Raw genomic sequence first — 72,089 nt, forward strand, 5'->3', positions numbered from 1 at the left:
CCTGTATTTTCATAGTAATTTGAAGTAGCAAAATCATGTATTTAATTAAGAAATCTTCTAGCCTATTTGGGGGCATGGTCCTCTTTGGCCCTTACCCAGCTCCACCGGCGATGCATTAAGGACGCACATGACTGGATTTTTTAAGTAAAATTCACGGGCGGTCTCTAAACTTGCATTGTAGTGTCATTCGAGTCCTGAACTCTTGAGTTTTGATATCTAGGTCATCAAAACATGTACGATAGTAGCAGCATCTAGGTCTTTAAACTTATTTCGAGCACGAACATTGGTTTAAATTTAAATAGGCTCTAACCCACTCCATTCGCTGATATAGCATGTTGTTGACGTGGACTCGCCATGTGGGATTGTAAGCATTTAGGCCCCTTATTATCAGTTGTTCAGATTTTGTAGCTGGGCCGACATGATGGTGCAGCCAAAATAGTAGCCTCGGCCTATCAATGTCCATGGGCCAGTGAGGCCACACCCATTAACTAGGCTGACATGTGGCCTTAAAAGGGCTAGACCAACTCAATCGGTCATTCCCATCTCTACCCTACCCGTCATCGAGCCCACAGAAATGGATGCCCCGCATAAAAAGACCGTCATACCAAGATGCATTCAGCCATGGGATTTTGGCTCAAAAAAACCTAGAATCAGCAGAAGAGTGTTTCAAAACATAAAAGAAAAAACTAGCTTTGTCGCAGCAGGCGCCATTGAAAGGCTAGTCATATGAACACCGAACATATGTTAAAGGGCTATATAAAAGCAGTTGAGCTGAACTAGGTCAACATGAGCACAGTGCACAGAAAAGAATCTGTACTTCTATGGAGTACTAACACACACCACCTGTCGGTGTGAAAAGTGACCAACAAGTAAATATTTATAGTTTTGCCGTGAGTTGTGATCGGATGTGGCCTAGCACTCGATGACACAGGGTTTATACCGGTTCAGGCAACGTGCCCTACGTCCAGTTCCAGTCGGTTGGTAACTTTATTCCTGAGCCCAGGTGCTCAAAGTTTGCTGTGGGGTTACAAACGATTGGGAATAGAAAGGGGGTGTTAAAGGTCCGATCGGGCTCTGACCCGAAGGGCCAAGAGTGACGGGAGCTCCAACGTACGCTAAGTATTGGAACATATGCTCTGTGTAGTTTTAGAGTTATAGAGCTGTGGAGCTATTCGAGTGCTTAGAATGTCTAAGCTAAGTAGAGAGAGAGAGTCAGAATGGCTGTCCCTTTGTTGGGAGAGAGCGCATCTCCTTTTATAGGTGAAGGGGATGGCCTTATAAGTGTGTGTGTGTGTGTGAGAGAGAGAGAGTGCACGTATGCTACTCAGTCTTGTTGCCCACGCTACCGGGTACAAGATGGTCGTTGACGCCCACAATACTGTTTATGTCAGACGCATGTGGCAGGCTTTACCGTGTTCGGTGGGTATGGTAGATGACGGCACCCACAACACTGTAAGAAAAATGTCGGTGCCCACAACACTGTTTGGGTTCTGACATGCCTAGAAGGTACTGTCCTGTAGATGTGCAGGGTACGATCCTCGATATTGCGGCTGACTTGAGCGCCTTGCCTTATCTGCTCGCCTGATTCTTGGGTCCTCACCGAGTGGGCATCCCCGGTCAGTCGTTCCCTATCGGCTCCAACCGCGTCGGTCAGAGAAGAGCTGTAAGTTAGAGGTTCGGCGTATTCCCGGTCAGAAAAGAGGGTCAAAGTCAGAAGCGAGCGTTGTCCCCTCCTCATCCATGCCTTCTGGTCGGAGACTGGATCGCTCCTTCGGCCTATCGTTAGGTAACTGGGCCGGCCCAAGAGTCACTTGTTGTGATGCTGTCTACTGGGTCAAGCTTTTGCCGGGAAGCGGGCCCATCAGGTCTCTACCGCTTTTGTCTAGGTATGCATTTATGTTCCCTCTTGATCTGTCAGCTGAGTTTTTTTAGCGCGACTGGCCTGCACTTATTTGACAGCGGCCAGGGACTGGCGAGACTGGGCACCGCCCCGCCTCCCGTGCGGGAGGATTGGAGGTACAACCTACAGCGAGTCACAACGAGCGGTGGGGAAAGCAGATTGCTGGCGATGCGACCTTCCCTTCTAGGGGTTGCGTCCTCCCGGCTGGTCATGAGTACGGCGGCAGCGGCGACGGCGGTGATGGCGGCGATCTCTGTGGTGACGGTGGAGATTGAGTCAGAGGAGAACCTTGCGATCCCTCCCCCAACAACTGTGGTGGAAGAGAGGAGGGAAACCGGGCTCCCTGCCTCGCCCAGTGGAGGAGCGCACGGTTCGCCCTCCTAGTTAGAGCTAGAGGGGTCAAGAGGAGATGTGGCCAAGCCAGAGGTAGAACATCCACCGGCGAGCTGTAGAGTCCAGATAGTGTTGATCCCCTATTTCAGTGAGGCAGGCACTAGGGTGGAGCCGCTAGCCATCCTGCCGTCGCAGGAGTTGGTGATGATCCGGTCGTTGCGCGATATTGCGATGCCTGGATCTTCCAGCGGGTCGAGGGCGACCCACGAGCTGGTGTGGCCCTGCTCGACGACCTGGGGAAGGCTCGGTTCATCCTTCGCGATGAGGAGGTGAAGCTCTGGCACCTGCTTGGGGAGAGCAGATTGTCGATGGAGTCTGATCTCTCCCAAACTAAGGTGAGGCTAAAGGAGGCCTTGGAGCAGGTTGAGCTCGTCCATCAGGCAGTAACAGTTGACCTGCCACGCGTCGCAGAGGTAAGTTCTCTACGTTTTTAGTGTTTGTCCTTGACTCCTTGGTCTTTCACTGGTTGTTTCAGTATGTTTGCTTCTCGCTTTATAGGATTTAGAGGTGATGTCGATCCGTAAGTCCTGTTTCCTTCAGGAGGAACATGGTCAGATGGAGTAGGAGGCAATGATGTCGCGGCGGCTTGACGAGCTTCGACGCTAGTTAGAATCCGCCCGCTGCGAGTCCCAAGACCGGGCGACCGAGGTGATGGGAGCGCAGGCTATGGAACTGCTTACGGCTGAATGGGTGACTTATGCCGAGTGGGAACTTGACGCAACAAAGGTCCACTTGGTGGAGACCAAGGCGGCACTTCAGAAGAAGCGGTCACACTCCGAGGGCAGGTGCTTGGGGCAAAGGAGTCGAATGCTCGACTGCTTGAGAAGGTGACCTGGCTGGAGGAAGGACTCTCCATCCTAGAAAGCACCCACCTTGGTATGTATTTGTTCTGCCTTCGGTTGATGCCTTGGTTTTTTCTTTCTTTTGCTTCTGAACTTGTCATCTTTTTTCCAGAACTAGGTGGAAAAATTGGTTCTCTAGAGCGAGAGCTGGAGACAGCCAAGGCGGCGATCGGTCGGAGCGCGGAGGCATAAGCCAAGTCCCTTCAAGTGAGACGTGCTCTCGAGGGGAAGCTCGACCAGATTCGTAACATCGCCTAGGTGGTAGTTTCCGAGGTGTTCGGGTCGGGGCCGAGCACCAGTACGCTCGTTGTTCAGCTAGTGGAGGTCCCGAACGAAGTTTGGGCGCTCATCTCCGACGGTATGTTCTACGGGACGTCGGGGGTGTTGATCTTAGTGGCGACGCACCACCCGGATCTAGACTTCGCCGCCATCTATAGAGGGTACGCTGACGGGTGGAGCACAGATGCAATCCATGCGCTTGGGGAGAGCTTGGTGCAATTTACATAGATGGTTGCCGAGCAAGTCTCCATGTAGTGGGTGATGGAGGCTCGTCGTTCGAGCGTGGCTGAAGGCGTACGCCAGGAAGATGTCATCTAGCCTGTAGAAGGAGTGGAGACCAGGTTGGAAGCGAGCATCATCCCGTCTCCAACCGAGCCAAACGTTGTCCCGTCAAAAAGCGAACTATCCTTATCCTCGTCGATCGTGCCATCAGCCGAAGCCGCCGGGCAGCCACAATAGAATTTAGAGTAGAAACAGTCAGTATATGTAAAAGGTAAGTTCTTGGGGGAACCCCCGTGTGAACAGTTTTTTTACATTCGTGAATACTTCAATTTTGTTTTGTGATGGAATCACTTGTAAGGGGAAGCTTGTCCCATCCGTCTTTGTTTTTACCCTAGCATAGCTTTGTTTTTTATCCTTTCTTTTTTGCACCTGCCCGTTTGACCCGTAGGCTGCAACCTTACGAACCTAGGCATGGCCCGCGTGGCTCAGCTATTTGTAACCGTAGGTCATGGCGGGGTGTGATTAGTTGGGAGTTTAAGACATAAGTTACGTAGGGTAATTAAAAGAACGGACTACTCTTTCATTTGGGTGAAAAGTATTACTATATGATAGTAAAAAAAAGAGGGGTGGTATCGCACCGTTGTGGAGCCCCCAAGCGACCCAGGCCGAGAATGCTCGGGCTAGGGTGCTTGTAGGAGCAAACGTTGAATGAAAGAAAAAATGGTAAGACCAAGCTTTAGGGGAAGAAACGACGTAACTGTTCGATGTTCCATGTGTTGGTGAGAACGTTGCCGTTGTCGTCCTTCAGCCGGTAGGTGCCCGATCAAATCACCTCGGTCACCGTATAGGGTCCTTCCCATGGAGAGAGTTTATGTTTCTCCTTGGTTGATTGGGTTCTTCGGAGCACGCGATCACTGACCTCGAGGATCCTCCCCCTTATTTTTCTTTCATGGTACCTACGGAGAGTTTGCTGGTAGCAAGCGGAGCGGATGACGGTCGTCTCACGAGCCTCCTCGAGTAGGTCAACCGCGTCCTGCTAAGCCTCCACGGCTCGGTCTCGGTCAAAGGCCTTCACTCTTGGGGCGCCGTGGTCGAGGTCGGAGAGCAACACAGCTTCAACTCCGTAGGCCAGGAAGAAATGTGTGAACCCTATGGATCGGTTCGGGGTCAGTCTCAGGATCCAGAGGATCGCTGGGATCTCTGCAACCCATCGCTCGGCATACTTATTGAGTCGGTCGAAGATGCGTGGCTTAAGTCCTTGGAGGACCATGCCATTGGCCTGCTCGACCCGACCGTTAGTACGCGGATGTCTGACTAAGGCCCAATCGATCCTAAAGCCATATCCATCACAGAAGTCCAGGAACTTCTTCCTAGTGAAGTTAGTTCCGTGGTCAGTGAAGATACAGTTACAAACACCAAAACGATAGATCATGTCAAGGAAGAACTTGACCGCCTCTTCCGAGCAAATGTTGGTGATGGGCTTCGCCTCTATCCACTTGGTGAATTTGTCCACCGCTACGAGTAGGTGAGTGAAGCCACCCGGGCCCTTTTTGAGGGGTCCGACCATGTCGAGGCCCCAGATCATGAATGGCCAGGTGATGGGGATGGTTTGAAGCTCCTGCGTCGGCAATTGAGTTTGTCGAGCGTAGAACTAGCATCCTTCACACCTATGGACGACCTCCTCTGCATCTCGCAGCGCAGTGGGCTAGTAAAAACCTTGGCAAAAGGCTTTTCCGACCAGCGACCTTGGGGCCGCATGGTGTCCGCAGATTCCAATATGGACCTTGAGGAGTTGTTTCCCTTGGTCGGTAGGGATGCACTTCATAAGTACTCCCTACGGACTTCGCTTGTAAAGTTCGTTACCAAATGTGACGAATGTCTTGCCGCATCGAGTGATCCATCATGCTTCAGTCCTTTCTGGTGGGAGAATCTCCTCGAGGAGGTAGGCGAGTAGCGGTGCTCTCCAGTTAGCTTGATCGAGTGCTACCACGGCGACGTCGGCGGACGACGTCGTCATGGAGGCACCAAGGTTGGAGCCCCTAAGTGCTAGATTGGCGTCGAAGTGTGTCTGGATCGGACGTTCAGTGATGCGGGCAGACGGCTCGTAAAGGTCGTTGATGAAGACCCCATCTGGAGACGGAACCCATCTAGCAGCCAATTTTGCGAGAAAATCGGCGACATCGTTGTCCTTTCGAGGGACATGATGTAGTTCAATCCCCTAGAATTTGTCCTTGAGGTTGCGCACCTCCTAGCAGTATGCTACCATGAGGGGGCTTTTGCAAGATGACTCCTTCATGACTTGGTCGACGACCAACTTCGAGTCACCGCGGACGTACAGCCGCGTAGCACCAAGCTCGATGGCGATGCGCAGTTCGCTGATGAGGGCCTCATATTCCATGGCATTATTTGAGGCCGAAAAATGGAGACGGGTCGCGTAGCGGAGCCTGCTCCCATCCAAGGAGATTAGAACTACTCTAGCCCCTGAGCTGGGTGCCATCACGGACCCATCGAAGTACATCGTCCAGTACTCGTGGGTGACGTCTAGGGTCAGGAGCTGGACCTCTGTCCATTTGGCGATAAAGTCCATGAAAGCCTGAGACTTGATAGCAGTGCGGGGGATATACCTGATGTCGTGGCCCATTAGTTCTAGTGCCCACTTGGAGATCCGTCCTACGGTGTCGCAGTTGCGGACGATGTCTCCTAGCGGGAATGAAGTGATGACCATGACTTCATGGTCGATGAAGTAGTGCAAGAGCTTCCGGGTCGCCATTAGCATGGCGTATAGAAGTTTCTGCACCTAGGGGTACCGAACCTTGGTGTTGGTGAGTACCTCACCAACAAAGTATACGGGTCGCTAGACCTTCAGGTGGAGTCCTGACTCCTCCCTTTCAACAACTAGGGCGGCGCTCACCACGTGGTTGCTTGCCACGATATAGATGAGGGGTTCTCCCCCTTCGGGAGCGACGAGGATTAGGGCCAACGATAGTGATGCTTTGAGGCTTTCCAAAGCCTGCTGTGCTTCCTCAGTCTAGACGAACGCGTCTGTCTTTTTGAGAAGTTTGTAGAGAGAAATCCCCTGCTCGCCTAGCCAGGAGATGAACCAGCTTAGGGCGGCCAAACAGCCGATGAGCCTCTGTATGCCCTTGATGTTGCGTATAGGGCCCATGTTGGAGATGGCTGTGATTTTTTGGGGGTTGGCCTCGATGCCGTGTTCGGACACGATGTATCCAAGCAGCTTCCCCTTCGGAACCCTGAAAACACATTTTTCGAGATTCAATTTGATGCTGAACCTTAGGAGGTTTGCGAACGTTGCGGCCAAGTTTGCGATCAGGTCGCATGCTTGAGCCATTTTGACCACTATGTCATCTACATAGATGGTGATTGTAGGTTTTGTCTGCTTGACTTGGTTAGGTTGGTTGAGTGGGTTGATTTGGTCGGCGAAGCATTGCTGCATGCACCGTTGATAAGTGGCACCAGCGTTCTTTAGACCGAAAGGCATGGTTACGTAGCAGTACGAACCATACAAGGTGATGAATGAAGTCGTGAGCTGGTTGGACTCTTTCATCGTGATTTGGTGATAGCCTGAGTAGGCATCCAGAAAGGAGAGGATTTCACATCCTGAGGTGGAGTTGACTATCTGGTCTATTCGTGGCCAAGGAAAATGGTCCTTTGGACAAGCTTTATTGAGGCCAGTATAATCAACGCACATTCTCTATTTCTTGGTCTTCTTTTTAACAAGAACGGGATTGGCTAGCCAGTCGGAGTGATATACCTCCTTGATGAATCCAGCTGCCTAGAGTTTGGCGATCTCCTCGCCTATGGCCCTGCACCTCTCGTCGTCAAAGCGACACAGGCGTTGCTTGGCGGGCTTTGAGCCCGGGACGAGGCGTAATGCGTGCTCGGTGACCTCCCGTAGTATGCCCTACATGTCAGAAGGTTTCCATGCGAAGACATCATGATTGGCACATAGAAAGTCAGCGAGATCGCATTCCTATTTGGCTGAGAGCTTGGCCTCGATCTACACCATCTTGGTTGGGTTGGTGGGGTCGATCTCCACCGCCTTAGTTTCGTCGATTGGGTGGAAGGCAGTCAAGGAGGTTGGCTTGTTGCAGTCTGGGATTGCCAGAGTCGACAAATTTCTGAGCTGAGGGAGCTTGGCTGAGTTGATGACGGTAGTGGCGAGCTCGTAATGCTCGTGGTTGCACGTGTAGGCGTGCGAAAATGTGCTACCCACAGTGATAACGCCATTCGGTCCTAGCATCTTCAACTTGAGGTAGGTGTAGTTGGAGATCGCCATGAATTTGGTGTAGCATGGCTGCCCCAAGATGGCATGGTAGGACCCTAGGAAGTCCACCACCTTGAAGGTGAGGACCTCCGAGCAGAAGTTGGCTCGGTCGCCAAATGTGACGGGCAGGTTGATCTGCCCGAGCGGGTATGCCTGCGTCCCTGAGATCACGCCGTGGAAGGGAGAGCTCACTGGGCGGAGCTCCAACCAGAGGATGCGCATGGCATCGAGGGTGTCGACGTAGAGAATGTTGAGGCCACTGACTCCGTCCATCAGTACCTCGGTGAGGCGCTTCTTACGGATAATAGGGTCGACAATGAGCGGGTAGCGACCTAGTCTGGCGACGTGGGAAGGATGGTCCCTCTGGTCAAAAGTGATCGGAGATTCTGACCAGCCAAGGAAAGAGAGGACGGTCGTTTCAGCGACGCATGCTTCTCTGTAGCGCACCTTATGCTGGTGCTTGGAGTAGATGGCATAGGATCCCCCAAAGATCATGAGGCATTCCTCAAGGTCGGGAAAGCCGTCATCATCCTTGCCTGTCGTGCCCCCTTTCTTGGCCGCTGCCTCCTTGCCCTTTCCTTCCTTCGGTCCGTCGGCCTGCTGTAGAAAGCGCTTGAGGAGTTTGCAGTCCTTGTAGAGGTGTTTGATAGGGTAGGCGTGGTTGGTGCATGGGCTCTCCATGAGCTTGTCGAAGTGGTCGAGCTGACCCTGCTAGGGTGCTAGCCCGCACGGTCGGCCACGGCGACCAAAGCGGAGTCGGCCAGTCGACGCCGATCCTTCTTGTTCTTTTTGCCCCTTTGTGTGGAGGGGCCCTCGCCTTGGTCCTCGCGATTGGCCTTGCCCATGTCCCGGCCTCCGCTAAAGACTGCTCTGACCACCTCCTCGCTGGAGGCGTGGTTCGTGACGATGTTGAGCAAGTCGCGGGTGGCACAGGGCTTTAGACAGCCGAACTTGTGGATCAAGGACTCACAGGTTGTCCCGAAGAGGAACGCGCTGATGACGTCCACGTCAACGATATTAGGAAGGGAGTTGCATTGTTTTGAGAACCTATGGATGTAATCCCGCAGGGACTCATGGGGCTCCTGCTGGCAGCTCTTGAGGTCCCAGGAATTCCTAGGATGGACATACGTCCCCTGGAAATTTCCGATGAAGATCCTTTTGAGATTCGCCCAGTCGCGGATGCTGTCAGGTGGGAGGAATTCGAGCCATGCTCGAACATGCTCCCCCACACATATGGGGAGGTATTGAATGATGAAGTAGTCATCATCCACTCCTCTGGCTCGCTAGGCGAGCCAAAAGTCTTCGAGCCATATACCAGGATTCGTTTCCCCAGTGTATTTGACGATGTTAGTGGGTGGTCAGAAATGCTTTGGGAACGGCGCTTTCTGGATGCGACGGCCAAAGGCCCATGGTCCTAGCCCTTCTAGGCTGGGACTTTGGTCGTCTAGTCGGCGACCATGCCTGGGGTACGTGTCCCCGCTCCCCTCAACGATCCGGCCAGGGCCCGTGCCGCCTGCTCTCACCGCCCCTTGATGGATGTCATCATCACACCGGGCTTGACGCCGATTGTTGATGCTGCGAGCGTCGTGGTTCGACCCGAGCCGTTCACGCACAGGTGGTCGGTGTGGAGCGAGCGCCGGGCCAACCCGCGATGCAGCTATGGCCTCCTGTTCCACGCCCAGCGATGTAGTGGTGAGCGGATGGAGCAATTCGACTGATGCGCCCCCATTCTCCCGGTGGGGAAAGAGGCCATGAGCCGGTATCGCGACGTAGAGCTCTCCTCTTGTTGAACGGCGGTGGTTTCCACCAGCGCCCGGAGGTTTCGGTGGATCATCTGCTCCTGGGGGTCGACAGGCTCGGGAAAGCTATGCAGAAGCATCGCTGCAGCGGCAATGTTCTGGCCAGCCCGAGCGAACTATGGGGGATCATTTCCTCCGTCCAGGATGTTGCGCTAGACCTGACGAGCGCGACCCCGGGCACCGCTTGCTAGGTTACGCGCACGTGGCGCGGCGTGCTGCGCCGAGTGCGTCGGCACAGGTGGCGGCTGGCTCTACCGCCTTTGTCGTAACTCCTCGCCATGCTCCTACGCACGCGCGAGGGCCTTCGCACGAGGGTCCGAAGGGGTGTGAGTCTGTAGAAACTCCGCTACCACCGGCGGCTGTCCTAGAGCGTCCGCCATAGCGCACTCCCGGGATAGAGGGTGGCTAGATGCCACAACATCGCCGATGCTGGAGCCATCGCTTTCAACCTCGTCATCCACGAGGTCGTGGAAAGAGGCGGAAGCGTAGCCCGCCATCCCCACGAATTTGAATGTGAGAGGGGGCGGCGTCAGCATCTTTCGGAGCCCCCGCGCATACGCATCCACGAGGGACGTGAGGCCGTAGGGGAACCGATCGCATTGTGGTTGCGGTGGGGCTAACGGGGTCCCTCCAGAGAGTCGGCGGAAGATATTAAATAGCGAGTAAAGATCAATATGTACGTTACTCACAGTGGGTTTGACCCCAGCATGGGCTCGGAGCGAAGCGCAGGTGTCTCGTTGTTGAGGTCGTCGGGTGGCTTGGAGCCGACGGAGGGCGCTCCTGCTTCGATGGACGTCAGGACAAGTGCCTCCTCGCCAAGGTGAAGCACGCCGAGCTGGTCGACGATGAAGTCTAAGCTTCCGAAGAGGAAGGTCTGGAACGGCTCGAAGACGGGAGGAACCCACATCCCAACATGCGGGAGCATGGGAAACTCCAACAAACCAAAGCGAATCGTATCGCTTGAGCCCGTTATGCCGAAGATGGCGGAAAGGTAGGTCATCCGATGACCAAAAGCGTGAACGTACGACATCCTCCACACAGATGACGCCAACTGTCGGTGCAAAAAGTGACCAACAAGTAAATATTTATAGTTTTGTCGTGCGTTGTGATCGGATGTGGCCTAGCACTCGATGACACAAGGTTTATACTGGTTCAGGCAACGTGCCCTACGTCCAGTTCCAGTTGGTTGGTGACTTTATTCCCAAGCTTAGGTGCTCGAAGTTTGCTGTGGAGTTACAAACAAGTGGGAATAGAAAGGGGGTGTTAAAGGTCCGGTCGGGCTCTGACCCGAAGGGCCAAGAGTGATGGGAGCTCCAACGTGCGTTAAGTATTGGAACGTATGCTCTGTGTAGCTTTAGAGTTCTAGAGCTGTGGAGCTATTTGAGTGCTCAGAATATCTAAGCTAAGCAGAGAGAGTCAAAATGACCGTCCCTCTGTTGGAAGAGAGCACATCCCCTTTTATAGGTGAAAGGGATGGCCTTACAAGTGAGAGAGAGCGCACGTATGCTACTCAATCTTGTTGCCCACGCTATCGGGTACAAGACGGTCGTTGGCGCCCACAATATTGTTTATGTCAGACACATGTGGCAGGCTTTACCGTGTTCGCCTGGTATGGCAGATGACGGCGCCCACAACACTATAAGACAAATGTCGGCGCCTACAACACTGTTTGGGTTCTGACATGCCTAGAAGGTACGGTCCTGCAAATGTGTATGGTACGGTCCTCGGTATTGCGGTTGACTTGAGCGCCTTGCCTTATCTGCTCGGCCTGATTCTTAGGTCCTCACCAAGTGGGCGTCCCCGATCAATTCCCAGTCGGCTCCGCCCGCGTCGGTCGGAGAAGAGCTATAAGCAGAGGTTCAGCATATTCCCGGTCGGAAAAGCGGGTCGGAGTCGGAAGCGAGCGTCGTCCCCGCCTCGGCCAGGCCTTCCGGTCGGAGACTGGATCGCTCTTCCGGCCTATCGTTAGGTAACTGGGCCGGCCCAGGAGTCGTGTGTTGTTGTAATGTCGTCTGCTGGGCCGAGCTTTTGCTGGGAAGCGGGCCCATCGGGGACCCTGGATTTATGAACCCGACACCACCTGTAATAGCCGGCTGAAATCTTAACTACTCAAGAGTCAAGATCCAGGTGCCATCAAGTCAAGAGGAAGAAAATATTAGATTGATCAACATGGGCTACAGCTCCAAACTCTATACATGGTGCTACAAACCAATGCTGGCATTCCAGTTTACATATTCAGACACCTGATTAACCTAGGAGTAGTTTGCTGTAAGGAGATAACCGATACCCTAAGTACTACACGTATTCAGATCACAACATAAGCATTTATGTATGGTTATTTAACTTGGTCACTAACAAACATATTGTACTGTTCCACACACATCAGTACACCAGTATTCCTACTCCCACTGCAGCTATTCTCAATTTCTCATAAATGTTAACACCCTAATAGATATCGGACACAAACTTTGTAAGCACATTACAATGGAACTAATGTTAGTGGCAAAGTATCTTACCTATGTCATAATATGAAACAAGCAGATCAAATTTAATCACAAACATTGGATTGTAAATATAACAAAACAGTTAGTAAATTATGCTATTGCAAGGTCAATACATAATATGAAAGAACGAGCTGATAGACATGCATAAGAAAACCAGACTTGTTACCGGGCAGCAGTCATCAACTTACAAGGCAGTAAACAAATGAACATGGTCACAGGCCACTGATCAATAGAAGGATAACATATAAGATACTGTGCAATATTAGCACCAGTTGACTTTAAAAAAAGGGCGTACCCAGTGCAGAGAGCTCCCGCACTGTGCGGGGTCTGGGGAAAGGTGTCAGTGGCAAGCCTTACCCAAGCATAATTCACAAAGGATGGAGGAAGGATCCATCCTCTTACTGTAATTTCTAATGACACAGAATTTCCACGACTACACAAATAAACACAGCGCATGAGCAGTACTGCATACACCAAATCACTACAGAAAACTTCCACTTCAGATTGCAGCATAAGACATCTTGATATATGGTTCTTTTACAGTTTTACTTCATGGTTAATAAGCATACTACAGCACATTCATCACTTCATCAGTGCTTGTGTTTGTGTTTCTACTTCTACTAGGACAGAAACTTCATAAGAGCAATAGAGTCAGAGCTAGGATCTAAACTGGGGAATCTTCTACAAAAATGCGACACAATAGTCAAATACAGTTCCATGGGAATAGAACGAGTCAAACTCAACAATTCCTGAAGCTGGAGTCAAACTCAACAAGTCATATCTATTGCAATTTCTGAAACTGGAGCCAATACATACTTCAAAACTGTAAAAAACTAGCCGGACATCAACCACCTGGTAAATTATGGTGTACCTAGATCAATTCGTAGTATATAGTATATATATAAAAAACAAACTATACACGAAGTACAGCTTATTACCATACCAGACCATGTCGTTGATAATTAATATACTACTACATATAATCAAGAGTGAAGAAACAAAGGAACGTCGGCACAAGCCCACAATCACTTGGAATTGGAAGTACATATGCTACAATTCAGAGCCATATCGAGAGAGTTCACAGGAATCACCGCGCCATTAAGCTGCTGGTTCACTCTCTTCGCTAGCCTTAGGCTGCGGCGGGGGCTGGGGGCGGCTGTCGTAGTCGACGACCTCTGCGTCGGTGACGGACCGGGAGTGCTGGACGATGGAGCGACCGATGGAGTTAATCCACTCCTCCTTCTCCTTCTCGGAGTCCGCAATGAAGTACATGGTCTCGGCAGGCGTGGAGAGCTCGAAGGCGAACTGGCGGTTGAGCACGTCCTCGGCGCCCTTGACTGTGAGGCAGGAGGCGACGGGGATGACGCCGCGGGGCACCGAGGCCCGCGTCACCGCAGGGTCCTTGAACCAGAAGAGCCTCCCCTGCTTGAGCACGAACCACCGCCGCCTCCACGTCTTGATGTACTCGCCCTGCTTATTTAGCCACCCCGCGCGCTCCGCGCCGTGCCAGAACTCGACGCCGCCGCCCGGGGCCGCGTCCAGCGCCGAGGGGGAGGAGGAGGAGCCGCTGACGCTGTCCATCACGGCGCGCCACAGGCTGGCCGCCATCACCACCGGAGAATTTGAGGATCGGGTGTGGGGTTTGCGACGGCGGCGGCGAGTCAAGGTGGGTGGGGGGCAATTTGTTCCGTGCTGGATTCGCCGGAAGGTAGTGCGTGATGTGATAGGATCGGCAAGCAGGAGGCATCCGATCCGACGGCCACATTTACAATCGAAAGTTTGTTTGAATCTAAGGTCCTTTGGGCCTTGTTTAGATTGCAAGTTTTTTCACTCTTTTTTCATCACATCAAATTTTTGGACACATGTATGGAGTATTAAATGTAGATAAAAAAATAATTAATTACACAGTTTGATTGTAAATTACGAGATGAATCTTTTAAGCCTAGTTAGGCTATGATTGGACAATAATTGTCAAATACAAACGAAAATACTATAGTGCCAAATACTGATTCATAACCCCAATATAAACAAGGCCTTGGTTTTCAAAAAACGGGAGGAATCGGAAAATAATCTACCTGATATATTATTAATCTATACCTATGTTTTATATTTCTTCCATTATAAATTACTAGCAAACATACTCGTAACAAGGGTTCAGGTCTACTTACTTTATCTTTCCTTCCAATTTTATTGTGGGTTTGATAAGAACCTTTTTTTGCTTTGTGGATAAAAAAAAGAGTTTTTTTTATAACCCGCTTATTTTATTCTAACAAATTCTATATGGAACTGCCGCTGAGGAGAAAATCGATCTGATTGTCTCTCAGCCTATATTGAATTTTGGAAAGAAAAAGCCAGAATTTTCTTCTTTTTTATTAACATTAAGAAAAAAAGAATATAATTAAAATGGAATTGGCAATATAATTTTTATGCACTTTTGAAATGAAAGAAAACGGAAGAATTTTTTGCAATCGTTATTTCTTGCCTACCGGGATAAAAAACTATCAAATATTCATAAAAATGATGACAAGAACATTACATATCTTTTGGAGTTATTCATGAAAAATGATGACAAGAACATTACATATTTGTCGAAATTATTTGCTTCGGCAACGGGGAATCAAAAAAGTAGTACTCGGGACACAGCGGTTCATGTATGAGGTACCCTATATCCGGCTGAGAGTAGATCTCTTATATTGTAGGCTCGACTTTACATGCTACTAGTGGCTAGTTGCCTGGGGTTGCTATGAGCAAATATTGGATCCGAGAAGATACCGATCAGGGGCTCCCCACACCTCATTATATAGTCCAGGGGGTGCGGTTATAGATAGAGTCGTTTATGTGTGGGTTTTCTAGTTCTTTATACAAAGAAATCTACAAGATAGAGTTGGTCTAAAATACACATTGTTATGCCTTGTCTTCTAAGTAGATGAGGTACCTGTTTGGGTTGAACTTCTCATATAGCCTACTTGGTGTGCCTTGTCCCCTTTAGGCTGTTTTACATGTGGTGATGTACCCTGGCCCTAGGTACATATCACCGATAGTAGCCCCTGAGCCTTCATGCGCTTCGGAGAATCGGGCGGAGGGTTAGCCTTGATAGAAGTCTGAATGTGAGCACTTTTGCATTTCAATGCTCTCTTATTGTTGAAGTTGACCAGGGCCACATAGTGGACCCGGTGGGTCTAGCCTCCAAGCGATTTGGAGAGTCGGGCGGAGGGTGATCTTGAAGTTGTCTTCTTCTGACCTTGAGCATGTGTCGAGCGTAACTAGTGATGATTTGGGTGAAGCCTAATAACGACATGTCCAAGCAGTCATGGTCGAGGACGTTGCCAGTGATCATGTGATCGGCTCGAGGGAATTCAATGATGGCATGCTTGAGCGGCCATAGTCCAAGACGTAGGCCCTGAAAGTAATGTTCGCTGATTTGTTGTGCAAGAAAAATACTGTACCATGGCTGATAAGCCAGGCTGATAAGTTCAAGCGAATAGGGTCGTAGTTAAAAATGGTGTGACCATGGAGAGAGCTTGACGATGGCGTGCTCGAGTGGTCACAATCGACGACCTTGCATTGGTGGATGACAGCGTGACCGGCTCGAGATAGTCTGTCGATGGCATACTTGAGTGGTCGAGGATGACCATGTGGTCAGTGATGGCATGACCCACTCGAGGTAGTCCGTTGGCATAATTGGCCATGCAGCCCGAGCCTGTCGGCCCGGTCTAAGGCCCATTTTTTGGCCCGGCCCAAGCACGGCCCGGCACGGAGGCTAGCGGGCTCAGGCTGGCCCGGCCTGAAGCAGCAGGTCGTGCTTGGCCCTGACCCCAGGCACATGGGCCGGCACGACATGGCCTGCTACAGAGCAGCCGACCTTCTAGCAGCCCGCCAGGCCGCCCCCCGTGCCCCCCCTGCGCCCGGCGTATATAAGCGGGGAGGGACTCCCTGGCTCCCCGCTCGACCGCCTCACCCCGATTCCCCGAACTCTAAATCCCTACCCTGCTCCCCACCGCGCCACTCACGACCACCACCACCATCCTCTCCCTCCTTCCCCTCCCTGCCGTCGGGCGCACCCAAGTCCTATCCCACCACTGGCGCCGCCTATGGCCCTCCGCATCACTCCACCTTCTCGACTCCCACCTCCCCATCCCTGCCTCCTCCCTCTCCGCTACCGTGTCCTGGATCCTCGCCTCCCACCGTGACAACGCCATGAGGTTCCATCTCCTCATCGCCCGTACCTCCGACTCAGACTTCGACTCCTAGATCCGCTCCCTCACCGCCAAAAACCTCCTAGAACTTGTCCTCCGGCACCCTTCCGACGAGACTCTTCACCTCCCTTCTTCATTCCTCTCCTTCCGGTCCCTCCGCACCGCGGAGCTCACCAACTGTCGCCTCCCCGAGGACGGCACCGGTGGCGGCGAGGTCTATTTCCCCCTGCCTCAGCGAGCTCACCCTCAAGCACGCCGGCGACCGCCTCCTCCATGCCTCCCCGCACGGCCCCACCTCCACGGCGAGCGCGTTGGCGACCGGATCTACCTCTGTGGTGAGTGCACCGGCCGTCTCCCTCCCATGACCGGATCTGCCTCTAGGGCGAGCGCGCTAGCGGTGGCGACCGCCTCCGTGGCTGCCCTACCTCCTGCTCTCCCTTTCCCTCTCTCGTGAGCCTTAGGCTAGCCCGACACGCTGGAGTGGCTGTGCTTCTTAGGCCAGGCTAGCACAAAAATTAGCCCAGCAGGCCGTGCCTAGGCTAGAGGCCAAGCCCATGGCCCTATGAGGCACGACTCGGGAGGCACGGCGTGCCGTGCTGGCCCGTTGGCTATCGAGCCATGCTTTCATAGGCCCGTGTTGTGCCGTGTCGGGCCAGCCCGTTGGCCATCACTAGTGGAGAAATAGGCTGTACTCCTGGTTCTCAACCGTCTTCAGTCCCGGTTTTGGAACTGGGAGTACCAAATCGGGACTAAAGGTCTCCTCCTTTAGTCCCGGTTTCGCCCCGAGACTAAAGGTGCACCTTTAGTCTCGGTTGGTAAGACCAACTGGGACTAAAGGGCCTCCCGGCCTGGCCACGTGGGTCGGCCCTTTAGTCCCGGTTGGTATTACCAACCGGGACTAAAGGTTTCCTTTTTTTATTTTTTTCTGTTTCTATTTTCAATTGATGATTCATTTTGGTTTTCGAATAGGTTTTCGAATACGCATTCTACGCTGCTAATAATATACGTATTCTACACATTTATAATGTTCGAACATTTTGTACAAACTAAAGTATGAAACTAACGTATATATTACATGCATATACATATATTGTACGTTATTTTATGTACATATAATATGTATGTATGTGTGTATATATATATATTACAAATAAAGATTGCATTGTATATTCTATCATATCCTTGGGATAACAAAATCACTCCATCTAGTTTGGCTTCCATGTTTCGTTGATGTCATTGTAGAACTCGACGGCGGGGTTGAGGACCTGGTTATTAAGAAATCCTGCTATGGTCTCTTGAATTGCTTTCAGTCGATCACGTCGTATGACTTTTTCCTTCAACCATAGAGTCTTCAATAAAAGTTAAAGGAAAAGTATTAATATATATATGTGTGTGTTGGTCACTTGATTACTTATATATATGAGCAACAAAAGAAATTGTGAATATATGAATATATTTATATAACATACTTTGAGGATCCCTTCAGGAGTTCTTTTTGTGTACGCCCCGATAAACTCTCAAACATAGTATTCTTTTTGTGCACATAGCTTCACGGTGGCTAGACATACATTTGGAGGTAGAATTCCTCTTAATGCAACTGGAAGCAATTGCGTCATGAGCACGTGGCAGTCATGAGACTTTAAGTTTAGGAATTTCTTCTCTGGCACATTTATCATACCCTTTATATTCGAGGAGAATCCAGATGGTACCTTGATGCTTGCTAGGCATTCAAACATGCTTTCCTTCTCTTCTTTGCTAAGAGTGTAGCTGGCAGGACTTAAGTAATGGCGTCCATCATCCGTCTTCTCTGGATGTAGGTTGTCTCATTCTTTCAAACACTGCAGGTCCTATCGTGCTTCAAGTGTGTCCTTAGGCTTCCCATACACACCCATGAAGCCTAGCAGGTTCACACAAAGATTCTTCATCAGGTGCATCACGTCGATCGCGCTACGGACCTCTAGGACTTGCTAATAGGGTAGCTCCCAAAATATGGACTTCTTCTTTCACATGGGTGCGTGACCGTCGGCGTCGTTCAGAACAGGTTCGCTGCCATGTACCTTTCCAAATACTACTTTCACATCCTTGACCATATTGAGTACATCCTCACCAGTTCGGTTGCCTGGCTTGGTCTAGTGGTCTGCCTTACCTTTAAAATGCTTGCCTTTCTTTCTTAGGGGGTGATTCGCAGGAAGAAATCGACGATGGCCAAGGTACACGACCTTTCGACATTTTTCAAGAATATACCTTTAATGTCATCGAAACAGTGCGTGCATGCATTATATCCCTTGTTTGATTGTCCTGAAAGATTACTTAGAGCAGGCTAATCATTGATTGTTACGAACAATAATGCTCGTAGGTCAAAGTGCTCCTGTTTGTGCTCATCCCACACACGTACACCTGGTCTGTTCCATAAAAGTAGAAGTTCTTCAACTAGTGGCCTCAGGTACACATCGATGTCATTGTCAGGTTGCCTTGGGCCTTGGATGAGCACTGGCATCATAATAAACTTACACTTCATGCATAACCAGGGAGAAAGGTTGTAGATACATAGAGTAATAGGCCAAGTGCTATGACTACTGCTCTGCTCCCCGAAAGGATTCATACCATCCGTACTTAAAGCAAACCTTAAGTTTCTTGCGTCATTTGCAAACTCCGGGAATTCTCTATCAATTGCTCTCCACTGGGACCCATCAGCAGGGTGTCTCAACATATTGTCTACCTTACGGTCTTCTTTATGCCATCGTAACAACTTTGCATGGTCTTTGTTTCTGAACAGACGTTTCAAGCGTGGTATTATAGGAGCATACCACATAATCTTGGTAGGGATTTTCTTCGTGGGACGTTCGCCCTCAACATCACCAGGGTCATCTCGCCTGATCTTATACCACGATGCATGACATACCGGGCATGCATCTAACTTCTCGTACTCCTCGCCACGGTAGAGGATGCAGTCATTAGGACTTGCATGTATCTTTTGTATTTCTAATCCCAAAGGGCAGACTACCTGTTTTGTTTCGTACATAGTGAAGGGCAATTCGTTATCCTTTGGAAGTATCTTCTTTTGGATTTTCAGTAACTCCCCAAATCCCTTGTTAGATACACCATTCTTTGCCTTCCATTGCAGCAATTCCAGTGTGGTACCCAACTTTTTCTGTCCCACATCACAAGTTGGGTATAGCAATTTCTTGTGATCCTCTAGCATGCGCTCAAACTTGATCTTCTACTTTTCACTTTCGCATTCTCTTTGTGCGTCACGAATGGCTTGACCAAGATCATTAGCAGGCTCATCTTCTGTCACTACCTCTTCTTTAGCTTCCCCCATTGTAGTATCATTGAAGGCACTATATTCAGCAATAATGTCATCATCATCCCATTGTTCTTCTTCACCTTCTTCCATTACAACCCCGGTTTCTCTGTGCTTCGTCCAACAAATATAGTTTGGCATGAAACCTGACTTCAACAAGTGTGAATGAAGACTCCTTGAGCTAACATATTCCTTTAAATTCTTACATATGGCACATGGGCAGCACATGAAACCATCGCGTTTGTTTGCCTTGGCCACACGTAAGAAAGAATGCACGCCCTCGATGAACTCTTGGGAGCGGCGATCATCATTGTACATCCAATACTGGCTCATCTGCATTACATGACATACATACCATATTAAAATCTAGAACATAATTAGTTAATTATATGACATGCATGCTACCACATAAGGTATTAATTTATGAAAGTCTCGCTACAATGTAGACAATCCCAACTACCACTAAAAAAATTAAAGCTAAAATGCACTTCAGCAGCATAAGGATTTCGCGACCAATCCCAACTAAAACAGACAGATCATGCATTTGTTCAACATCTATGGGCTTCTTCCGCAGGATCACTGCCTCATCAGCTGCCGTAGCTGCCTGTGGAAGAGAGTTTTGCACGTGTTCAACATACTCTTCCTCCCAGTACCAGCCTGAACATCCAGTGCCATCCCACTGAAATTAAAACAAAAAATTAGAACTTTAATCACAATCATCATGAAAATAAGTATAAATTAACTATAATCATCAAATGCGACAAAATAACTCACATTGTGATCCGGACACTTGTAGAAGATACGGCCCTTGTTGGGACACTCCTTCCTCACCCGGTACTTCATCACAATCTTCTCCTCACACTTGCCGCATGCAATGAGAGGAAGGTCCGGCCTCAGTCGCTTTGGAACCCGATGAGAGACCGAGGACCCGGAAGCAGTTGCCATCTACTCTCTATACTCATTTTTAATATAATATAAATTTCTCATTTTATAAATAAATAAAATTAAAAAAACTCTAAAATTCTCTATATCTCCAAACCATGAAGTGTGCTATGCATGCTAGAATTGAAAACTCAATACTAGTTTTGAATAACTACTTTAACCTTCCTTTATCCAAATACACAAACTTTAAAGTGATTTTGAGCTTAATTGGCTTACAAATAAAAAAAATCTAACATAAAAAAAACCACATATATCTAGTCCACAAAATGAAATAAGCTACTGATGAAACATGAGAGTATAAAGTTGGTAACCTTCAGAACCGAAGAATCGATGGAGGATTGGAAGAAATCTTGTGATACACCGGTGATGAGGAAGAAGAGAGGCCGGCAATGAAGCAAGAACACTGAGCTCGAAGTGGCTCGGGCTCGGGGAGGAACAAGGGCTATATAGGAGGGGACCTTTAATCCCAGTTGGAGACAGAAACCGGGACTAAAGGTCCCTTCCTAGTCCCGGACAGAGCCTCCAGTCGGGAGTAGACTTTTACTCCCGGTTGAAGGGACCAACCGGGAGTAAAAGTTAACCTTTAGTCCCGGTTGGTAACTCTAATCGGGACTAAAGGTCCCCTGCAGCAAAAGCCTGACGCAGTAGCCGTTGGGCAGTGTCGATGTTTGACCATCGATAGCCTGCCACGGGGGGTACCCGGGGCAGTATTGTTCGGGTTTCAGCGTATGCGGAACTCAATGGTTAACGCAAGAGACAGTCGATTTATCCTAGTTCGGGCCCTCGATCGTAGATCGAGTAATAGCCCTACGTCCAGTCGGCTTTAGCCTTTACGTTGGATTGATTGTAAAGTGTTGTGTTGTACAATTGTTGTCTTAACTCCCGATCCAAGGAGCCCTGCCCTCCTTTATATAGTCAGGAAGCCAGAGTCCTAGTCGGTTTATAATGAGAGTTCCTAGTAGGATTACAGAGTAATACTGCTACTAAAATTACAGGAGAAGAATCCTAATTGGACTAGGTCTTCTCCCTTCCTTGCGGGGTATCCTATGGGTCCCGCACCGACAAGCCCCGAGCACTTCATGGTTGAGTTCTGGAAGCCTCGTCTTGTTCCTTCAAGTCTCATCGAGCAGGAACAAGCGTCGTCCGAGTGCTTTCTTGAGCGAAACCGTGTAGCGCTTCTTGAGATCTTTGTGTGGTGTGTAATTTTTTGAAGAAAAAAGTACTCCCATTTGGATGTAGCCCCCGAGCCTCTTGCTGTTTGGCACAAGGAGCTTTGAGGGTCTTTTTCTGACTCTTTGTCGAAAGGTTTCCGAGCATATACCCGTCTTTTTTTGTTGAAAAGAGCTCGGATTTAGCTATGTCCGGGTTCCTTTTTGTTTAAAAGAGCTTGGATATAGCTATGTCCGGGTTCTTTTTATCTTGTGGCCTTGAAGTCGTCTGTCTTAAAGAAGTCTTCTGAGTGACGTGCGCTTTTTTGAAAAAAGGGCACTCACTGAGTGTAGCCCCCGAGCCTCTTGCTATTTGGAACAAAAAGTTAGAGGGTCTTGAATCTGAGTTGTTCGAAAGGACTATATACCTCTCCTTTTGTAGCCCCCGAGCATATATCTGGGTTGTTTTGTTCAGGAAGAACTCAGATGTAGAGCCTTGGCGTGTTCTCTAGTAGTCTGCTATTGTCAGATGTAGTTGTATGGCGGTGGTTGAGTGTAAATGCCTTTTGTTTATGGGTTGTACTGTGTTGGTATATTCTTCCGAATATGCTCGTCTTCAAGTACTGTTCCCTCTTGCCTGAGTCTTCCATTATTGAGCCCTATCTTTTCACTATATCCTTTGTTAGGCTTGTTTCGTTGGTACTCCCAGTCCATGTGCACCGCTCCTTCGATCTATAAATACCCTCCCGGAGTGCTTATTTTCATTCATTGAACATTCTGTTGAAACCTTCGTAGTCATGAACATGGTAGTTTGCGAAGTAGAGCAGCCCCCGGGCGTGTCTTGTAGTCCCTATGTGTCTTGTCATAGCTGGAGGAAGTCTTGTGATAGGGATTAGAGGTAGGTTAATCCCGCAGCAGCATTGTACCAGGATGTACATGGCGGTAGTTGGAGGAAGTCTTGTGATGTGGGCTTCGTTCCTTCATCTGGCAGTTCTGGGTTGATCCTCGTCGCCTGTCCTGAGACTATCCGGTGCAGATCAACACCATATCTAGCATCACATTGGTCTTAGGTAGACAGATGCCTGCCGACCTTCTCTGCTCCATGTTGTCCCGCCGTGCTGCTGATTTCTGCCTTGGATGCACTGTATCCGTCCTTTGAAGAAAACAGTCTAGCCGAGGGTGGTTTGTCCTTCCGAGTAGCAATTTAGGACACGTAGTCATTCTAGAGTCTATCTGTATCTGGGTTCCTCTTTGCTACTTTGCTTTTTGTGGTTCCAAGTTCATTGGGTCTTGTAAGATTTGTAATCTTCTATTTTTAAAGTTGCTTATAATGGAGAGAATCTTGTCTTCTAAGTTGTCATTTATTTTTCTGCTATGGTCCTGGTTGTTCATCAGATTCCCGAGTTCTTTCTATAAGAACCGAGTTCTTATGTTCCTTGTGAGGTAGCCCTTCTTTTCTTCATGGCTGATGGGTTGTTTTTTGCAGTAATCTGATAACTCCGTCGTAGTGCTGGATGGATAAGTCTGAAATCTACCCATTGAATTGTACCGTTGTGTGGATTTGTGCCCTCCGTCATTTTAGCTGTGTCAGTAAATGGACCGTTGCGTTCTCACACGGTTGCTTTAACGGGCCTGGTGGGCTATTTTTATCGCTGTAAAATCTATTTAAAGACCCTTCATCTTCTTTTTCTTTACTGCCCTTCTCTTGCCTTGAAAACCCTAGCTCTTAGAAATCCGCCGTAGCCATTGTCGCCGCCGTCCAAACTTTCTCTTCCCCTAGTTGCTTTTTTGCCTCCGTTAGTACATGGGTAAGAAGAAAACCGTGAGCAAGTCCTAGTCTAACTTCATGGACGAGGAATCATCACTTTCTTTGATCGAGAACCAAGAGTTTGTGGCCATGAGGGCTGCCCAGAAGGTTTGGCCAGCTCCAACAACAACCGAAGAGCAGCTTCGCGAGCTTGTCAGCGATGGCTTGATCCAGAGCAAGGGCTTTGCTGAATGGAGAGCTCTAGGCGAGCATTGAGTCCCTGCTCCCGGTCCTGGTGAGATCGTCCTCTTTGTCTCCTTTGTCCGTGCTGGACTCTGCCTTCCCGCTTATGCCTTCCTCCATCGATTCCTTAATTATTTTGGGGTTACTTTGAACCATCTTACCCCCAATGCTGTCCTCCATCTTTCTATCTTTGTTCATCTTTTGCGAAACCTTTCTTGGAATTCCTCCTTCTCTTTCCCTCTCCCGTTTCTTCTTTCGTCTGAAACCACAACCCCGCTGTGATGACAGTTCTGTTCTTGGTGGGTGTGGGATTCAGTTCCGTCAGGGTCTCAAAACTAAATTTTTTTATTATGACTTAGTTGACTCTATGAAGGATTGGCATTCCGAGTGGTTTTATTCCGCCAACATGATTCCTCCTCTTTCCGTTCATTCTTCTTCTGGTCCCACGGTTAACGATCGATGGGAAAAGAAACTCTTGACGGATTATGAGAACCAGGCGATCAAGCCGCTTGTTGAGAGGATATGTACTCTGAAACAGCAAGGTTTGACCGGCCTTGGTATTATTTCTAGTTTTCTTCGCCGTCGAGTCCAACCTCTTAAGGAGCGAGAAAACTTTGGTTTTGAGTACTCTAGGGCAGAGGATCCTTCTCGTAAGGTAGGGGATTTCGACGACTTTGCATCCGAGAGCTCGATGGACCTCGACAACATAATCTTCTCGAAGGGATCGACTTTCATCTTCAGTTCATGGATCTACGAGGCAGGCAACAATGGCAAGCTCTAAAGCCATCTCCTCGAAGATTCAGATCATCATCAGGATTCTTTCATTTTGACGACAACGACAGATCAGCTTGCTAGAAGATTCACGCAGCTCGTAATGTCCAATCCAGCTTGGATTCCGTGACTTCACGCATCCGATTCAGACTCAATTTTCGTTTCCGAGACGAAGTCTTATCCGAGTTCTTTCGGAAAACCGAATTCTTTTCTGACAAAGCTCTAGAACATGACGTCAACATATCAAGAATACTACTCGGAGTTCACTGAAAATACTTCAAAGAAGTCGAGTCCTCTTCCATTCGGACTCCACGACATGGCAACACCTTATCAGACATGGCACGAAGGATTCACCTATCCCGTGCTTAGAATGCCACTGAAAGAAGCCCAGGAAGGTCTCGTTTTAACTATAACATCTCAAGACTACATCGTTCACTGGCCAGGTACCGTTCCTAAGGATGACGACACCCAACTAGTCGACGATACGACAACAGCAATTCTACCCTACCAAGAAGGAGATTCGATCTATGACCTTGAAACCTCTACTGAAGTTATTAACAGCTCTGGCTGTACGGAAATCAACGACGATGACAGAACAACTCACGTTAGAGAAGTATTGATGATTCGCTATCCTCGATCACCATTGATCCCCCCAGAAGCACCCGACGTAAGGTCTTCAGATGAATCCGAATCCAACATATCACCATTTATCTAGGGGCACGATGGTGAGACTGAAAGTCAAAGGCAAGCGAGAGAAAGAAAGAATAAATTGAAACAAGGACGTCAACGCCGTGCTAAGCAGCGAAAGGACACTTGGATCAAATATGAGTCAGATCTAGCAGACTACAATAGAAGAAAATCAGAGCGAGAAGTCGAAGAAGGACGAGCAGCGAATACACCCTATGATAAGATCCAAGAAGCATTAGAAGAACTCAGAGCAACTTCACATCCCAATGAAAAACAAGAATAGCTCCGGGACTTCCTCCGATCAACAGTCCTTAGGACGCGCGACGGAAGAGCAACATCTCATGAATAGAAAGATCAAAATCAAAGGAAGTCCACTTTCGAAAGACTTGGACCAAGTGAAAGTCACAACGGAGAGAGCCGAAGAAATCATAGTCAAAACAACCGAGTCGAACAACCAAGAAAGGCCAGAAGCAAAATGCCTACTCAGACAGCCACACAGAACTACTCTCACCAAGACGACAGTTGGCAAGAAGGGGGCGCAGAATCAGAATATACAGAAGCCAGAACACACGATAGATTCCCCTATTTTGCAAACAGACTTGCTTCAATACGACTACCTCACAAGTTCAAGCCGTCCAACCACTCCAAGTATGATGGCAAGACCGAACCAAAGCAGTGGCTCAGGATTTACTCGCAATCGATTGAATTGGCCGGTGGGGACGATGACATCAAAACCTTGTTCTTTCCCATGGCTCTAGAAACCATGCCACTTCAATGGTTCGACAAATTGAATCCAGGATCAATCAGAAATTGGGAAGACTTACAAAGAGCTTTTTGTGAAAATTTTGCGGGAATTATTACACATCCAATCACCCACGCAGAATTAAAAGGACTCAAGCAGAAGGGAGGGGAAAGTCTAAGAAATTACTATCGACGATTTGGCGAACTACGAACTCAAGTATATGACATCACCCAAAGAGAAGTAATCAAAGCTTTCTCACACGGAATCATAGCCAGGTGACAATTTTAAGACTTCTGCAAAGAAAACCCAAGAAACAATGAAGAATTCAGACGGACAGTGGAAAAGATGATTACCGCAGATGAAAAAACAAGAGAAAGATTCCTAGATAGAAACAACAGAGACAACCCGGATAGGCAAATTTCTCGAAACAGCAGACATCAGGAGAGAAAGCGTGGTCCAGACAACACAGTAGCAATGGCTGACAAATCAAAAAAATTTACCAAGCCCAGAAGATATGACGACATTGAGAACATACGTTGTCCCTTGCACCCCAATGGAAAGCATACCATCGGAAATTGCTACACCTTCAATGAAAGATACACTAGAAAAGATAGCAAGGGAAACAATAAAGAAAACAATCAGAAAAAAGAAGGAGACAACATTGAAGACAAGGGATTCCAAAAATCTAGGGGAACAGTGGCAGTAATCTTTGCTGGGGTTCCAGATTCCAGAAGCAAACATCAAGAAAAACTAGCGTTACGAACCATCATGGCAGCAGAACCTGCTACACCAAGATATCTCAATTGGTCAGAGTATCCAATCCAATTTTCAAGAGCCACGGCGGCAAAAACGTCCCCGCCACTTGGCGGCAGCAGCAGTATAGCCGGTACCGGAGCCCCGAAAGAACTCGGTACCGGAGCTACGGAAGAACTCGGTACCAGAGCTACCGAAGAACTCAACACCGGAGCTACAGAAGAAACTGGCGCAGGAGCCTCAGAAGAACCCATACCCAACGTCCGATTACTACAAAGACTAAAGTCTAAACAAAGAGGAGGAATTCAACGATAGGAAAATATGAAAACAACTCACCGTCGACTGGACGTAGGGCTATTACTCGATCTACGATCGAGGGCCCGAACCAAGATAAATCGACTGTCTCTTGCGTTAATCATCGAGTTCCGCATACGCTGAAACCTGAACAATACCGCCCCGGGTACCCCCGTGGCAGGCTATCGGTGGTCGGCAGTATTGTTCGGGTTTCATCGTATGCGGAACTCGATGGTTAACGCAAGATACAGTCGATTTATTCTGGTTCGGGCCCTCGATCGTAGATCGAGTAATAGCCTTACGTCCAGTCGGCTTTAGCCTTTGCGTTGGATTGATTGTAAAGTGTTGTGTTGTACAATTATTGTCTTAACTCCTGATCCAAGGAGCCCTGCCCTCCTTTATATAGTCAGAAGGCCAGAGTCCTAGTCGGTTTACAATGAGAGTTCCTAGTAGGATTACAGAGTAATACTGCTACTAAGATTACAGGAGAAGAATCCTAATTGGACTAGGTCTTCTCCCTTCCTTGCGGGGTATCCCATGGGTCCCGCACTGACAGGCAGGGACCTTTAGTCCTGGTTAGAGCTACAAACCGGGACTAAAGGTATCTTTAATTCTGGACACGAAAAATATCAGAACTAAAGCCAAATTTCAAGATGGGATCAAAAGTCGTTTCTCTGGTGCATCTATATCCGTTGGTGGGTCTTATCGATAGGTGTAGCCATAAGGCAGTTCAACTGTCTTGCACTCGATAACCTTCGACCGGTATCTTTCGACTGTTAACACTTCGACTGAAGAGTTGGACCAGATAATCCTTTTTATTCGAGTGGTTCCAGTATGGATCCCACCAAGTGGAAGGTTGACGTGTTGCAACTCGGCAGTAGCGATTACTATCATTCGAGTTACAAATGGGTCGAACGACTAACGTCAGTATGTGGCTTAATAGACCCTACATGGGGCACGTCATAAACTCTTTCTTCATATTTGAGAGCTGGGGCACATCATAAACTCTTTCTCCATATTCGGGAGCCTCGTACTTGTCCCGGTTTTAATCGGCTTTATTTCCGATTTTCCCGTAGGGTAGACGTCCGCCGAAAAAATATACTTATGGCTCGCTTAGACCTTCAACAGATTTACGTGGCACTCAAGTACTAGAGGTTGTAGAGCTGTATGTCAGCCCTCCTGAAGTCTCCCTCTCATGCGTTGAGAACATAACGTAACCTATTGTCTTTACTTCATTCGTAGCATCATCGTTGAATTATTACAGGAGCTTAGCACAAACAAAAAACGCAACATGACGCTTGATGATTATAAACGTGTAATAATATACCTTTGAAGTTTGGTGAAAGACATTAGTGTGGATTAGATATAATTTGATGATTTTCAAAAATAAATTATTGTGATTTATACATGTCTATACCTAATACTAATGATTTTCAAAAATAAATTATTATGATTTATACATGTCTATACATAATAATAAAGAGGCAAAATTTCTGCCATCAATTTTTTTCCATCCAGCCCTGTCCACCCGTATCTGTTTTTGCGTCGGTGCGTCAGTTGCAAACGGAGATTAGGAGGGATTAGGAGTAAGGTAGAGAATAGAAAGAAATACAGGGTTCCAGATGTAAAAAATACCATAATTTCTGCCATCAAATTTTTTTGCGTCCAGCCCTGTCCACTCGTATCGGTTTCTGCGTCGATCGGTCAGTTGCAAACCAAGATTAGGAAAGATAAGGAGCATGAAAGATAATAGAAAGAAATACAGGTTCTAGATGTAAAGATAACGTAGAGAAAGAAAAGGTGGAAGGACTTTAATAGTTTTTGAAATAGATCGGGATTCTTGATACAAAATGTTCAAATTCAAGTGGGTTTTTTTTCGACTTGAGCCGAATCCTTGCAGTTAGGCTAGCTTCGTTGTAGGCTACACCAAGCCCATGCAAGTCTTTTTTTTTCTTTTCTTTCATATTTCTATTTTTTTATAAAAAACAGAGATCTTGCAAAATTCATCAAAAATTATAGAAAAATCTGAAAAACTTCGAATTAGTTTTGTTAGCTTCATAAAAATGTGATATATCCATAGATGTTATGAATCTTGTTAGATTGTGCTTTGTCTATAGGTGTATTAAATCATCCTTGCATATATTGCCTGCATATAGGTTCGGCGATGACCGAGAACGTGCCAAAGACAGACCCGAAATACGCGGAGGTGGCCAAGGAGTATGAGGAGGATGTCTGTGTGTTCCGCTGTCCGATTTCTACCTAAGAAAAGCTCCGGTGCATAACTCCTACTTTTCAACGCTTATTATGTTTGTTTACGCGTTAAGTTTTGAGCAGAAAGATTTACATAATCTGATATAGTTTTGATAAGAAACAAAACTTATTTTTATTAAAATATGGATTAGTGAATGGTACAACTAATTATTTCTTGAACCGGAATCTTGGGTAGATTATTGACTAATGAAATTTAAACAAATGTATTTATGTAATTCATGACAAGGGCTTTCATGTGAAAAATCAAGAAATCTCATGTCATAATTATTGACGGACAGACTAATCCTGATACATCGATAAAAAAATTATGGAGGTTGATATGATGCGTCAAAAACGCTATAAAAGTCGATATTGAGTCATAGAAACACATGGGTAGTATGAAAAAGCTACAATGTTATGATATATTTATATCTAAATAATTATGCGCTTTGCAACAGAAGAAAAAAATATATTGAGGTGTATTTTAATTCAATATGGGTTTAATAGAATATTGTTATTTATTATCAACATTAACTTATATTATGAATGTGACAATCACCATGAAATAAATTAAAAAATATATAAGTAGATATATACCATGTTCGTTATCGTTTTTTTTTTCGGTGTAATGCACCGACATATTTGTTAGTTCTATATAAAAAATTGTAATTGTAATATATTTTTAAGTTGCTGCCAAGGCGTTCAGTCATGTCCAGCGCCGCCGCCGCCTTCCGCCTGGGTCAGCGCGTGCACGCAGCCGGCGACCCCCGCCGCGTAGGCACGGTGCGCTACCTGGGCCCCGTAGAGGGCCACGCCGGAGACTGGGTCGGCGTCGACTGGGACGATGGCGCTGGTGGCCGGCACGACGGCTCGCTCGCTGGCCGCCGATACTTCGTCGCCACGGGAGAGTGCTCGGCCTCCTTCGCGCGCCCCACCGCGCTCAGCGGAGGGATCCCGCTCCCGGACGCGCTCCGCCTACGCTACCGCGTTTAGGACTTCACCAAGGAGGAACAGGGTTAGTGCAGCGCGTGCCGAACGACGGCTCCCTGAATTTGCTGCCTTCACATTTCCTTTGATCCGGCAATGCTCAGTTCCTTTCAGCAAAGGGGTACAAATATTTGGGCAAACATTATGGCACTTTGTTGAATTTCCTATGTAATGACCCTGATTACATGCTTTGCCGCACTGTGTTCAGATGAGATGTATGTCTTCTCGACAAGCCAGAAGCGTGTCTCGGTTGAATTTGTTGGCACAGACAAAGTTCAGGAGAAGCTCAACAACTTCAATGAGTTGACCAGTGCATCCGTTTCGTACATGGGAGTGAGCTCAATCGGAGCACCGGATGAACTAAAGAGTTTGGTTCCAAGTAAATACTGTCTTATGAATTATCACCATCCTGTCCATTTTACTGCTTTTTTTTAATTGCAAATAAGCCATAATGTGTGTAGCAACTGGAGCTGATGGTTCTGCTACCATTTGTTTCTTCAGGGACTTCTTAAAGCTGTTTTGCATGTTCCAGATCTCAGACTTCTTGACTTAACTGGAAATCTACACAGTGGCAAGTAAGAATTCCCACAGAACGATTCTTGTTATTTCAATTGCTCTACTTATAATTGGTGTGGCTTTATATAACATGATAACATCAAAGCAACAAGAGAAACATTGTTGGTGGTACTACCAAATGTTTGCAGTATATCCCCTGTCCTTCTGTGTTTAACTGTTTGTTCGTTTGTTGTGTCTCTAAACATTTTGGTTCCCTCTCAGGTTATATCCCCTCTTTGTCAAGCACTGACATCCCTGGAAGTTCTTAATTTGACAAACAATACTGTGGAGAATGATGTTGCAGAAACTCCAATGCTCGACAATATCCAAATTCTTGTTCTCAACAACTGTGGTGTAACATGGGAACTGGTATACCCAATTGCTGTCACTTTGAAGCTTTTGTTGTTAGTCATTGCCAATCACACTGTGAGCTCATTTTAACTTCTTTATAACAGATTGAAAAGATTAAAGTTTCCTTTTCATGTATCAGTGAACTCCACCTGATGTCAAACAGGTTCAATATGATCATGGTTAGTGTTTCCTCTTATACCACAGCTTCCATAGTTCCATGTGCATCTGATGATAATAGAGACCACATCTAGGTGTTTTTGGATTATTCTTTCCAACATTTCAAGCGCATGTTTTTCTTGCTTCAGCAAGGTGTACATCAACATTACAAATTATGATATTTTGTACATCTAACTGTATCTCGCTTTCTTATCTAGACCCCAGATGGAAAATTTGTACAAGCTTTCAATACACTGCGGCTCCTAAATTTAGAAGATAATCATATTGATTCATGGGATGAAATTGTGAAAATTTCTTACTTAAGAAGGTAAAAATGGAAATAGTAATGTTTCCACCCTTGATTTGATTGATACTTCTGCATTTGATTTGGGTACTGTGAATATTTATCATCTCTCTCCCTTGTTTCTCTAGTTTGGAACAACTCCATTTGAACAAAAACAGGTTAAAGCATGTCAAGTATCCATCTAATCTTTTGCCAGATGGACCTCTTGATGATGCAGCTGCTGTGCTGTTTGAAAATTTGCAAGTTCTTTTGTTAGGTATATGCCTTCTCTGTGTGTGTGTGTTGGGGGGGAGTAGATTTTGTTGTCTTTGCCATATAAAGAACCCAAGATTTGAGCATGATTCTGTTTAACTTTAGTACTGCACTAGTGCTTCCTGCTTTTCAAATGGGAGAAAACCTGAATACACTGTGCTAATATTGATTTTTTTTAACTTCACCAGGATCTAATGACATAGATGACTTTTCTTCAGTGGATTCACTTAATCTGTTCCCAAGTTTAAGGGTGAGATGGTTTCAGTGAACTACTCTTGTTGTTTGGAATCTTGTTGCTGATCTATAATACATTGGTATGACCGTACTGATCTCTAATTTTTTGAAGGATGTCAGGCTTTCTGATAATCCTATAGCTGATCCTGCCAAGGGTGGTGCTCCTCGTTTTGTGCTTGTTGCTCGACTTGGAAAAGTTGGAATACTAAATGGCAGTGAGGTTTATGCCAACTCACTGGGTGTTTTTTTAGAATGTACAATACGCTGTACAGATGTATGACATCCTTAATCCTTCTTGCCATGTCTAGATAAGCCCACGTGAACGGAGGGAATCTGAAATACGGTGAGTTGATCCTTTGTATCTGTAAATTGTTGCAACTAGTATATGATCATATGAGGTTTCTTTGTGGTATGGTCAGTCGGGATATCAGATCAGTATTAATGGAAGTTTTAAAATGTTTTTTTCCTCTATCTGAACTGCAGAGTTTTCTTTTGGTTCTCTGAGGAAATGCTACTACAGTCTTTCGTTTTTTTTAAAATAAAAATAAAAAAGACCCTTCAATTGCCTTTCTTGAAGTCACACTGCAATTCTGATACAAGCAATGTCATTGTAGATATGTCCGCCTTGTAATGGGAAAAATAGAATCAAGTGACCCAGAAGAGATCAAACGGCTGCACCCTAGGTAAGTTTGTGGCATTTATCACATTCTTATGTTTTTAAATTGTATATTCTGACACAATATGATCCAGAGAAGAAACAATCCATGATTTTGTAATATACCCCCTCCATCCAGTATTCACAGGCGCTTAAACAGTTTTCACCAAGACCAAGATCATTAACTCGCATTGATCCTTTTCCTCGCAGCCGCAAAAAAGCTTCGATTTGCAAACTGGCTGCTGGCCTGCATGCCGCACCATCCAATTGTATGTGTGGTAATAGTTAGGGGCAAAGCTTTGCAGTTGGAAACAAACTAGCAAGTACTAGTCCGCGCGGTGCTGGCTGGGTAAATGAGTCGCCGTAACTAAATGTGGAAAGAGTGAGTGCACACAACGGGAAACAAAGCATGCAACAGCTACTGCACCTGTGAATGCTGGAAACTTTTCCAGACACCAGTACGCCTGTGAATGCTGGATGGAGGGAATAACTCTTTTTAGGGGTGGGCATTCAGTTTTTTTGGTTTTGTTATTTTGGTTTTTGGAAATTTTGGCCCCTGACATTCGAAAAACAAAGCAAAGAAATTTTGGTTTCTGAAATTTACAAAAGCACAATAGTTCAGTGAAACTTCTTGGTTTCCACTGATTTTTTCTTTCTTGAACAACGCAGGAGAGCTGCATGTCATTTCATTAACAAAGGAAAAACTTACAAAAACGGGATGGCTAGAAAAAAAACTTCCCAGCACACCCCACTCACACTACGCCACTGCAAAAAGAAAATAAAAACCCGACCATAATCAACTTGTCATACTAGGCCACTAAGGGCTTGGAGCAAGCGACCTCAGGATAAGCTCCTGAAGAGCAGAAGCACTGGCAAATCATACACCCTGAACTCTATCTCCAGTGGATCAGTGGATCTTAAGCTAGCTGACCCCTGCCACACCTCCGATGCCTGACTATTAGATATGAGAGGGACAGAATCAGACTGGAAGGATCAAGATGCCCAAGAGGGGGGGTGAATTGGGCTAATTCTAAATTTTCTTGCAATAATCAAATCTTACGGTTAGCTCAATTAACCCCACTCTAGCATGGCAATTCTATGAATGTAAAGACAAGTATTGAATTGCTCAAAGTAAATGCTCAAAGTAAATAGAGAGAGAGAGGGGAACGTGGCGATGTTTTGCCGAGGTATCGGAGAGTCGCCACTCCCCACTAGTCCTCGTTGGAGCACCCGCGCAAGGGTGTAGCTCCCCCTTGATCCGCGCAAGGATCAAGTACTCTCTACGGGTTGATTCTTCGACACTCCGTCGTGGAGAATCACCCAAAACCGCTCACAACTTGAGTTGGGTCACCCACAAGCTCCGCCGGGTGATCACCAAGCTCCCAATCACCACCAAGCCGTCTAGGTGATGCGATCACCAAAAGTAACAAGCACGAACTCTCACTTGACCACGCGAAGCCTAATGAGAAGATGGATGCACACTTGTCTACTCTTGATTCACTAATGAGGCTACTCTCTTGGATTCACGAATCTCAATCACCTTACTAGGACCTTGCTCTTCTTGGCACTCACAAACGTGTTTCTCAGCTGTTGGAATGAGCAAAAGTGACTCCACACACGAGTGGAGCTTCTATTTATAAGGCAGCCTGAAAAACGAACCGTTATGAGCTTCTGCGGGGTGACCGGACGCTCCGGTCGTGTTGACCGGACGCTCCGGTCAGTTCAACCCGCATTCCAGTGAAAATGTGTTGACCGGACGCTGGCAGGGTCCGGTCACCACTGACCGGACGCGTCCGGTCGCATTAAACCCTTACTGAAACCTTATTGTACTCGACCGGACGCTGACCCCCCAGGGTCCGGTCAGTACTGACCGGACGCGTCCGGTCGTAGATTCCCTTCTCTGGAACCTTACTGGAGTCGACCGGACGCTGCCTCTCAGCGTCCGGTAACTTGACATCTCTAGCGTCCGGTCGCACCGAACGCAGTCTGTTGATCAAATGAACTGATCGGACCCTGCGGCCAGCGTCCGGTCACACCGGAGCCAGCGTCCGGTCACACCGGAGCCAGCGTCCGGTCAGATTTGACCCTCCATTCACTTCCAACTCTCGATCATATGTGAATGAAGTTTGCTCCAAAGGATCTTAGGCATTCGTAGGAGCTACCTAGAGCTAGTTTTAACAAGTGTGCACCACACCTAACTCACTAGACTCATCTAGGTCAAGCTACCCGTCCATACCCCCCTTAATAGTACGGCCAAAGAAAAAACAAAGTCCTAAACTACTCTAAGTGTCTCTCCAACTCCAATCGACACTTAGAACTAGTCATCCTTAACCTTGTCGTCCATCCTTTGAAAACCGAAACGATTTCCATCGTAGGGGCATGACCATCTCGATTGCCCACTCGATCTCCATTACCATGACCTAACTTACTTGCCTCTGCAAAATACACGTTAGTCATAGTAATCTTGTATTGTCATTAATCACCGAAACCCAACTAGGGGCCTAGATGCTTTCAATCTCCCCCTTTTTGGTGATTGATGACAATACCACCTCGAGTATGTGAAAGAGTGAGGTTTTTGACGGGCTTAGTTCATATAAGTTTTTGTCGATAAGAACAAAAGTGTTAGTCAAGCTTATATGACCCAAGCCAACACAATGTACTCAAAGAATATGAATTAAGCATGAGTACGAGTAGCAAAGCTCATTTGCATCGGAGTATAAACGCGAAAGCAAAGGCAAATGAGCATAACACAAGTGATATGACATATAAATAATGTAATGTAGAGAGCACACATGTCATATATCACAATCACGTAGATATCACTATCACATAGATATAATAATATGCATGAAAGTAACACACGAATGCATAATAGTAATAGTGTATCACACAGATAAAACTCCAAATGTATATAATAAGCTAATACTAGATAACTAGCTCCCCCTAAAAGTCACTCCCCCTGAGTCTACATACTCGAACCCTCTCCCCCTTTGGCGTCAAACACCAAAACCTAAGGGTCGGTCGGCGGGGCTGCAGCGGATGAGCCGGGCGCCGAGGTACGAGGAGCAAGCTGGAACTGGGCGCCATCATCATCTGACCCTGAGCTCTGTACTGACTGACCCTCTGTGGTAGGAAGTGTCGCTGAAGCGGTCTGGGTCTGAGCTGGGGCAGGTGCTGCCTGTGGTGCTGCTAGGACGTCTGTCGTAGGATCTGACGAGGCGACAGACGAGGGGAGCCTCTGAGTAGTCATGACAACTGGAGCTGCTGTAGAAGGACCGACGGCATGCATATGAGGCGATGTAGGCATGCCGATCAACTCGCTGAAGGATGCTCCAAGACTCCTGGAGACTGACGTGTCAGGCACAAAAAGCGAGGAAGACTGATCCGGTGAGAAGCCCGTATGATATGGAGTGAACTACGGGGCTACCACTGGCGAGGACAACCACTGGGACACCTGAACTGTGGGTGAAGCAAAAGGAGCTGGAGGCTGTTGAAAGTGCATCTAGCCCTTTAGTAGGTTTTGGATGATTGAATGACAACGTGATTAAAGAACTAACCCGTTTGCTTAGTGTGGACAGGTAATAGGTTATCTCACAGGTACTTAATGAAAGCCAACATGATGTGTTGTTGTATAAACAATCTAGTTCAAGCATAAGACAACAATGCAAATGGAATTAATGCAAATGCTTGTTTATGGTGGGATTTCCATGTACTATGTGAAAAGCAAGCTCGTGAGTATTAGTTAATGAGACATGAGGGATTGCATATGGAATGGTCTCATATTTGAAGCTTGCTAAATTGAAATGAAAAAGATAACAATACATATGAATGGATGATTCAACACAAGATGTGACTTAATGGCTTGAGATGGTGAAGATAGCAAGGAAAGGCTTCGAGGTACTAAGCAAGGGTGAAGGGCAAGCGACGGCTTGACAGCCGAAGAACCTAGCTAGGGTGAAGAAGGAAGTACTTGTATTTAGTTGAGGTACTAATCAAGCTATGATGGTCATATTGATGTGGAGGATCAAATCTATATTGGACAAGTTGATTAAAGTGACTTGATGCATTTGGAGTTATTCATATTTGATGAATGGAATCAAGTCACGTGCTCAAGATGGCTATGCTCAAGTGACAAGATTAATATTGACATGTTGGCACCCTCACTTGATGAAGATTGAAAGACACGGCATCAATTTAAAGAAGATCAACTCAAAAGGTTTAATTTCATTTTTCTTTTAATCTTGAGTTAATAGGTATGCCGTACTATTAAGAGGGATGCAAGTTTAGGTGGTCTGAGGAAGATAGAGTGCTCAAACATAATAATAAAATCAAAAGAGAGACACTCTAGCACTTCACGAGCACATAGAATATTTTTCTGTGACTGTCGGTGTCGGAAGTCCCGACGTAAGCCGGAACTCCCGACAGTCGGAAGTCATGACTCTTGCCGGAAGTGCTGACTCCCAGTCACTGCCTGTGCGGTGACTGTGGACGTCGGAAGTCCCGACGTGAGTCGGAACTCCCGACAGTCGGAAGTCCCGACCCAAGCTGGGAGTCCCGGCATCGATGGTTCTACTGACCTGCTGACTGTGCACGTCGGAAGTCCCGACGTTCGTCGGAAGTTCCGACCGTCGGAAGTCCCGACGTTCGTCGGAAGTTCCGACGTTGGCTGTCTCAAGTGGACTTTGACCTCGCATGAACAGTGTTTTCTTCATACGTCGGAAGTCCCGAGATCTGCGTCGGAACTCCCGACGTAGATCTGAACGGTTAGATTTTGCCTTGGAGTATATATACCCGTCTCCTCCATTCTAACCGTTGCCCACTCATTTCATTGCGAAGAACACTCGGCCAAACACAGCCCCCAAGCATCCTAGGCTCTCCTCTCTTCAATCCTTTGCTTCCAACTTCGATTCCCAAAGGGTTTGAGTGATTGGAGAGTGGATTGAGTGAGAAAAACACTTTGAGCAAGCTTGAGCACTTGATTTCTTCGTCAAGCCGGTTTGATTTGCATTTGTTACTCTTGGGGATTTTTCCCTAGCCGGCGAGGCGTCGCCCAAGAGCTTCCATCTTGTGGAAGAGCCTTGGGAAGTTTGTATTACCCTTGTTTTCTAGTGAAGAAACTCAAGTGACCTTTGTGGTATCCTTGAGTGAGGCAAGGAGGTGGAAGAGACTCCGACCTAAGTGGTCACCTCAACAACGAGGACGTAGGAGCTCCTTTGTGGGGCTGCCGAACCTCGGGATAAATTCTTGTCTCCCGCGTGCTTGTTGTTGTTGTGATTTGCTCGAAATTACTTGCATTTGGTTGTCTCCCTCTCTCTAGCTATTTCTTAGGGTTTGGGCCTTGATCTACGGAGTGGTGGCTTATCAACGTCAAGAGAGTGACCCAACACCTTACCTTACCACTAGAAAGTGGGTTTGTAAGTTATCGGCATCATAAAGTTCATTTTAGCACTTGTAGTTCATTTCCCGTAGGGGTCGGAAGTGCTGACAGTTTGCGTTGGAAGTTCTCACCCAAACTGTTGGGACTTCTGACACGTCGGAAGTTCTGACCCTAACGTCGGGACTTCTGACACGTCGGAAGTTCTGACCCAAACTGTCGGGACTTCCGACATTAACTGACTAGTGCATTTTGATTCAACTCTTTGGTTGCCGCTGTTTGGCTCCCTAGGTTTATCTAGTATCTTTTATATACTTTGTGGCTAACTTGTGAGGGGTTGTATTACTTTGATTTGGAGTTTCCATTTTGGAAACTCCTATTACTAATCGTTTCCGCTTTTAAAGGTGTTGATTTTTCAGAAACGCCTATTCACCCCCCTCTAGGCGACATCCTAGATCCTTTCAGCTGTCCCTGACTCTGAAGCCCACTGAGCTGTACTGCTGGAGTCATCGTGGCGGTGGTAGGCTGAGCAAGCTGGGGCGAAGGCTGTGGCTGTGGGGCCCCAAGAGCTGTTACTACATGCTGCATAAATCCCATGAGCTGCTGCTGCATATGTATCTGCTGCTACTGCTGCTGAAGGAGCTGCTGCTGCCGTTGGAACTCGTCCTGACGAGCCTGAAACTGTGCGAAGTTGGCAGCAGTCTCCTGAGCCTGTCGTGCTTGATCCTGCTGCATCCGCTCAAGAATAGCAATCAGAGCGGGGTTCGTCTGTGGTGCAGGTGGAGCTGAGCTGGAACTGCCGGCCTCTGCATCATGGCTGCGTGGAGGCATCAAAGGAATCGGCTGATAGTCATCATCCGAACTGTCACTGGACTCGGTCATCTCCTGCCGTGCCTCAAGCTGCTCCTCAGTAGCGGCTATGCCTCTGATGATCTCGTCCTGCTGAGCTGCTGACTCTGGAACATTTGGATGACGGCTGGGCTGAGCGGGTGCCTGTGGTATGCTGTGCCTGATCCTCTGTGCCATGTTATAAGCTGGAAACTCAGTGGTGGCACCCTTATACTCTGCAACCATCTTAGGGGTCCTGACCTGCACAGACTTGAGCATCAAGAATGTGATCCAATGTGCATAGGGAAGCTGCCTGCGACCCTTGAAGCCCTTAGCAATAGTATCCTCCATCTCTGATAGAAGGAGGTCCCAAATGTCGAACACGGTCTGCTGCATTAGGGCATTAAGGAGCCAGAGCTGTAGGCGAGTCTGTATCCCAACCTAGGAAGTAGTGTCCTTCAGATAATGGCCTCTAGCACACGAGCTGTAGGAGTCAGGTCACTGGGGTTCCTCCTCGACCCCTCACCAAAGGGCTCCTTGAAGCAATGTCGCACAAGATCAGTAGGGGGCACTAAACCTCCATGAGGACGTCTGGGAGGCTCCTGCTGTCCATAACATACCTCATGCAACTTGACAGGCTGATCTTGTAGCCTCAGTATCTCCCGGGCACTGAAACTCATCACCCTGTAGTCTCTGCCGTTGAATGCAAAGTGTACGAAGTTGTGCTGCGGGTCAACGTAGAGCGAAGCATAAAACTGCCGAACCCAAGATGGCACATACAGTCCAGTCCGGCCAATCAGATCTGACAACCCCGGCAAATATGACAAGTATGGGCGGATATGCTCTCCGGCTGCTGCCACAATAGACTCTATACTGCATACCCGCTGAGATCTGAACACTGCCACACTGTTGAGATAAGCATTGTAGAAATCCTCCTGCAGTGGCGTGTAGAAACCCTCAGCTGCTCTCTCATCCCTCCTCGGAGGGAACCACACCTCAAACTCAACAAACCTCAGCTGGCGAACCTGTCTGGCTGTGGCGGCCCTCAAGTCAAGATGTACTATTGGAGGCGGACCCTGTGGTCTAGGCGGTGGGCGTGAACCCCTGCGCTGTGTAGCTGGCCTAGGTGGAACTGTAGCACTGGTACGACCAGAGCGGCGTAGCTAGGGTGCCGGCTCGGTCTCCTCGGCCTGCTGACCCTCCTGAGTCTCCTGAGCTGGCTGAGGCTCTGCTGGTGGGGGCTGCTGCTGTGGCTCCTGCTGAGACTCCCCCTGACGCTGAGGCTCCTCAATAGCTAGATGACGTCCTGCCATCATGACAGTCCCAGGTGGACTACCATGAAGTCGCTCAATCTCCCTCAGTCTGCCCTGCGCGTCTGGTGTCAGCTGATCTGCTATGACAACTCCACTACGGGCACCTCCTCTCTCGGCACGTTCTGCGGCCTCAGCGACTGCTGCTGCTCTCGCTGTCTCTACGTCGGGGTACTTGCGCTTCTTGGATGTCACCTGCTTCGTTGCCTTGCCTTTTGATCTTGCAGGCTGGCGAGGCGGGGGCCTCCGATCGTCATCTCCTGGACCACCACCAACATTCTTCGTGCGAGCCATCTGATCTGACAAGAAGATGAACTGCCGCTGATGAAGATCAACTGTCAAACTGACACTCCCGAGGCTTGGCCTCGATCCGTACTCGCGAGCTTGGCTCCGAGTTGTCTGACAACTGCCACAAGAACCTCAACGGCACCGACTCGCTGCACGATGGAATAGATGGATATACAAATAAATACAATATATCTAATAGATGCGAAAGACCTAGGAAGCAAGCAATGTAGGTACGAAATTGAGACGACGGGCATGCTACTCGACGAACCGGCGATCCGAGAGAAGAAGAGACGTGTCACGCGGGGGAAACCTCGAAACCGGCTGGGGCTAGGGTTGCGAAGACCTGCGATGAAACGGCGGCCCTAGATTTTTTTAAATCAGTGATTTGCAATGGATTTAGGTCACAAGCAAGGCAAATTCAAAACAAGGATTAGGCCTTACCAACCAATCGAGGAGGCAAGGGCTAGGGCTTGAACGCGCGGAGAGGCGCGGTGGCGTGCGAGGCTGGCGCGAGGTGCTCGGCGTGCGGGCTCGGCTGCGGCGGCGCGGTTGTGGGAGGCCTGCGGATGCGGTGGCGCGCGGTCGCGGGAGGTGCGGAGGAGCTGCGGCGGCGTGAAGACGACGGCGTGGGTAGGGACGAGCGCGGCGAGTTCTTTGGAGATTTGGGATTAGCAGCGGCTAGGGTTAAGTCAAACGGATTAAAACCGATTATATGAGGGTCCCCCAACGCGACAAGAAAGGAAACGGAAAAGAGTTCTGAAGCCGCACGAGATCCACTGACCGGACGCTCCGGTGGTAGCGACCGGACGCTACCACCCAGCGTCCGGTCGATTCCAGAGAGGTCCAATTCCTCTGGAATGGTGACCGGACGCGTCCGGTGGTCCATGACCGGACACAGGCAGGGTCCGGTCAGTACAGCCTGTTCCTTCTTTAAATGATCGGACGCTGGATCCCTTCCTGACCGGACGTACAGACGCAGCGTCCGGTCACTCCTTCAGCAGCAGTTCACCTCCTGTGAACTGACCGGACGCTGGACAGCAGCGTCCGGTGCAGCGTACGGTGGTCCTTTTCCAGCAAATCTTCAAAGTTCCTTCGCGCTGCCTGTTCCCAATCAAGTCCAAACTTGAATGAGAATCAAATAAATACCAATTGGGACTGATGTGAGTGACCTCTCAAACCCTCATATTTTTTAAAATATTTTGCCTTGGGCTATAATTCTTTTTATGAAAATAGGCATTAAGAAGGCAAATGGAACGAAACGACAAAACATCCATGCATATGCAATACTTTGTAAGTAAATCTAGTTGCTTGTCAAGTTTGATCCAAGGTTAAGCTTCTTCACACGCTTTTCGGCGGTTATCTTAACCATGTTAGACAAGCTCTATATGCATTGCCAAAAATTAAACATGTTGTATATTACAATGAATATAAGGGACAACACAAGCTCAATTTTTAGTTAAGTTGCTAAAGTCAAGTACATTGAGCTCATTCCGCAATCTATAAAATGTAGCCTTATCTAGCGGTTTAGTGAAGATATCCGCTAATTAATCTTCGGTTTTTACACCTTCTAGTGATATATCATTTTTAGCAACATGATTTCTTAGAAAGTGATGGCGGATATCTATGTGCTTGGTGCGAGAGTGTGGAACTGGATTATTTGCAAGTTTTACCGTACTTTCATTGTCGCACAAAAGAGGTACCTTTTCTAGAACTACACCATAGTCTAGCAAAGTTTGTTTCATGTATAAAATTTGTGCACAACAAGCACCCGCGGCAATGTATTCCGCTTCGGCGGTGGACAAAGCCACACTATTTTGTTTCTTGAAGGACCAAGACACAAGTGATCTACCAAGCAAATGGCACCCTCCGGATGTGTTTTTTCTATCAACTTTGCATCCGGTATAATCCGAATCGGAATAGCCAACTAATTCAAATATAGCTCCTTTGGGATAGCAAATGCCAATACTTGGTGTGTGCTTAAGATACCTAAGGATTCTTTTTACGGTAATTAAATATGTTTTCTCAGGACTAGCTTGAAATCTAGCACACATACACACACTAAACATGATGTCAGGCCTAGATGCGGTTAAATATAACAAGCTACCAATCATAGAACGGTAGAGAGTTTGATCAACCGGGTTACCTCCCTTATCTAGGTCGAGATGTTCATTGATAGGCATTGGTGTTTTGATTGGCTTACATTTATCCATCTTGAATCTCTTGAGAAGATCTTTAGTGTATTTCTCTTGAGAGATGAAGATGCCTTCTTTCATTTGCTTAACTTGAAAACCAAGAAAAAATGTAAGCTCATCAATCATGGACATCTCGAACTCCTTTGACATCAATTCATTAAATTCTTTGCATGAGTCTTCATTTGATGATCCAAAGATGGTATCATCAACATATACTTGACAAATGAAGATATGTCCATCAAGCTTCTTGGTGAATAGTGTGGTGTCGACCTTCCCAATGGTGAAGCCCTTCTCAATGAGGAAGTCTCGAAGGCTCTCATACCAAGCTCTTGGGGCTTGGTTAAGTCCATATAATGCCTTGGACAACCTATAAACATGATTAGGATATCTAGGGTCTTCAAACCCGGAAGGTTGATCAACATAGATTAGTTCATTAATAAAGCCATTTAAAAATGCACTCTTCATATCCATTTGATATAGTTTTATTTCATGATGTGATGCATATGCAAGTAGGATACAGATGGCTTCTAATCTTGCAACCGGTGCAAAGGTCTCTCCAAAATTCAAACCTTCAACTTGAGAGAACCCCTTTGCCACTAGTCTTGTCTTGTTCCTCACAACAACATCTTGATCATCTTGCTTATTGCGGAACATCCACTTTGTTTCAATGACTCTTGCAACTTTTGGTCGCTCTTCAAGAGTCCAAACTTTATTGCGAGTGAAGTTGTTCAACTCTTCATGCATGACATTGATCCAATCCGGATCTTTGAGAGCTTTTTCTACCTTGGTAGGCTCATAGCAAGAGACAAAAGAGTGATAAGCAATAAATGAAGCAAGTTTTTAAGATCGAGTCATTACATCCTTTGATGGACTCCCTATGATGAGATCTTGTGGATGATCTTGTAGGAGAGGTGTATTTCTTCTATTGACCACTTAACGAGGAGGTTGTGGAGTATCAACATCTTGTGCTTGTACCACCATTTGCTCATGGGAGATATGCGTATCTTCATTTTCTACTCTCCCATCTTTTTCACCATCTTGTGGCACACTTGATGAAGAAGGTTGATCAATGACTTGTACATCATCTTCATCATCTTTTGGTTTGATGTCTCCCACTGGAATATTCTTCATAGCCTCCCTCAATGGTTCATCACCTACATCATCAAGATTCTCATGTGCTCCTTGGGAGCCGTTAGATTCATCAAATTCCACATCATATGTTTCTTCAATCAAACCGGTGGCATGATTAAATACTCTATATGTTTTGGACTTTGATGAGTAACCAACAAGAAAACCAATATCACAACGTCTTTGGAACTTCCCTAGGTGTTGCCGCTTTTGTAGATGTAGCATTTGTAACCAAACACCCTAAAGAAGGAGACGTCCGGTTTCTTTTCATTGAGCAACTCATAAGGTGTCTTGCCAAGGAATTTTTGAAGGAATAGGCGGTTAGATGCATAATATGCGGTGTTGATTGCTTCCGCCCATAGAGCTTCGGGGGTGTTGTACTCATCAAGCATAATCCTTGCAAGAGTGATCAAAGTCCGGTTTTTCCTCTCAACTACATCATTTTGTTGAGGAGTATAAGTTGCGGAGACTTCATGTTTGATTCCAACTTCATCACAATAAGCTTCAATGTTTGTGTTGTCAAATTCTTTTCCGTTGTCACTTCTTATCTTCTTGAGCTTCACTTCAAATTTATTTTGAGCTCTCTTGGCAAACTTCTTGAAGTAAGATGCAACTTCGGATTTGTCATGAAGGAAGAATACCCATATATACCTTGAATAGTCATCAACAATCACAAGACAATAGAGATTTCCTTCCAAACTCTTGTATGTTGTTGGTCTAAATAAATCCATGTGTAGGAGTTCTAGCACTCTTGTGGTTGACATAAAAGCTTTGGTTGGATGAGTATTTGCAACTTGCTTGCCGGTTTGACATGCACTACAAAGCTTATCCTTTTCAAACTTCACATCCTTCAACCCTTTCACCAAATCATTCTTCATAAGCTTCTTGAGTGAGCTAATCCCAACATGAGTAAGTCTTCTATGCCATAGCCACCCAAGTGTTGTTTTGGTGAATAGGCAAGTCTTCAAGTTTGCATCTTCGGAGGTGAAGTCCACTAGATATAGGTTTTTGTATCTAAAACCATTGAATATCACTTGATTGTCATCTACCTTGGATACAACAACCTCTTTCTCGGTGAACAAGCATTGGAAGCCAAGATCACACAATTGCCCAACGGATAGCAAGTTGAAGCTCAATGAAGCAACATAGAGCACATTAGAGATGGAATGATCATTTGATATTGCCACTTTGCCTAATCCTTTAACCTTGCCCTTTGAGTTATCTTCAAATGTTATTTTCTCTTGTCCATCTACCTCTTCATCTAATGAGGTGAACATACGAGGATCACCGGTCATATGTTGAGTGCAACCACTATCAATAACCCAATGACTTCCACCGGTCTTGTAGTTCACCTACACACAAGAGATTCAAGCTTTAGGAATCCAAACTTGTTGAGGGCCCTTCACCTTCTCAACAAGTGACTTAGCCACCCAAATCTTCTTAGCATCTTTCATCTTTCCACTATAGTCTTTTTTAAGCATGTAGTGAGCATTGAAGGCAAAGAGTCTATCATGTTTGGGCAAGGGTTGTGGCGGTGAAGTTTGATACTTATGAGCAAAGTGGCCTTCTTGTCCACACTCAAAACATCTCTTTGGTTTTGGCTTTGGCTTTGATTGTTGTTGTTGAACTTGAGCCTTCTTCTTCTCTATACTTGCCACATATCCAATGCCACTATTATCCATCTTCATGACGGTGTTCATGAGTAGCTCACTTTGGAGATGTTTGCCTCTAGCAAACTTGCTCAATCCAATCTTAAGATGCTCTTTCTCCAACTTGAGCTTCTTATTTTCTTCCTTTAGAGCATCATCTTTCTTCTCTTCCTTGAACTTCTTGTTTTCTTCTTTGAGCTTCTCATTTTCAAGAATCAACTCTTTGTCATGATCAAGAGTTTCTAACACAATGGTGTTGTGGCTTTTTATTTCTTCAAGATCTTTCATGAGCTTCTCATCTGTGTTCTTGAGCTTGACATATTCATCATAGTCATTGCACTCAACCACTTGCTTGCCTTTGCCACTAGATCCTTGCTCAATGCTCTCATCAATCAAATCATCACATGATGTAGCTATATCAATCTTAACAACATGGTTAGTAGCATCATGTGGCTCATTTGGTAGGAATTCTTGAGCAATGACAAGAGTATCAGATTGATCTTAAGAGTTGTATACTCATCTTTTAGCTTGTTGTGACTAGTGATGAGCTCATTGTGCACCCACTCAAGTTTATCATGTTTATCTTTAAGCTCTTTTTTAGAAGATTTGAGCTCCTTGAGTTTGGATGATATAGCATCATTAGTTTCTCTAAGCTCATCATTAGCCTTTTCCAATGTATCGCACTTAGCTAAGAGTGAATCATTTTTAGCATCAAGCTTTTCATTTGTAGCTCTACTCTTTCTAATGATCTTAGTGTATTTTCTTAGTATTTTGACAAGATCATCATATGTAGGTGAATCATCATCATCGCTATCGCTATCATCATCACTAGCTTGCTCATCATCACTACTATCATCATTTTTAGTTATCTTACGTTCACCCTTGGCCATAAGACATAGGTGTGTAGAGGATGATGGCGATGGTAGCGGTGAAGATGCAAGATCAATAGCAATGGTGGCCACCTTCTCATTGTCAGTATCATCATCGGATGATCCACTTGATGAATCAATGTCCGTGAGCCAATCACCGACAATGTAGGCTTTTTCACTCTTCTTCTTGTAGACGTCTCTGTTTTTGCCATCTCTTTTCTTGTATGGCTTGTTCTTTTTCTTCTCATCTTCATCCTTATTGCTTGAATCATCTTTCTTGCTCTTGTTCTTGTTCTTGAACTTGTCTTTCTTTGGCTTTGTGCATTGATGAGCTAGATGGCCATATTCGCCACAATTGTAGCAATCCATCTCGGAGATTGGCTTTCTTCTTGAGCTAGTGAAGAACTTCTTGCCGTCAAACTTGATGCCACTCTTGTTTAGCTTCTTTAGCATCTTGGCGGTCTTCTTCACCATGAGAGCAAGATTTTCTTCATCATCTTCTTCATCACTTGAGCTCTCATACTCAAGTCTTGCTTTGCCCTTATCTTGGCTAGCTTTGAATGCTAAGTCCTCTTTCTTCTTTGTAGAGGATGAGCCATCTTGTGGTGTGATGTGCATGTACATCTCATGAGCATTGATCTTTCCCAAGATTTATGTCGGTATAGCGGCGGAAAGATCACCTTGATGTAGCACGGTCACAATGTGCCCATATTTGTCAATGGGGAGGACACTCAAGATCTTTCTCACAACGTCGGATGGTGACATTTAAGTAAGTCCAAGCCCATTGACTTCCTCTACAAGAACATTTAAACGAGAATACATCTCATTAGCACTTTCTTTGGGAAGCATTTCAAATGAATTTAGCTTTTTAATCACAAGATGATAGCGTTCCTCACGCTCACTCTTGGTTCCCTCATGGAGCGCACAAACGTCCGACCATAGAGCATGGGCGTCTTTGTGGTTCCTTACTCGGTTGAACACATCTTTGCAAAGGTCTCTAAAGATGGTGTTGCGAGCCTTTGCATTCCATTTTTCATAATTAACCTCATCACCTTATAGGTTAGTAGCATCCCGAGGTTTTGGGAAGCCTTGTGAGGCGGCTCTAAGAATACCAACGTCTAAAGCTTCTAAGTACGCCTTCATGCGGATTTTCCAATATGGAAAGTCATCTCCCTCAAAGATAGGAGGAGGTCCATCCCCGTGAGACATCTTGCTCTAAGCGGTTAAGCTTAAAAACGTGAGCACGAGGCTCTGATACCAATAGGAAGGATCAAGATGCCCAAGAGGGGGTGAATTGGGCTAATTCTAAATTTTCTTGCAATAATCAAATCCTACGGTTAACTCAATTAACCCCTTGTGCCTAGAAAAGTATTTTCTATAAACTAATGCACAACGGACTAGCAACCTATGTTCCAAATTTACTCTAGCATGACAATTCTATGAATGTAAAGACAAGTATTGAATTGCTCAAAGTAAATGCTCAAAGTAAATAGAGAGAGAGGGGAATGCGGCGATGTTTTGCCGAGGTATCGGAGAGTCGCCACTCCCCACTAGTCCTCGTTGGAGCACCCGCGCAAGGGTGTAACTCCCCCTTGATCCGCGCAAGGATCAAGTACTCTCTACGGATTGATTCTTCGACACTTCGTCGCGGTGAATCACCCAAAACCGCTCACAACTTGAGTTGGGTCACCCACAAACTCCGCCGGGTGATCACCAAGCTCCCAATCACCACCAAGCCGTCTAGGTGATGCGATCACCAAAAGTAACAAGCACGAACTCTCACTTGACCACGCGAAGCCTAATGAGAAGATGGATGCACACTTGTCTACTCTTGATTCACTAATGAGGCTACTCTCTTGGATTCACGAATCTCAATCACCTCACTAGGACCTTGCTCTTCTTGGCACTCACAAACGTGTTTCTCAGCTGTTGGAATGAGCAAAAGTGACTCCACACACGAGTGGAGCTTCTATTTATAAGACAGCCTGAAAAACGAACCGTTATGAGCTTCTGCGGGGTGATCGGACGCTCCGGTCGTGTTGATCGGACGCTCCGGTCAGTTCAACCCGCATTCCGGTGAAAATGTGTTGACCGGACGCTGGCAGGGTCCGGTCACCACTGACCGGACGCGTCCAGTCGCATTAAACCCTTACTGGAACTTTACTGTACTCGACCGGACGCTGAACCCCCAGGGTCCGGTCAGTACTGACCGGACGCGTCCGGTCGCAGATTCCCTTCTCTGGAACCTTACTGGAGTCGACCGGACGCTGCCTCTCAGCGTTCTGTCACTTGACCTCTCCAGCGTCCGGTCGCACCGAACGTAGTCTGTTGATCAAATGAACTGACCGGACCCTGCGGCCAGCGTCCGGTCAGCATTTGACCCTCCATTCACTTCCAACTCTCGATCATATGTGAATGAAGTTTGCTCCAAAGGATCTTAGGCATTCGTAGGAGCTACCTATAGATAGTTTTAACAAGTGTGCACCACACCTAACTCACTAGACTCACCTAGGTCAAGCTACCCGTCCATACCCCTCTTAATAGTACGGCCAAAGGAAAAACAAAGTCCTAAACTACTCTAAGTGTCTCTCCAACTCCAATCAACACTTAGAACTAGTCATCCTTAACCTTGTCGTCCATCCTTTGAAAACCGAAACGATTTCCATTGTAGGGGCATGACCATCTCGATTGCGCACTCGATCTCCATTACCATGACCTAACTTACTTGCCTCTGCAAAACACACGTTAGTCATAGTAATCTTGTATTGTCATTAATCACCGAAACCCAACTAGGGGCCTAGATGCTTTCACAGACTAAGCAGCACACAAGCGAGAGGGGGGTAGAGTAATACAGAAGAACAGAAGGAGGGAGAAACCTTCTGGAATGTGGGAATCGATTTTTGTGTTCACTGCATCGGTGAATATCCATGGCACCACTTGCATTTCTTCTAGAGGAAGAACGAGAGAAGAATGAATGAGGGGGCTACAAGAGATAGGTGCCATTTGTTGCCACCATCAGACCACGGAGGGCAACAAATGGGCCTTGGCCTTCATGTCGAGGTGGCATCAGCCTAGCTTTCTTCATCATTTATGTTGCAAGAAACTACAGCTGAACTGAAAACTGAGGATATTTGTTTGGTTTGGCTTCAGTGTTTGGTGTGTTTTTGCCACCACTAATCTGTTGCTTAAATGATCAAATTCAGTTATTGCACTGAAGACCATCATTAGCCACGACATAACACATCCATTCAAAATTCAATGGAATTAACATCAATGATGCTGTGTATCATGATAATTCAGTGATTATCTCTAACCACGAGAGCTGCAGCTGGCATGAATAGCCTATGGGATATGCAATGCAGAATAATTAAGGGTTTTATGGCTAGCTTTCATCTATCAGTTTTATTCACTTCTGACATGTACTTGATAGTTGCATCACTAGTGGTAAGATTGTTAATCATACTTATAGAGGTAGAAAAAAATTTGATGCAGATTTGCTGAACTGAAGTCCTTTTATGGTATTGAAGATGAGAAACCAACTTCAAGCACATCGGGGCCACAAAAGATGGCTTCTGGTCTTATAAGTACTGATCTTGAACTTTAATCTTGACAAGATTTACACAGTTGATGGATCAGCTGAAAGAACTGGATTTTTTTTTTACGTTGCATGCAGGTGTTACATTGAAATGTGTGGGGCCATCAATGGGTGAAAAGCAACCACTGACAAAGAAACTGCCTGCTACAGCAACTGTGAGTACTTGTTGGTACTACATAGTTATCCTTATTCACCGGGTTGTTGGTACTACATGGGAGGTTTTAGTTGTATATTGCAGTGCAATGACCGTGGGACATGATTTCCTGATTTTTATTCGAGCTATCTCTTAGCAACAATTGATATGTTAATTTGACTGCTGACTAGTAAAAGTTGCGATCCTAGTAATTCAATGACCCTTGCTTGTTCTTCCATGTATCTAGATGAAATAATGTTCAGACTCCTACGTTTACAGATCGGGAAGTTAAAATCTTTGCGCGAAAGCTTCTTTAAACTGAAGGACATAAAAGTGAGACTGTTTGTCGAAGAAGAGGTATGAATTGTAACTGTATCGTGTACGATTATTGTCTCGTATACCTATTGAAAAGATCTGGAGCTGTACCTTTCATGCATAAAGTCGTGTATGTTGATTACTGTATTTACTGGAACAGGGATGCCCTCTACCACAACTTGAGGAGGACACGGCCTCTCTCATGGAGCTTGGAATTGGCTCGGGCGCGACCATTGTTGTGGACGAAGAGAGTTAGCCAGTCGTCTTCAGAGAAGTCAGGCAACTATATGGCGCAAACTACACTTCAGCTGTTATTTACTGCTGGCTGGTTTGGTGTGAGAGAAAAACACTGTTCCTGGCTGGAAATTTACGATCGTTTACGAACAAGCGAACAGGCTAGTCTTTGAAGAGAGAGAAGAGAGCTGACGATGCTCTTCGTTGTCCTGTATATTGCTTTCTGTGGAAATGTGCATTTGATGAATATTGTTGTGGGTTTAGGCTGCAAAATGGATCAGCATGGTAACAACATTGTGAAGACGGTTATTTGTGTTTGACAAGTTAGATTTTCTTTTCTTTTCGTCAATGTAGGCAATTGCATAAAAAAAGTTTATATAAAAAAAAGATTTGAAGGTTTGGCCAGGAAGTCCATGCAAAAGCATATGCACCACAATAGAATTGGCTAGCTCCATTACGGAGCTTCCAACAGTTAAGAGTAATATGCTAGCTTCATTCTCTCCACGTGTCATCTCCTTGACAGCTAAAAGATTACATCTCTCTGACAATCTATATATTGACAGTTCAAAAATTATTATGGCTCACATATTAGTTCTTTGTCTGTCTTAACACACGTGCATGAGCACAGCACCCGAGCTGTGCCCTGTGTGTGCTAGTGGACCTAGTACACTCTCTTTTCATGTTCTCAGTACAACCTACGAAAAAAACTCACGTAGCCTCTTGCTGGAGACGCGCTTACTGGGCATTAGCCATTTCTCTCTATCATCAATGGATCGATCCTAATGAGAGTCACGAAGAAAACTGCTACTGAAGCGGATTGAGTAAGCCTATGCTTTTTGAGATGCTCAATCTATAAGGTTCCTTGTTATGAAAGTGGAACATGCCATTTAGTTTCAAATCTTTAGCTTTGCAAGGCCCGATTGCTATTTTAATCCGGGCATCTCAAGGAGTTTTGTAGAAAAACTCTTTATTTACTTTTTTAGCAAAAAGTAAAAAAAAAACTACCTTCAGTAGTTTGGTAAAAGAGCTTCTCAAAAATAAAAGAAGTTGCTAAATATTCGAGAGGAACTCCGTATCCGCTCCCCACCTGGTGTTTTTCTCGAAAAATTAGAGTAACTTGGATGCATGAGTAAATTATAATTTAAGGTTCCAGATACAAAATCGTTCAGAAAATTAATATAGAGGACTATTGAGAGGAAAACAAATTAAAGTTGCTACTTATTTTATTATCTCCCTAAACTTATTAATTTAACAAGTTAATTATAGGAAACAGCTGCAGTTGTTCTAACCAATGTATTTATCCGTATCTGCTCCCCATCTGGTGTTTTTCTTGAAAAATCAGAGTAACTTGGATGCATGAGTAAATTATAATTCAAAGTTCCAGATTCAAAATCGTTCAGAAAATTAATATAGAAAACTATTAGAGAGAAAAAAAAAGTTGCTACCTATTTTATTAACTCACTGAACTTATTAATTTAACAAGTTAATTATAGGAAACCTCTGAAGTTGTTCTAACCAGTGTATTTATCGACAACGAGGTAATCCTAATAAGTCTGGTCTCCGTGTTCCAACGATGTCTTCTCAATAACTGTTGCTTCCTCCTCCGTCCACAAAAAAATATATAAATTTTCGCTTTTGAGAAGTTAAACAGTTTAAACTTCGACTGTGTTTATATAAAAAAGTACAAATATTTTTTGATACAAAATAAATATCATTAGATTAGTTATATAATATATTTTCATAGTAAAATTATTTGAGACATAAATGGTAATACTATTTACTATAAACTTAGTCAAATCGAGCTAATTTAGTCGTCATCGATCTCATAGTTGCATTCTTCTATGAACAGTAATAAAAAAAATCAAAACCATTGATGAACAAGGGTACAAAGTCGCCAATCGTGCAAACACTGCTTGAAAGTTACACGTTTCGCCCGTTGGTTGTCAAGGAAGGATGGCCGGTGGGGGTGGTGGTGACGTGATGTCCAAAGTCCATTTTTTTTTTGAGTCATTGTATTTTTCTGTTCATACGAAGGAAACAGATATGTGATTTTTTTGTTGTAAAAAAAGCCCATTTTTTATTTGTTTTTGTTTCAGTATTGTTATATGTCAACCGGGTGATTTGGGCTATCAACCGAATTCTGTGATCGACCAGGATTCTCTGCTGCACGTAGGGTAGATTCCTTGTCTGCTACGTGCCTTTTGTAACTACACATACTAGTAGCAGGCACGTCAGTTGTTAGTTATCTGGTAATCTGAATACCATATTTAATTTGTTGCATTGTCTTCACGTTAAACGTACCCTAATGACAATGATCAAGCAAGTAGTGATGTGTCTATGTATACCTTGGCGGCGAGGATCTGGAGGCCAGCGTATTTGACGTCCAGCTGAACTCGTTTATGGCCCAGCTCGTGCCGCAAAACTCGTCGGCCACGGCCACGGCGTAGTCGAGGTACTCCGTCCTCATCCTAGGTGCGTTTTTTTTTCTGAAATTTTTGAATATTTGATGATATTTATGAACAATTTAACATATATTTCTCTGATATTTGAAATACATATAAATAATTTGTAATTTTTTTCTAAAAATTTTAGCATATATTTTATGATCCTCAAACTACACCACCGTGTACAATCAATAAATTGCACAGAAGAAGTCATTGTAAATATATTAATAAATCAGTGTAAATTTAGCCAGAAGATAATATAAATATATGAGGAAAATTCTGTTGACAGACGAGACCAAAACAATTGAATGTCACCTGGACATATGCTTGTTTAACAACTAAATTAGTTTGCCTGCAGCTGCAGTATTTGGCGATTTGCACTCCGCCTGACGTTGCTTTTTGCCCGCAACTTTTGCTTGCCACGACGGAGGCCAAGATCCAGCGCCTGGGCGTCCGTCCTCCTCCGTTCCGGTCCTCCCATCCTTCCATCTCCCGCCCGTCCCTCGTTGGAGCACGAGCACCAAAGGTCCCCGGACCACGTTCACCTCTGCTCTCCTTTTCTTCTCCTGTTCACCCCTCGTGTGATAACTGGGCAACCGCCGCTGCCGCCCTACGCCAGGTGCCCAGGTCTTCATCGGGTCCTTCGTCGGCGAGGCGACGAGCACCAACCAGGTATGCACACCCCCTTCTCTTCCCTTCCTGCCATTTGACTATTTGTATTCGGATCTGGGCTGATTTTACAAGTGTATTATGCCTACTAAACTAAGAATTTTGTGCAAAATTATTGGTTGTGCATGTGTACACCCATGCCCAGTACTGCTCCGTGTTAGTTGATCTCCACCAATAGGCCATTGGATCTGCGCCTTGATCGGGGGCGCTTAACCCTAATATGGTTGGTGTGCCCCTATCGCACAGCACTATATAAAGAGAGGTGGGGATTATGGCTCGAACTACGAGGTTGACCTGAACCGCCGTAACCACCTACAGAGAAACACTAATCCGATCTAAAGAAGGGTGCTGCCAGCGACGGAAAGTCCCACCGACTCCGCCGTCGCCTCTGCAGTGCCACCACCGGGACGTTGTACCTCGCGTCGCTGTAGGGACTGCGACTGCACTTCATCTTCGGTCGCTGCGGGCGCACTAGCTACCAAGGTACACCAACAAATGTTCTTTACCCGCTAGATCTACACCTAAGTTTAGAACTTTCGAACAATAGTACCAGAGCCAAGATTACCTATGTGTAGATCTAGTATGTGGTAAAGCATTGAAAAGAAATAAAAGAAAGAACAAGGGTTCGATCCGTTTCGGATTGAAACCCTAACCCTAACCGGGTAAAAGAAAATAGAAAAGAGAACAGGAGGGTGGCGAGCGTCACTGACTGCCAGTCACCACCGCCACCGCACGGGGGAAGGTGCTGCACCGTCGTCTTCGCCGGCGCACGGCAAGAAAAGATCAGAGGGTTCAACCGAACCCAAGCCGAAAGAAAAACGAATCGAGTTAATCCTAACCCTAACGAAACCCTAACCCTAACCCTAATCCCCAATCGGCAAAGAACCAAGAAGAAACAGATAAGAAAGCAGAGAACCGATCAGATCCAATTCGGATCTGAGAAGAAAGAGGGTTTTACTAACCCTAACCCTAACTGGGTGAAAGAAAGAAGAGGAAGGAGGGCTCGGCTTCAAGTCTACTCGAAACCGAACCCTAAACCCGCAATCAATTCGGGAAGAGGAAGAATAGAGCGAATCCCTAACTCTAACCCGAAACCCTAACCCTAGATCCCCATTCGGATGAAATCTGAGAAGAACAGAGGAAAAGATCCAAAAATAGATGAAGAAAAGAGAAAGGGGAAGATGGGGAAGGGTCCTACCTCACCGTGCACCGCGTTGCCGCCTCGTCGGTGCGCGAGAAGAAGGCCGAACGGGCCAAGGGCGTCGTGGCTAGGCCCCTCGACGGCGGCGCGCTCACCTGTTGGCGAGGGGGCCGACGATGGCGCCATGCTCCACTGTGTCTCTCGATCGCCGCTTGCGGCTGCGCTGAGCGGAGGAGAAAGGAGCGCGGCGAAGAGAAAGAGAGGAGGAGGGAGAGCTGGACTTGGTCTGGTGGTTGTCTTCCTCACCGGCGCCGACGGCCACCGTGGTCGCCGCCGCTGACGCTGGCTCGGCATGAGAGAGTGAAGAGAGAGGAGGGGACGGTGAAGAGTGAGACTGAGCTAGGGTTTTGGGTGAGCCGTCGTCCGGCTGCTGTTTTGTTCGCGCGAGAAAGAAGCTGAGCCGTCGATAATGATCGAGCGGCTGCGAGTGGCCGGGCAGGCTTTCGGCCTAGGCGGGCGCGAGCGCCTGGCCACTTTCCCGGCCCAGGCCCAGGTTGCGGCCTGGGCGCGGGGGAGAGCGCGGGACAGCACGCGCGCGGGCGTGGGCCGTGGGCCGCTTTGCCAGTTGGGCCGAAGATAGTAACGGAAATGAATCAGTTTTCCTTTTTTTTCCAGTAAATGTTTATTTTCTGGAAATTGATTAATGGCTTAAAGAAAATAGAAAAGAGATTTTTCTGTGGGAAAAATTTATTAAATTGAATTAGTTTTCCGCTGCTAAAGAAATTGTTTATTCTCTAGTTATTTTGAACCAACGTGATATTGAATTGGAGAAAAAGAGATTTTAACATGATTATGATGTTGTTATTTTCTGACCAACGTTGTTAATAACAATATCGTAATTTTAATGATTTTATACATTAATTTTATTTCTGCCCAATGGTGATGTAGAATTAGTGTATAAGAAAAGTTGTAAATTTTAATGATTTTATGCATTAATTCTATTTCTGCCCAACGGTGATGTAGAATTAGTGTATAAGAATAGTTGCATGTTTTAATTTTGACCAACATTGGAATCAAAGCATGCAATTGTTGTTATTTTTTATGTTAAGAAAAGATTGACCTGGCCTTCATCTTGATTGAGGTGGACTGGGTAGTCACCTCATCGTGTCCCACTAAGCCTGTGGCACCGGTGAGAGAGACAAACGAGGCTGATGTCGCTTGGGCAACTAAAGAGAGGGATTTTGAATCCTAAAAGATGTTCTATGACCTTGAGCATAGGAAGTGGGTCACTGCCAACAAGAAATGTTTGGCTATGATAAAGAACGCGATTGAGCCTGTAATTATAGGCTCAATCTCAGAGTGTGACACGATCACCGAGTAACTCAATAGAATAAAGAGTCAGTTCACTAGCTCTTCAAAGACATATACTACCCAGCTGATAAAAGCAGCTGGTGACAGAGAGTTACTCTGAAAATGGTGACGTAAGAGAGCTCACGATGCATCGTCGAAATTATGGCACTGTCGTTTAGGCCATATTTCGAGGGGAGAATAGAAAGACTAGTTAAAAATGATATTATTTCTCCATTAGAGTTCTCAGATTTAGAATAATGCAGAGAATGCATAAAAGAAAAGTATGTAAAGAAAATTAAGAAAGATGTCAAACGAAGCGCAGGAATTTTACAGATTATTCACACAAACATCTGTGGTCTGTTTCCTGTAAAGAGCGTGGATGGTTATGATTTGTTCATAACATTCACAGATGATTACTCCTATTATGGCTACATTTACCAAATCAAAGAAAGAACAGAAGCATTGGATAAATGTAAGATATTTAAGGTAGAAGTTGAAAACCAACATAATTTAAAGATTAAGATAGTCAGGTCCGACCGTGGGGGGAGTACTACGGTCGGCATACCCCATATGACCAAGTTTCTGGACCTTTTGCAAGGTTCTTACAGGAGAATGGCATAGTAGCCCGGTATTCTATACCGGGCGAACCTCAGTAGAATGGAGTAGCTAAAAGACGCAATCGTACCCTGATGGACATGGTACGCAGTATGATAAGTTACTCCACATTACCGTTGAGTCTGTGGATGGAGGCGTTAAAAACCACCATTCATAGGCTCAATAAAGTACCAAGTAAGTCGGTGCCCAAAACACCGTATGAATTATAGATAGGAAGAGTATCCTCACTAAACCACTTACGTGTGTGGGGGAGTCCTACTGAGGCTAAAGTATTTAACTAAAACATTGGGAAACTAGATCCCAAAACAGTAAGTTGCCATTTCATTGGCTACCCAGAAAAGTTAAAATGTTTTCGTTTCTATTGTCCAGACAGACATACAAAGTTTGTGGAAACAAGACACGCTATCTTTCTAGAGGATGAAATGATGAGGGGGAGCATGGTAGCTTGAGAAATTGACCTTGAAGAGAAGCGGGTGTATGCGCCCACTCCGATAATTCATGAGCCATTTTTTCTCACTACCTGTTTGTCGCTGCACCGATAGTGCAAGATACTATGTGCCAGCACCTGTTGTTATTCTGCCTATGGCAACAATGAATGATGATGAGGAACCTGTTCTTTAGGATCCTGTAGAACCTATTACCACACATGAAGGGGGGCAACAACAGCCTCAAACAGAAGATGTGCCAAATGTGGAGGCCCCTAGAAGGTCTCAAAGAGTTAGAAAATCAGATATTTCTGCTGACTATAAAGTATACAACACTGAAGAATTTTAAATGAAGGATGATCCCACCTCATTTGAAGAAGCCATGAGAAGTGATCATTCATCAAAGTGGCTTGAGGCCATGGAAGATGAAATGAAATATATGAATGCCAATAAAGTTTGGGACTTGGAAATAATTTCTAAAGGAGCCAAAACAGTAGGCTGTAAATGGGTCTACAAAACAAAACTTGACTCTTAGGAGAATATAGAGAGATATAAAGCACGACTTGTGGCAAAAGGCTTTACGCAAAGAGAAGGGATTGATTACAATGAGACCTTTTCTTCAGTCTCATGTAAGGATTCCTTCAGAATCATAATGGCATTAGTGACACATTACGATTTAGAATTACATCAGATGGATGTAAAGACGGCATTTCTCAACGGGGAATTGGAGGAAAATGTTTACATGGCACAACCGAAAGGTTTTGTCATGGAAGGAAAAGAACGAATGAGATGCCGCCTAAAGAAATCCATTTATGGATTAAAACAAGCTTCAAGACAGCAGTACTTGAAGTTTGATCAGACAATAATGAATTTGTGTTTAAAGAAAATGTAGAGGACAATTGTGTCTATGCAAAGTTTAAGAATGAGAAGTTTATCTTTCTTGTCCTGTATGTGGATAATATCTTACTCGCTAGTAGTGATGTCAGTCTACTACTGGAGACAAAGAAGTTTTTGTCCTCAAAATTTGATATGAAAGATCTTGGTGAAGCTTCGTTCATTCTAAGAATCGAGATTCACCGAGATAGAGGTAAAGGGGTATTAGGACTGTCACAAAAGGCATACATAAAAAAAGATCTTAAAGAAATTTAGTATGCACAAATGTAGTCCCTCACCTGTTCCTATAGTCAAGGGCGACAGATATGTGGATTTTCAATACCCCAGGAACCAGTATGAGATCGATCAAATGAAAATGGTTCCATATGCTTCAGCTGTCGGAAGCTTGCAATATGCTCAAGTATGTACGCGCCCTGACTTGGCATTTGTTACCGGGTTACTTGGCAGATTCTAGAGCAATCCTGAAATAGAACACTAGAAATTGGTAAAGAAAGTCTTGCGTTATTTGCAAGGAATGAAAAGCCTCATGATGACGTATAGAAGATCAGATTCACTCCATATAGTGGGATATTCTGATTCTGACTATGCGGGAGATGATAGAAAATCCACGTCTTGATATGTACTCACTCTCGCAGGGGAGCTATTTCATGGAAAAGCTCAAAGCAAGCCGTCACTACATCATCCACAATGTATGCCGAGTTTGTAGCGTGTTATGAGGCAACGGGGCAGGTGAACTGGCTAAAGAAGTTCATACCCGGTTTGAAGGTGGTTGACGACATCTATAGACCACTTAAGTTATACTGCGATGATAATCCGACAGTATAGTAAGCTCACAACAATAAGTCAAGTGGTTCTACCAAACACATTGACATAAAGTATTATGTTGTGAAAGATAAAGTCCGAGATCATGTCATAAGTCTTGAGCATATAAGTACCGAAAAGATGCTCGTGGATCCGCTTATAAAAGGCTTACGACCCAACGTGTTCAGATAACATGTAGCTAGCATGGGTTTAAGGAAAAGCCTAAAAATCCTGGACAAAAGAAGGCCCGAAGTTAAGTATCTATTTCAGAACAGAGTGATGTATTGTAGCTGTTAAATCTATCGGCAATTGACCGTGACGATAAAACATGCTCTATGCGCTAATCTGTAATAGAATGAACAAAAGTAAATGATATGAAATTGAAAGATGGTAGTGAGATCAAGGGGGGAATGTTAGTTGATCGGCCTATTGGGCCCTTGGATATAGTATATAGTATAGAAATCAACAGAGATACATTATTTTATTATATATCTAGATATAGTATATAGTATATATCTCTAAGTGTATAGAAAAACAATATATAAAAAAAGCTAAAATGTCTTATAATTTGAAATGGAGGGAGTACATAATATTGGTGAATAAACATTTAAGCTATTTATAAAGTCTTCATTTTAGTTAAACAATAAAACAGAAATGCTCCCAATTTAGAAAACTATACCTTTGCAAAATGCTTTAGAAGTTGTAATATGGATGACCCACTCTTATATTTGCATCACATTGTAAATAATCTGCCATAAGCATTTACTTGTCATCAAATCCGATTCCTATTTGCCAAAAAGAGTGGAGGTACCTAATAAAAACTACTCAACCCTCACATCAAAATAAGAAGGGGAGAAATACGGCCACATGTGATACAACTTCTTGCAATGTTTTTAATGATACAACATCAATTAAAAAAAAGTCATATGTTCTTATTTTGCCCATCAGGTTTTTTAAAGAGGATATTCAAGACATATAATATGTCACATCTTCTATTTTCCCCCAAAGGGTTTTTGAAAGGATATCAAAGATATACATTATTCCTCATATTTTTTTCCCATTGATCTTTTTGGGAGGTTATTCCCATTATGATCCACAGATCATATTATTGTTCTCGAAAGTCGTTTATGAATGTTTCCTCACGAGGTCTTCTCGTATGAGTTTATAATGAGACAATATCAAATATATTTGTATTATTTGCTCTTGATTTTTCCATTATGTTTTATAGGATGTTGAACATCATATCAACATATCATATATTTTGAAAACTTTTGTACGAGTTTTGATAGTATATGTTGTATCTCCAAATTTTTTCCCCACAGGAGTTTTAAAATGAGACCCCAATGACATAATGACTTACAAATCACATCTACTGTTCTTTAAGCTTGCTTATGGTCTTTGTTTTCCCAAAAGGGCACCATATGAGTTTGAATTGAGCAATAATATAATATATATGCTATATCATTTTCTCTTTATTTTTCTCACTGTATTTATGACTTTAAAGGGCTTATCCATACACTCCTCGGGTTTTTCCTATGAGGGTTTTAGAGGAATATTCAACGCATTTATCTCAAGGAAGACCGGTCAGGGGGTGTTGTGAAACAAGTGCCTCTCTAAATACACCTCATGAAGATGCCACTCCAAATAGATACATCTTCAAGAGTGATCTCATCAAGACTAGAATAGGCATTAGCAACTATCTTATACAATTAATATGGCCACCAAAGGGACAAGACACCCTTTCACTACACCACTTCACCATGTATATATTCATTCATCATATCAATGCAAAAAACACAATTTCTACCAATTCTATTATTTCATTCACATTCATACTTTAAACACAATGGAATCACTAATGTTGAACCGATAGATCAGTTACTACCAGACATGGTACTAAATAGCGGTCATAGCGGTCGCTATAGTGGTAGTGGCGACTTACCCCTGACGTAATAGACTAGATTTAGCAGACTGGAACTTATTAGCGACGCTATTTGAGGTAGCGGGCCGCTTAGCGGTCTCCAATTCTTCGTAACAGCCGCAATAGTGTAATATAGTATGCAACAAATAACCCTATAGCCCACCTTGACCACCATCCAAGATAACGTATGCATATGGTTACCGCTTGACAATGAAAATGAATGATGGTCTTAGAAACTATTTTATAGCTTTCATAATCTATTTCTTTGTAAACTCTGATACGTGATGACTTATATATAGTGTGTGATACATTATGTTTGTTTTCTTAATTTAAGTATGTGAGACTTCCATTCTTTAAGTATAGTTATTTTTTTATTTATACTTATTATTCATGATATATATAAACTTGAATTTATGTGTGATTATGATCGAGGTACCGTTATTAGAACTTATAGCACCCACTAGCCATCCACAATCCACTATTTTAACACTAATTTGGTACCAACCCTCTATACACTATTTAGTACCTTGCTATCCGAGCTGAATTGCCTTGTGTCTTTGAAACACCACGGATCAAGTCAATAAGATCAATTAACGAAGCAAAAGTGGATCCAAATAAGGTCTTATTAATTAGAATTATGAATAGCTTCTGCACTAGTACAAGACTGAGGTTGAAACCGGTGGATGACTTACTACCGGAGCTGAACTGGCTCGTTTCTTTGAAACACCATGGATCAAGTCATCAAGATCGATTAACCAAGCAAAAGTTAAGAATCGACACCACTGTGTATGACAGTCTTGTACTAGATGGCAAGTACCATGAACCGAACAACCTAAAACAACCATGTCAAACAACCAACACAAAGGAAGTGACACTGATACCCACTAATGTATCAAAGCCACGCGACAAACGCAAGTCCAGGTATCTCGGCTGCTCCACTACGTTGTACACTCCTAGAAAGGCTTGCATTGCACTGCCCGGGAATGTCCCTGTTTACGGTCGTTAGCCTTTGGCACTCCAAACGCTCGCTACTTCAGTGATGCGGCGGCGCCGGCGCTGGCAACGGCGACCCGGCCGCGTGTGGCTTCGTCGGGCACTGGTAGCACTTGGCGAAGAGCCCGAACGTGTCGATCTGCTTGATGAAGTTGGTCACGCTGGCCCAGCCGCCGAGGCCGAAGCCGACCACCAGCACCCACGCCACCACGAACGCGTTCAGCACGAACATCCCCGACCAGCTCGGCAGGAAGGACGGCGGCTTCTCCGCTGCATTCTGTTGCATTGCATCCAAGAAGCGATGAAAAAGTTAGCATCCACCCGGCAAAAACTGTAGGACATGGCGCTTCGCGCGTGCGCGTTCGCACTGTGTCTCCTAGTGATGGGTTAAGTTTGCTAATTGCACGCTCCTTTCGGCGAGCCGAGATAAGGTTCCCGGCCGCCGCGAGGCCTGTGAAAGCAGGGACAGCAACGCCCCACCCCACCCGCCCTGCCAAGCCGCCCCAGTGACTTCCTGTCGCGATCCCTGCCGCTCGATCGATCGATCGGGCGCACCCCAGCGGACCAGCGTCGGAACGCGTGGCCACGCCGTCGCCGTCCGGCGTGCGGAACGTGTTCTGTGCTTGTCTATTCCAGGCGAGCGCACCGGGCTGGCAGCGCGTCCTCGGCGTCAGCGGCCCTGTGCGTGTGGCACTAGCGTCATGCTTGCGTGGGTTTCTCCCTTTCTTCTTTCGTCTACTAGTGGCAGCTAGCATGGCGCGCACGCCTCAGCCGCATGCCATGACAACAGGAGCATTATATATAGCGTGTATAGTATGAATACGAACGAAGTGATGAGTCGGGGGCACGGGCACGCTTACCAATCTGGCGGACGCCGAGCGGTACGTGAGCATGTGGGCGAGGGCGGGGATGATGTAGACGGTGAAGCTGACGAGGAGCGCGCCGACGGCGGAGTTGATGGGCCCGAAGAAAGGGAAGATGACGGCGAGGAACCAGACGGGGACGACGATGGGGAGGCGGACCAGCGCGCGGAGGAAGACGCTCGACGTCTCGTGCATGCCCACCGCCTTCTCCCACACGAAGTAGAGCGGGGTGCACGCGAACCCGAACGTGATGAACTGATGGATCAGCATCAGGACCACCGCCGCGTCGCGCCACGGCGTCCGCGGCAGCAGCGAGAAGGCGTTGGAGTGCGTCAGCAGCTGGTCGCCGAACGCCCAGTACATGGCCGCCGCCGACGGCAGCGTCAACGTGAACACGTACAGCGTCGCCAGCAGGTAGATGTACTTGAACTTGCGGGGCTTCCACATCGCGTGCATGATCTCCCTGAGAAAGAAAGAGATTCTTTACATCCGCATCAGAGAGCAACATGCTGTGTGCTGTGGCAAAACAGTTTTCTAAAGCCGCAAGTACTCTTCATTATACAAAGATATCAGAACATGATCTGGTAGCATTATAAAGTGAGAATCGGTACTTGGAATTAACGTACTAGACGCCCTTTTCCACACATGCGGCGTGCAAATCATTTATGAACGACTTTTATGTTGATTGAACGATAAGCCATCAAGTTGGGGAAAAAGGTAGTGCTTCTCCTAGTCAGTATTTTTTGAAAGAAAGAACGAGACATGAAGAATCTCTCCAACTATAACAACATCATTGAGCTGGATACGAGCGCCTCCAGTCAAATTACCAGTGGGGGGGCCCGACAAACATGGCCAAATGAAGCAATTATCGACTAAACTAAACACCTAACATTCACAAGTGATGGATGCTATCATACTACACTAATGGAAACTGTCATATCACTCTGAAAGCAAACAGAGATGGTCACAGACAGGGTCCGGAACTCACATTCCAAGTTTGGGGTTAAAAAAATTGTCAGAGTAGACCATTGAGACTGACTTCCTCTCCACTAACCAAAGGTTATCACCAATAAAGGATAGATGAGAATCATGAGGTACTGTATTGTCGCAATCCGATACAGACCTTACCACCCTCGCATGGGGGGCAGCAGGACGGAATTAGTTCAGTTGATGTGAACTCCGCATTATCTGAATTCAAACCAGTCCACATCGCCCAGCTTCTGGAAATAACAGTACGTTGCATACCACTACAGAAAGCAGCTGGATTTTTAAGCAGGTAAAAGGACTCCATAACAACCGGACAATTCATCAACAGCGTGTGTAAACGCAGATTATCTATCAGATGTCGCTGTAATCATCACGCGGCAAAGGTCATCATAGCAGGTAGTGTTATACTAAGCACACGTAATGAGCAACGGGAATAAAGGATTGTTCACTAGTAGGGATATTGAAATACATGGTGGATGGTTACTTAGCATTAGACCTTGGGTAAAGAGGGGAATGTAGGGGTTGATCACAAGAGCTTAGCCTTAGTGGGTATGCTGCATTTCTGTCTGACCAATTGTCTGAAGATAGTAAAGTAAACGTGCCTTCCACCAACCGTGAATCTTTTTCTACTACTCCTACTTGGGATTCTGCTTTGATTCATCTACCAGAATGTTTTTTCCTACTGACTATCATCCCAGCACTAGAAAATACTGCCTGTACTGGTGAAATGTCGATCAGGTAACAACGAAGACTGTAATGGTTGCCGCATTGAGAACACAGCAGAGTCGTCTGAGTACTCACACAGTGATGGCGTGGCCACCGAAAGTGTAGAGGATGTTGGTGGCGCCGGTGAAGTAGGGCACGAGCTTGTTGGGGGCCGAGTGGGTGACGCCGTCGACCTGTCGGTAGTCCGTCCGGCGCACGAGCCGACACGCGGAGGACAATCGATCACTGTTAGCTCATCACGGCCGTGCTGGCTGGCAAATGATTGGCGCCATGAATGAGCTAGCGACGGGGATCGGTGGCTCACCTGGCCGTGGACGGCCGCGGCGATGGTGAGGTACCAGGCGGTGTAGGTGGTCATGCCGAGGCCGAGGAAGGACCAGACGCGGTAGTTGTGGAAGGAGGGGATGAAGACGGTGGTGGCGCAGCACGCGCCGAAGATGTACGTCCACGTCCGCTTGTCCAACCGGTCGTTGATGTAGTAGATGTTGCTGCGTGCCATGCCATGAGTTCGATCGGTTCGGTTCATCCGTCCGTCAGAGACACGTTTGCACTAACTGACTAACTAGTGCTATGTATATTGACAGAGATGCATGGGAGAAGAAATCTGTTGACTGACCTTGCGCAGGCGATCAGCTGGATGACCGTGCCGAAGAGCAGGAACGTGCAGTTGAACGCGAGCCCGGCGGCCTTCCAGTACGGGCCCAGGAGCCCGTCCAGAACTTCGAACCACTGGTCAACGGCAGGGGAAAAAGACAATAAATCAGTTCGTTGTTCAGTTGGGTTGGATACTTGGATGCGTGTACTGGAGTATATGTAAACAGGTGCATGCCGATGGCGTTGTCGTTATGCTTATTGTTCGGACTTCAGAGGCGAAAAAAAAATGGATTAGCAAAGCGCCTTTCCGCTGGACAAGCAACACTACTCATCACTCTCTGCCCGGAAATTCCACAGCACATCATCATCGATCGCACGGCGTGAGTGCGTGACCGACCATGGCCAGCGGATCCAATTCCCCCCACCCCACCCGCGCAAAAGCGGCACAGAAACCGTGTGCTGGAGAAGCCGGCGAGACGAAACTGAAAGTCTGAAACGGTTGCGAAGACGGGCGAGTGGAGTGCTGCGGCTTGCGCGAGCGTGGGCTGGGCGGCCGGGGAGGGAGAGGGAGACCGAGACGGCGAGAGGACCGACCGACCTGGATGACGTGGTTCTTGAAGCTGACGCCTGCCTTCTCCTTGCGGGCGCGGTACTCGACGTAGAGGACGCTGATGAGGTAGGCGGTCCAGCTGCCCATGAGGCCGTAGAAGATCTGCAGCAGCACGCCGGAGACGATGCCCAGCTGCGAGAACGAGTACGGCAGCGTCAGCAGCACCTGCGCCACCTGCGAACGAACGCCAAGAACACACCGGCGGTTGAGTTGATCCTCTACTCTAAGCACCGCGTGGGCGGCGCGATCCATGCAACGTCGATCGTCTTATTGGCAAGCGTACGGTGTACCTGGTTGGAGGCGCAGCTGAACCAGGCGTCCCAGACGGAGCCGCCGTGCCAGAGCAGGCTCTTCATGGTGAACTTGCCGTCGTGCTGCTGCTGCTCAGCGTCGGCGTCGCCCCCGACGCCCATGGCGCTCACCTCCTCCCCGTCCTTGCCGTTGGCGACGTCCGCCTGCACGATGGCGTCCTCCGCCTGCTCGCCCGGCACCATCGTCCCTCGCGTCGCGGCCCTCGCTTCGTTCCCCAGCTAGCCGCGTATGTACGGCTAGTCAGTCGCAACAGAACCCGAGGCGCCGGAAGCACGTTTTGTTTTGCTGCAGAAAAACACAAGGAGCTAGCAGAGACCGGGAAGGAAGCGGAACGACGCGCGCCCAGCTTGTCGCGGAGCTGGGGAAGTAAATAGCGGGAGGGACGTTGGCTGGCGACTGCTGCGCAACGCGCCGGCGAAATTTACTGCACTGCGGAAGCGTGGATGGATGGAAAAAGAAAGCACGCCGCACGCCCCGGTGCTTTCATGCAGGCAGGCAGGCGGCGCGGGAAGAAGAGTAGCGCCGCCGGAACTGCAGAACTCGCGCAGAGCCACAGAGGGGAGCACGGCAGTTACTCCGCCGCGCGCTTTACAGGATCCCGGCTGGCAGTGGCAGCTCTCACGCTCCGATCTCTTTCTGGAGTGCTAACAAAGAAAGAGGCCGACCCGACGACGCCCTACGGTGCGTGTTTTGGGATGACCTGACGCAGAGAATTTAGGTGCGAGAGGGAAGCACATGACACACTTTTTATAGCGTTGGAGAATGGAGACCCGCCGTCACTGCCCCACGCGGCCTCCTTCCTGGGCTTCCATGCTGGCCCCTGCCATTCCTTCCATTTCCATTGTTTTTACTGTTTGTATTCTCTGTGGGCTGCCAGCCTGCCACATCTTTGTTCACCGGCTAGTCGGCTACTACTTCCCGCTGGCGTGACCATAATTTGCCACCAACGTTCACCTAGGACTGCCCACTTAGAGCAAGTATAACAGCAGGCTGTAAGCCGACTAAATGCTGAGGTGAAGGAGAGAGAGAAGAAGCGGGCTGTAAACTTACAGTCGGCTTGAGCACAAGAACCAAAAAAGTCTGTGAGAGAGACAAGTGGGCCATGTATTAACTGTAAAGAGCTAACTACTATATGAGTGGGCTGAGAGAAGGCTACAAGAAACCTTACAGCCAGCAAGCTAGCTGTATTATTAGCCTTGCTCTTAAGGCTGCGAGCACTTGCCTTGTCATATACAGCTATATAGCTAACTCATATTATAACTTAGCTATTTGGCTAGCTGCAGTAAAATTGTAAGTATTTAATAATCACATGTGCATACAATCTGCTGTGATGTACATCTTTGTGGCCATACATATGTGCTCTTCAGAATATTAAGATATCACACGGAAAAAAAGGAATTAACGCGCGGCCAGGGGCTGGCCAGAATACTTGGCACGCGTGGGGCTGGCCGGGGCGGGCACGTGACCTCTAGCAGACGGGACACGAGGCGGCGCATATGAGGAGAGAGGGTTCTGGGGGAGGGGGAGCGACAAGAGGGATCCAGAGATGCGGGCGACAAGCTACCGAAGCTGCTCCTGGGCGGAGTTCTCGTGTTGGGATGGTGGCCACGGACACGGCGGGAGTGGGCACGATAGCTATGGCCAAGCGCGTCTAGAGGGAGGGCGCGGCAGCCATGGTCACGGCGGGAGCGGACGCCGGCGCGGCATCCACCACGCCCACGGTGGGAGGAGCATGGTCGATTTGGCGCTGAGGAAGATGGAGCAGAGCAGGGGATCTAGGAGGAGAGAGAAGAGGAAAAGGAACGTCGGCTTCCCGCTCGCAATGGGCTGGAAGAAGGCACTTTTTCCTTGTGTCGTGTGCTGCAGCCGGGTGAGAAGTTTAGTGCTCACTCTTCGTTCTCTCTGCTAATGTCGGTGTTGTTGGCGGTGCTTAACTCACATTTCTAACCGCCAACTATCATATAACAACTGCTAAAATAAACACCAAGCTTAGACATAGGGTTTTAGAACTAACAATCTCCACAAGTTTTGGTGTTTAACCATTTGCAGAAGGGTATTCATGGAATCCATGGAAAATACATTCAAAATGCGCAAAGAAACAAAGTATGACACGGTATTGTGCAAAGGAAAAAGAGCCCAGAAGGAGAAGGCCCACTACCAAGCCAAATCAGGGCCCATCGATGTGGAGAAAGAGAGCCCAAATCCAAATCAAATGATCTCCAATTGGCGTAAAACTTCACGGGCATGGCCTATACACCCCTAGAGGCCCACCACGCGAAGGCGGTGGTGAGAGGGCCAGGTCAGGGGTCGACCGACCCCTTGGGTCGCCTGCACCCTCCCTAGTTGAAAGGTCCTAATGGCTAGAGGGGGTGAATAGCCTATTAAAAATTCTACAACAACAATTAACAAACTGGTTAGACAAATATGAGGCGAAGCAAGTGTTGCGCTAGCCTACTAAAGTAGCAAGCCACCTACCACAATTCTAGTTTATATAGTTTCTATCCACACAATAGCTATGTCACTACACTAAGTTAGTGTGCTCTCAAAGGCTAACTAAAGAGCCACACTAACTAAACTAACAAGCTCTCACAGCTAGCTACACTAAAGAGCTTGACAACTAGTTTGCGGTAATATAAAGAGAGTGAGCAATTTGTTTATACCGCCGTGTCGAGGAAGAAGCCAATCAATCACAAGAATAAATACTAATGAAGACCAATCACCTCAGAATCAAATGATGACATAATGATTTTTTATCGAGGTTCACTTGCTTGCCGGCAAGCTAGTCCTCGTTGTGGCGATTCACTCACTTGGAGGTTCACGAGCTAATTAGCATCACACGCCAAACCCTCAATAGGGTGCCGCACAACCAACACAAGATGAGGATCACACAAGCCACGAGCAATCCACTAAAGTACCTTTTGGCTCTCCACCGGGGAAAGGTCAAGAACCCCTCACAATCACTACGATCGGAGCCGGAGACAATCACCACTCTCTGCTCGATGATTCTCGCTGCTCCAAGCCATCTAGGTGGCGGCAACCACCAAGAGTAACAAGCGAATCCCATAGCGAAATACGAACACCAAGTGCCTCTAGATGCAAACACTCAAGCAATGCACTTGGATTCTCTCCCAATCTTACAAAGATGATGAATCAATGATGGAGATGAGTGGGTGGGCTTTGGCTAAGCTCACAAGGTTGCTATGTCACTGCAAATGGCCAAGAGAGTGAGCTTGAGCCGGCCATGGGGCTTAAATAGAAGCTCCCACAAAATAGAGTCGTTGTACCCCTTCACTGGCACAACACGGGGTTACCGGATGCTCCGATCATATTGATCGGACGCTGGACCTCAGCGTTCGGTCACGCGATGCGTGCCACGTGTCCTCTCTCTTCAAATGTTGATCGCCCGATCTCAACGGTCAATTGATGACCAGACGTAGCAGCTCAAAGTGACCGGACGCTGAACCCCAGCGTTTGATCATTTCCAGTAAGCATCCAGAGACGACTTTTCACGACCGGACATGTCTGGTCATGCTTGATCGGACACACCCAGCGTCTGGTCACACGGCGACTCCCCTATGCGCTGCCATGTCAGCTGGACCGAACACACCCTATCAGCGTCCGATCACCAAGTGACCCAACGTCCAGTCAGAGACCGACACCAACATCTTTGTAGCTTCTACTGACCGGACGCACCGGTCCAACCGAGGCCAGCGTCCGGTCACTTCCAGTGACCTCCATCTTTTCTGTATAGGGCGCCGCTGGCACTGCCAAACTATCCACACTCTACGGGCGGACACTCCACCGATGAAGTTTCTAACCCTTGCTCAAATGTGCCAACCACCAAGTGTATCACCTTGTGCACATGTGTGTTAGCTTATTTTCACAAAAAGTTTCATGGGTGTTAGCACTCCACTAGATCCTAAATGCATATGCAATGAGTTAGAGCATCTAGTGGCACTTTGATAACTGCATTTCGATACGTGTTTCACCCCTCTTAATAGTACGGCTATTGATCCTAAATGTGATCACACTCACTAAGTGTCTCGATCATCAAAACAAAATGGCTCCGACAATCTATACATTTGCCTTAAGCCTTTTGTTTTTCTCTTTCTTCTTTTCAAGTCCAAGCACTTGATCATCACCATAGCACCGCCATCATCATGTCATGATCTTCATTTGCTTCACCACTTGGAATGTGCTACCTATCTCATGATCACTTGATAAACTAGGTTAGCACTTAGGGTTTCATTAATTCACCAAAACCAAACTAGAGCTTTCAATCTCCTCCTTTTTGGTAATTGATGACAACCCTTTCATAAAGATATGAATTAAAATTCAATTGAATCCATGTTACTTGCCCAAGCATATTTACCATGTGTAAAAGGATATGGACAAGTTTCATGAACCCCAAATGATAGAAATTGCTCCCCCTACATATGTGCTAAGAGTTTGGATTATAGATTGCACATATGCTTAGATAGGAAATATATGAGACAATGTCTACCCAATGATGCTAAGGTATAAAGGATGGACCTTTGAAGCGTGATACCAATCGGAGTGCACCATTATACCATCCTTAGCACCATGGTTAGCTTGATACCACTTGGAAATCACTAGATAACCTATGCATGCTAGATTTTCATTTCATCATTTAAACCTACAACTAGCATACACCACACAAGCATGGATATTGAAGTTTAAAACTTGTGCCATGCAAGCAAACATATGAAATGCACCATACAAGTTCATGAGCTTGCTCCCCCTACTTATGTGCTCAAAATTTTAATTGATCCTTTTCCTTTATCATATCTCTCCCCCTATGTCAAGTTCTCCCCCTTTGTTGTCTTTTCATAATCTTAGTACATTAATATCTTTGTTTTTCTCCCCATGTACTAATATCTTTGTTTTTCTCCTCCTTTGTCATCAATGACCACAAAGGCTTAAATTATAGATAGGTTGAGATTATCAATGTCAATCAATGGGGTGAGGATCATTTTCCCAAATTTGGTCTAATCTAGATCATTTACTAAAGATATTTAACTCGGTTTGATCCAAGGACAAGCTTCTTCACACCTCTAAATAAGGGTTATCTTGTACCATGTTGAGTTAAACACTTAGAGCTCATTTTCTAGATCAAACACTAGGTGTCGGGTTCATAAACCCAGGGTCCCTCGGGGACCGGCTTCCACGCTTAGGCTCAGCCCAGGAAAACAACATGTAGCTCATGGGCTGGCCCAAGAGTCTAAAAACACAACAGGCCGAAAGGGCGGTTCGGTCACCGACCGGAAGGTCTACCCAAAGAACAAGCACCCACTCGTTAACTTCTTCGACCCACCTCTTCGACCGGAGCACTCGCTTCGAGCACCAGCCGTCTCCGAGCGGTCTCTCCAATCAGAAGGCCTAGCCCAAAACGCTGCTTCCTACTTTGACCCCATGACTCCGACCCTGCGACCAGGGCTCGTGGGAACCCTGCTCACCACTCTTCTCTGATCGACGCACTCAGAGCTGACTAGAGCCATCCGACCGGGGGCGCCCCGTTCGGTAGGAACCAGAAGACGTGCGGAGAAAGGCAAGGCAAGGCTCACAAATCAAAACCACTGTACCAGGGACCATACCCTGCATGAAATAGTACTCTGCAACCACTCTGACACAAACAATATTATAGGCACCGACATCTCCCCCTACAGTATTATAGGGGCCGCTAAAACTTCCATACGGTAAGCCCCCCGCGTATCTCTGGACATCGATCGTAGTATGGGCACCAGGATTTTCCATACCAAGTGAACATAGCGCGGCTCCTCACATGCCACTAGGCATCAAATAGTATTTGTAGGTACCGGCGCCCATCCTTCCTAAAGAAGATAGCATGACCTCCCATGCGAATCTAACATTCTACAACGACATCAACAATGTTGGGGGCGCCTACCATTATCCAATCTTCATCAGCGTGGGCACCAAGGCTTAGAAACATCCATACTCTCTCCCTCTCACCTGTAAAGCCATTCCCTTTATCTATAAAAGGGGATGTGCTCCC

General features: G+C 46.4%; 2 protein-coding genes and 1 pseudogene across 2 annotated transcripts; 1 reads left to right on the top strand and 2 right to left on the bottom strand.

The window, feature by feature from the left end:
* Positions 1–12,868: 12,868 nt before the first annotated feature.
* On the bottom strand, positions 12,869–13,960 carry LOC136509956 (pleckstrin homology domain-containing protein 1-like). The gene has a single exon (XM_066504536.1). The coding sequence runs from the start codon at positions 13,830–13,832 to the stop codon at positions 13,323–13,325; it is 510 nt and encodes a 169-aa protein (XP_066360633.1). The 5' UTR covers positions 13,833–13,960; the 3' UTR covers positions 12,869–13,322.
* Positions 13,961–30,009: 16,049 nt separating this feature from the next.
* Positions 30,010–51,045, top strand: LOC136509957 (tubulin-folding cofactor E-like; annotated as a pseudogene).
* A 10,656-nt stretch (positions 51,046–61,701) lies between these two features.
* Positions 61,702–66,754, bottom strand: LOC136509954 (auxin transporter-like protein 2). Its single transcript, XM_066504534.1, has 7 exons — positions 66,034–66,754; positions 65,732–65,917; positions 65,156–65,268; positions 64,844–65,027; positions 64,615–64,712; positions 62,824–63,289; positions 61,702–62,240 (listed from the first exon to the last, which is right to left on the bottom strand). Exons 1-7 carry the CDS (start codon positions 66,235–66,237, stop codon positions 62,004–62,006), a joined length of 1,488 nt encoding a protein of 495 aa, XP_066360631.1. The 5' UTR covers positions 66,238–66,754; the 3' UTR covers positions 61,702–62,003.
* Between the last annotated feature and the right edge of the window lie 5,335 nt (positions 66,755–72,089).

Source organism: Miscanthus floridulus, chromosome 16 (assembly GCF_019320115.1).
Source record: "Miscanthus floridulus cultivar M001 chromosome 16, ASM1932011v1, whole genome shotgun sequence".
Classification (NCBI taxonomy): domain Eukaryota; kingdom Viridiplantae; phylum Streptophyta; class Magnoliopsida; order Poales; family Poaceae; genus Miscanthus; species Miscanthus floridulus.

Coding starts and splice junctions, on each gene's coding strand:
- LOC136509956 (XM_066504536.1), bottom strand. CDS start 13,832: ATGGCGGCCAGCCTGTGGCGCGCCGTGATGGACAGCGTCAGCGGCTCC.
- LOC136509954 (XM_066504534.1), bottom strand. CDS start 66,237: ATGGTGCCGGGCGAGCAGGCGGAGGACGCCATCGTGCAGGCGGACGTC. Junction 65,918..66,033: donor TCAGCTGCGCCTCCAACCAG/GTACACCGTACG, acceptor GTTCGTTCGCAG/GTGGCGCAGGTGCTGCTGAC. Junction 63,290..64,614: donor GGTGGCCACGCCATCACTGT/GTGAGTACTCAG, acceptor TTTCTTTCTCAG/GGAGATCATGCACGCGATGT.